The 72,089-nt window shown below is 40.7% G+C and overlaps 1 long non-coding RNA gene across 2 annotated transcripts; it reads right to left on the bottom strand.

The window, feature by feature from the left end:
- Window positions 1-34,239: 34,239 nt before the first annotated feature.
- On the bottom strand, window positions 34,240-58,608 carry LOC128113782 (uncharacterized). Of its 2 annotated transcripts, none has more exons than XR_008219663.1 (2): window positions 56,329-58,608; window positions 34,240-35,550 (listed from the first exon to the last, which is right to left on the bottom strand). It is a non-coding gene; the product is annotated as an uncharacterized LOC128113782 (long non-coding RNA). The 2 variants fall into 2 exon arrangements; XR_008219662.1 differs by having other exon boundaries at window positions 56,267-58,608.
- Window positions 58,609-72,089: the final 13,481 nt, after the last annotated feature.

Here is a 72,089-nt window from a genome sequence, read left to right on the forward strand (position 1 = left end):
ATAATTCTGCCCATTGTGGGTATTACTTAGAGGAGTTTTGCTTTGCTTTCTGACTCTACCCATTCTTTGCTAGGACTTCCATAATCTTAACCCTCCACAGAAATGTCCCAAGCCATGGCGAGGCATGGGGGGGGGGTTCTTACAGATTTGGGGTATCTGTCACTTTTGGTGACTTAATAATCTTAGGCTGTACATGCCAGCCATGTTTACAGACCTGAGCTTTGCTCAAGACACTTCGCTTGGGCTTCACCTCCATGATCACAGTCTGGAAACGTCACCAGTGAAAAAATTGAAGAAAATGTGGAGCTTGTCTCACGCCATTCTTTTCCTCTAAGGAAGATACATTCTTTCTACCTCCTAGACACATAGATTTATATCCTGATGCATTTTGTCTTGTTTTATGATTATTTGCAACAGTTAACCCAACATTTAGTTCATCACCTTATGACTTTGTACCAAACTTAACACTATTTCCTCATTTTATAAAATTATGGATTGTCTTTTGTAGATTTACCTTTCCCAGGAGCAAAAATGATAGGAATCTCTTGCTTCAATAGTTGAAGAGTGTCTCCAGTCTCAATATCATTTACTTTGAAAGCATAAGTAGATTTATTTGGGGTAGATGGTATGAACTTTTAATCTTGGTCTTTTCCAGCCAATGCAACTGAAAATCAAAAAATAAATCAGTTGGTACACCTTAAAGGCATTTGAATTAATCTACTCCATCATCATGCTGTAATAGAAATAATAATCCAGATTCTTCCCATTTCAAGTGAAAAGTTGGCAGTTGTTTAATAAAGGACACTATAGGATTACACCTAGAACATTGGGAATGTGTATACCTGGAATAAAAAGCTTTTATAAAGTTAAAAGGCAATTTTCCACATTCAAAAAAATGTATTTTATTCTAACTGTACAGAAGTTTGCTGAGATGTATAGAGTTTGGATCAAGTTAATTTTGATGTGTGATGTTTATTTGCAAACTTTTATAATAAAGTTTATAAAATAAAAAACAGTTTAGTACACACACACACACACACACACACACACACACACACACACCCCTACTATTGGCCTTTGACAAAAGAAAAGATTAAATGAACTTTACAATCTTGCAAAAGCCTTGGATCTCCAGTCCCTCCTTTTCTCTCTCCTCCTTTCCATATAGATACAGAAGTCCCTGTATAAAAATACACTTTCACACCTATAATGTCTTTCATTTAAAGGTTTTCACCTTCCTTCTGTCTGCAATACTTGAAGGTTGCTTTGACAAACACCATGTGTGGGAAACACAACTTTTCCTTGCATTAAGCATTTTTGGGGAAATATTTTTAAACTTCATGTGGTCGTTTCTGATCATCTAAGAGAACCCTGGAGACAATAAAAGAAGAGCACATCTGTTATCTTCTCTGTTAATATAAGTGTCTGATTGTCTCAGGTCCCTCAAGGCATATTCCCACATAAAACATGACAGGGAGAATGAGTAGTAACGACTGCATTGCAATGTCTGGGCTTGTGAGCATCACACAGGATGACCATTGGTCCACTTACGAGATGATGTGCTAACAATACCACAAATGAGCAGTGACAATCACACAGGACTATTAACAACATGGAGCAGCATTAGGGCACTGAAGGCTTGTTGGAGAGAAAGCATTTACTAAGTCTGCACTCGGGGCTCCCAAGGCCTCAGGGTATGGCTCATAGTGCTTTTTCTCTTTCTCTCTACGCAGGATAAGAAGTCAATTTCAGGAATGAATTTGACCCGGAGGCCTGCAATGAGGATTTCTAGATTTGTGGTTCCTTTAGATGGAGATGTTTTGAGGTGGATTTTAAGAATATAGGTGAAGAAACCATTTCCATAAACAAATCACCCTCTCATAGTACAATAGTAAGGAAATATGGGAAGGAACTGAGCATGCAGAAATCATACAAGCAGTCTTAATAATCAGTGGCAAAAATATGATTGTTCTGTGACCTTTAAAATTTTGTCAAAATCATAAATCTCTTATTGTCAATTATAAATACAGAGAAAAAGAAGCTCGTGGAAAATTAAGATTTATTTTATGCTCTATAATTTAGAACATTGAAAACTGGAACACTTATAGTTGTGTAAAACATCTTATCAAGAGTAATTTAAGCAGTGTTTGCCTGTCTTGTTGTGTAACAGGGTATAGAGCAAATGTCTTTTTTTATCTTACTGAATCATTACACTCTCTGAGTCAGCAGCCAACATTTTATTTAAATCTATATATTGTCTCTAAAATCTCCTTTCACATGGAGGGGTCTTTTCATTTTGATATTTTGAGCATGTTTTGTTTTGTTTTGTTTTGTTTTGTTTTGTTTTGTTTTGTTTTGTTTTGAGACATGGTTTCTCTGTGTAGTTTTGGTGCCTGTCCTGGATCTTGCTCTGCAGACCAGGCTGGCCTCGAACTCAAGAGATCTGCCTGGCTCTGCCTCCTGAGTGTGCCACCTCCGCCCGAACGAGTGTTTTGTTTTTAAAATCACAGTCAGTGTCTGAGGAACACCTTCATTTGTTGTCACAACCACTTAAAGAGTCAGGGTGACCACTTCCACCATGATCTGTCTTCATTTTTCTTTCAATCAGCTCCCTGGCTGCCTCAATTATCAGTTTTGTAAATATCATGTGAGTTTATCACCATGAGACAAGTTACAACAAAACTGTGTGTTTTGCTGTCTGGTGATGAACTAAAGAATGCATAAGTATGTAGTGACCCATCTATGACAGGCCGAGTAAAATGATGCAATTGGTCACTGATCACAGGGCATATGTTTTACAGAATGATGTATAGACTGAACTAGCAGTAAAGGGTACCTTAATCAATTGTGGTTAATATGCCATAGCAACTGAAATTTGAACCCTATTGTCTTGGGACTGGCATTTAACCAGATCGAGGTCCCTGAAATCGCTGCACGTCAGAACCACATAAGAATACCTTGATTTACACAGTTGGTCATGTCTTGACTTAGCTTCACCTAAATTTAGTCATCAGATATTTCCTTTCTGCTTCATGGGGTTTTATACACCTTTTAGGCAAAGGGCTTGGTAAGTTCTTTGGTTTCAAGAATGTACAAACTTCAGGCAAAACTTAGGTATGTAGGCAATAACACTGCTCCAAGTTTTACAAAGCTTGACTTCTGTCTCAAACTCTTTCAAAAGAGGCAAATTTAATAGCAGTCATTCTGGGATTCCCCTTAACATATACTTGTAAGAGGTTTGTGTCTCATTTCAAGGGGTTAGGTAATGCTGTGGCCTGTGTAAGTTAGTGGGTGTGAAGACGGTACTGGTCCCCAGACAATCCCTGCCTCTCTCCAATAGGACCCTACGATGAGCTACAGTCTAATGCCTGCACAGTGTTCATCAAAGAAGCCATGTCTCATGAGATGATAAGAAATGAAGGGTAACACTAAGTTAAATGCCGTTCTGAGTTTTTACAGATCAACAAAAGAGAAACTGGGTGAAGTGATTATGAATTTAATACATAATCATAATCCCTCATCACCCAAATAGCTTTGAAAATATTACTTAATGTCTTTGAGCTTGAGTTTTACCATCTGTAAACTGATATAATAATAGTGTAGGTCTCTTGTGGCTTTCATTACAACTAAATGAGCTTTTCTGTATAAAGAAGTATTTAGCATAGTACCTGGAAAATAATAACTGCTCAATAAATGTTATTTTTTATTGAATAAATAGTGATGGGTGAAAACTCAAATTTCTGAGGTAAAATATTTCCCAAATTATAACAGTTGTTCTACAAGGTTCCCAAAAAACATTTATGTGACAGAATTTTGTGCTAAAGAACAAAACGTTGTTTAGAATCTTTATATACACTGAAGAGGATTTGCTTCTTCATAAAAAGGATCCAAAGTTGCTTCACGCAGCCTGCATCTTGTAGTCTTAGATAGAGGTATTGAAGTGTGGGTTTTAAGAGGATATATGTTTCCTTCTTGTCATCCACGATACAGTCAGATATTTGGAAGACTGACTGCTGATTCACTGTGATAAATCCATGTAAACTCCATGCTAAATCCATGTAAATGGATCACTGAAAGCTAAGAGTCACAAGTCTGACTTTTCTTTTCTAGTCTTTGATGACATACACCCCTGGCACTCGGCATACCATCATACTTGTTTTCATATTTCCACGATGTGTCTAGAACTGCTTCCCAAAATATGTGTATGTGTGTGTGTGTGTGTGTGTATGTGTGTGTGTGTGTGTGTTGTGTGTGCATATGGGTATGTATGTATGTATAGCATGAGGAAAAAAGAAAAATGATTTTGAAGTTACTAAATAATACATTATTTGTCAAAGAGTTATCAAGGTATGCATACCCTTGCTAGGTTTTCATGACATTTGTAACAAATCTAGATAGGAAACCAAACAAGGTCAAGTAACTAAACAACCAGCCTCTCCTTGGTTATAATACTCAGTTTTTGAGCTGAACCCTTTTATCTCCCAACATTTATGTGATAAAATCTTAGATTTCAGTAGGATTAAGGCATGAAGGTAAATCCCTCATGAACAGAATCAGTGCCTTTTGTAAGAACAGCTTCTAATCTCCCTCACATGAGGATGCAAAGAACTACAACAGCTTGGTGTTTGACAGGCCCCCAGGGCACACCTGTTTAAGGCTTGATTCCCAGGGCAGTACTATGGGAAGGTAGCATCTTTAAGAGGAGGACTTCACTTGGAGGTCCTTTGGGTCCCTGGGAGTCCTTCGCCTCTCAATCCTCTTCTCACTTGCTCAAACACATGCTCCTACCATTACTGTCCTCCTCAGCAACCAAACCAATGAGCCACCCAGTCTCAAATAACACGCACACTATGGGTTAAATAGGCCTTTTCCATGTATAAGTTAATGGACTCATATGTTGTCACTACAGTAATGTAAACCTGACTAATAAAACACCAATACCCAGCTGCAAATCATGAAACAGGACTCTGGCAGACACTTTGTGATACTGAACCTCCTCCCAGCCTCCACCACTGCAGGAAATAAATTTTCTGTGCCTCCCAGTCTACAGTATTCAGTTACTGCATTCTGAACTGCTAAGATGCCACTTAGAAGGCTGCACATATGAGGAATACAATCAGACGCACTGGAGCAGGGCAAGCTAAGCAAGTAAGAACTAGACGAGATCTGAGTTCCTCTAGAAAGACCCCTGGGAAACCACGCTCTCTCCTCTGCTTCTTCCTCTCAACTTTCTATGTCTGTGGTCTTGACAACTTGACCATTCTTTGATGGGAAGTTAGACTTGTTTTGGGAAGCTCCCAGTCCCCTGAGACACAGACCCTTAGGGGAAAACATCTCTCCCTGCATTTAGCTTCTCCTTTGTAACAACTTAATCTTGAGCAGGATGACACAAGGAGAGTGGCTCAGATGGCCTTGTTTTTCTCAGCAATGACGACAGAACACTGCTGACCACACCTCAAGGAAGCTCTTGGGTTCGGTCATCTCCATTCTGCCACACTCACCCTAAAATTCTGTCATTCAAGTCAGGTTGTTCCTCTGGGACAAAGAGTCCTAGTTCATGGACCACATCACCTTGCCTTGACCTTAGGCCCAACTTAAAACTGTTTCCACCCTCAAGACTCTTCAGCCTCAGGCAGAGGCAGCATCACCAAGAGGAATGAGTTAAGCTTCTTCAGTGATCTACCAAGAACGGAAATTGAAAATAGGAAGTGAAGTCCTATGGTCATAACCCCTCCCTCTGGGTTCTGCATCTGTGGACCCAACTACAAAAGTCAGAAATTATTCAGGAAAATAATTACACTATACTGAACATGTATGGGCTTTTATTTTCCATCATTACTCCTTAAACTATTTAAACAGAATGTAAGTAAATCTGGAGATAATTTAAGAGATACAGTAGGGTGTACTAGGGTTAAATGCAAACACTATGTTATATAAAAGAGGGATTTACATGTCTACAGATTTTGGTATCTTGGAGCCAATCTCCTACAGATACTAAAGGAGTGGTGTGTGTATGTGTGTGTGTGTGTGTGTGTGTGTGTGTGTGTGTGTGTGTGTAAAATGTAACACAATCCTAAATTATTTTTTTAAAAAAGTTAAATCCTTGTTGTTAGGGTCCGAGAGAAGTCCCCAAGAAAGACCAGCAGTTACCTATGAAATTTAGCAAGAGCATTTATTTCCAGCATGATGGGGTGGCAAAAGCGACCCTGAAGGGGGATCCCAAGCTCCTTTTAAGCAGAGTTAGGGGGATTCCAGTGAGGAGGGATTAATCTGGTGCTGATTGGTGGAGGAAAGATTAGTCTGGGAGTTGATTGGTGGGAGGTTGTAGTGGTTAGGGGCCCATTGGTGGTGTTGGGTGGGAGGGAGGTGTCTAGTGTCTAGGGGCTTGTTGATGAGAGGGTAGGGAAAGCTATCTTTAGCTAGCAGAAGTCTGGGGGACACCTACCGAGTCAGCAGAAGGGGCTTCAGGGTGCCTACTGAGCCAGCCGGAGGCTGGGGGGCACCTGTTGATTGGTTGCCCCTAAATTGTGGTTTTCCTGAGAATTGCTTGCTCAGCTCCAGCCGGTTCTAGTGAACCGCAACTAAGGCCTGGTCCATGTCAGGGTTGCCAGGGGAGCCTGTTAGGGCCCTGGCTTGGCCGTCTGGTCCTCTCACTTGTATCATTTAAAACTAATGCTTAGTGATAGAGTGTGTCACTTCTGGTCCTTAAGTAGTGCAAACAGTTCTAAACCTAACGTGCTGCCTAAAACACTCGGGATTCGATCCACATTGTAACAGACCAGCAAGAACCGTGGGAAACAAAGCAAAGCTCACGCGGTGATTTGCAGACAGGGACTGTGAACATGATCAGTGGGGAATGGTCGTGGATAAGCTGCTGCCCCGGCGGTTTTAACTCCTGCAGCATGGGCAGGAAAGGACACTTCTAGGGTCTTGTCTCCACATCAGAAACATGTGTCCCTTTGGGATGCTTGCGCACACACACACACACACACACACACACACACACACACACACACACACACACCAGACGGGGAAATCTTCATTTCTTTCACTTAACCACAAGCAGCTCCATTTCAACTGGGCTTAAAAACATAGCAAAACACTCTTTTCCCAGATGCTGTGACATCTCAGAGAAGACTCCTTCAAATTGCAAGAGGATTTCTGAGCAGTTCCTTAGAGTCACTTATTAGAATCACTAAGCCCCTTTTGAAGTTGTAAACAGTATTATTATCTCCATAATTGTAAAGATTACTAATTAACTTCTCCAGAAACTTCTTTTAAGTCTTTTAATGGAACTACAACTTTTTTCAGATTACAAATAAAATTTAACCAAGCAAAAGTGTTTTTCTTTTGTTTATTTTATAGAGTCTATACAGTCATTTTCACATACTTGCCAAGGTTTGTAACTAATTCTTCAATTTAATAATTCTCAGCTTCATTAATGTCTTCAATAACAAAGACATTATGGACCAGTATTGAACTGACTTTTTGAGCAATAAAACCTAAACCCTGCTGAGTAGAAAGAAATTAAGAAGCCATGCCAACCTGTTTCTCTAAAGATGGATACAGTATGACCACTTCTAACTCACAGTCCTGTAGTAGAATATTATTTTAAGGTGTGTTAGTTTTGTTTATGTTGCATGTTTAACTCTGTGAAGCTGTGTTACTTTGTCTCTCTGAAACACCTGATGGTCTAATAAAAAACTGAACAGTCAATAACAAGGCAGGAGAAAGGATAGGCAGGGCTGGCAGGCAGAGAGAATGTATAAAGGGAGGAATGTGGGAGGAGGGAAGAAGGAGCGAGAGAAGGAGGAGGACATGAGGGGCCAGACACCCAGCTACACAGCCAGCCACGGAGTAAGAGTAAGATTTACAGAAGTAAGAGAACAGGAGATGCCCAGAGGCAAAAGGTAGACAGGGTAATTTAAAGTTTAAGAAAAGCTGGCAAGACATAGAACAAACTAAGGTCTGGCATTCATAATTAAGACTAAGTCTCTGTGTGTGATTTATTTGGGAGCTGGGTGGTAGCCCCGCCCCACAAAAAAGAAAAAGCAACCAACAACACAGACCTGAGACCCACATTCAGGATTTTCCCCTTGTCCAAACTGTCATCCCCACCCTCCACCAAGTTGACATCCAGAAAATCTGTGCATGTATCTCCTACATACTTTACACCATTTGTGGCATAAAAAAAGAATTTTTATTTCTAAACATTTCCCCAAATCCAACAAAATTTCAGGGTCAACATCTCGTTTTCAGAATATCCTTGAGTCACTAGATTTTTGAAGCTTGACTTGAATTTCTACACATTGATTGTAAAAAGGGTTTTTTAAAAGGAAAGACAAAAGAGTGGCAAGGAAAAAATAGTAATTGTGGTGACCCCAGAACCACGAAAGAAAGGAGCACTGGAGAGCTGCACTGGGTCCCTGGTGGTGCATGCAGAGCACAGCCTGGGGCCTGTGAAGTCACTTAGTCCACACCTCTGTAAGGGATTCCAGGGACTCCTCACAGTTTGGATACTTCTGGAGCATCTGAGTCGGGGACACTGCCAAGAGCAGACGCAGTCCACTCTATTCAGGACAAACTTTCAAGCCTCACAGCTCTAACAAAATAGAATCTGTATTTCAAGATCTACAGAGTGACTTCAAGCTTGAATATCTCTGCTCTACAGCATTTGATAGTTTGAAAGAGCTTCCCAAACCACTTGAAGTTCCTAGTTGTCATTTCTGGAACATGAAGACAGAATGTTTAGAAGATGCAGTGCAGTGTGAACTCTTCAGGTTTGTGACTGAGGAAAGATGTCTAATGAGACCTGTCTCCACTGACATGAAGAGAACAGCAGTGAAATCTCTCACGCTATAACACAGTCATTGAAAGAAAAGAATCAATATGCTTATCAACTTTAAAAATAGCAATAGTTATTTCACTGACTATTAATATGAACACAAGTTACACAGCCACATTAGAGAAATACGGTGGAAAATAAAACCAACTTCTACAAAAATACCTTTGTCCCCCAACAGTACCCCAAATAAAAGTTTGAATCAACATAACTTTTATCATTTTTCCCAAAACAGTCTAATAACTTTTTCAAACTGCCTTTGTCAAATAATTGGGTGTTTCAGTTGGTTTATTTGTTTTTGTGTGTATGGGTATTTTGCATGCCCGAATGTCTGTGCACTAGATGTGTGCAGTGCTCAGGGAGGCCAGAAGAGGGTATCAATCCCCCAGCACTGGAGTTACAGATGGTTGTGAGCTTCCACATGAAATCTGAGAACAAAAACCCCGGTTCTCTGGAAGAACACCCAGTGCTCTTAACCATTGGACCATCCCTTCAGTCCCTCAAGGGATTGTTGTACAAGTTGCTTAAATTCATATGCCTCATTCCATTATAGAATAAATATTTAAAAATAAGAGTTAAAAATAAAAGCTTTAGCCGGGCAGTGGTGGCGCACGCCTTTAATCCCAGCACTCGGGAGGCAGAGTCAGGCGGATCTCTGTGAGTTCGAGGCCAGCCTGGTCTCCAAAGTGAGTTCCAGGAAAGGTGCAAAGCTACACAGAGAAACCCTGTCTCGAAAAACCAAAAATAAATAAATAAATAAAAAATAAATAAAAACTTTAAAAATTAAGTTAGAGTTAAGTACGTATACAATAAATAGCTAAAACTAATAAACACAGAAGCTTGCTCTAAATGACTTAGTTAAGGTGGCAAAATAGATTGAGATGAGATACTTGTGTGAATAAAATTTGTATTCTATATCCCCCAAAAACCTAATGAAATTTGGGCCTTCTGAGAATGATAAAAACATTTTATATGGGATTCTAAGGAAAACTACTTCCATAGGTAGTTTAAGGGAAAGGGGAACGAATCCTTATCATTCAAGGATTGGGTTTAAAATGAGGAAATGGGTAAGCATATAGCTCATCTGTAAAATGTTTGCCTCTCAAATTTGAGGACGTAAGTTTAAACCCCAGAACTCAACCAAAACGCCACGCATGTGGAGCCTGCTTGCAATCCCAGTGCTGGGAAGGTGGGCACAGAAGGGTACTGGGGCTTGCTGGCCAGCAAGCCTAGCCTAGTTGTGAGCTCCAAACCAATGAGAGACCCTGTCTCTCAAGAGGTGAATGGCGGCGTTCCTGAAGATAACAGCTGAAGCTGTCCTATGGCCTCCATACATGTGCACACATATACATGTGTGCACAAACATATGCACCAAGATATACATAAACATGCATGTACACATGCACGAACACTTTATAATGAGGAAAAGTTTCCTGGCCATTAATGATACTAGGTGCATGAATTAGCATCATGTGGTACATTAGGAAGACATAATGGAACCTGCTTCCTTGAAGTTATGGAGTTGATTTATTTATATTGAACTCCTTATTTTAACAACAAGGATTGCATTTGTTACAGTTGCTGTTGTGGTTTTTTTATAGCAGTAATGGTAATTGAGCAATAACAATGTACCAAGCACCATGCATTTAAATACTGTTATTACTAATGTTATACCTGGGAAGACCTGAGTCTCTATTTGAATGGCCCCCCTAAGGTTACAAAAGGCAACTGTAGCAAGACAGGTATTCATAGTTTGGCAGCTCCTCTCTGCAGCCGTGCACTGAATCACCCTGTATTGCTATCCTGCTTCCCGATACCAGTGCATCCTGGCAAGCCAGAGTGGGACCCAGCACTGGTTTATCTTGGTTTGCCACAACAAACTAAAGAGTAAGTACAGTCGGGAAAGACAACAAAAAATATTAAGATAATATCCGATTATTGAGGTGACTGAAACACACAGCTTGCTCTTCATGCCCTCAATGGGTCATCAGTCACCAGGAGCAGCCCACCAACCTGAGATCTGAGTTAGGCAGCCTCAGGGCTTCCATGTGCCATCCACGTGGTTCCCACCTTAGTCCCCAGCAGCAAAGCTGCTCTGGAGACCTTTTGACCCTGGCTTTCCATTGCGCTAGCCAGCTGTGATCTGTCAGCATGTAGCCTGACCAAAACAACAAACACATCCTCCATCTCCTGATTCCACACAAGCCAGATCAGAAAGTACGGTCAGAGCAGCCTGGCCAGCGCTGATGCTTATCATCACCTCGAAAGAAATGCCTCGGATTTAGTGTTTCTTCGATCAAATACAATAACATATGGAAGGCTTGGTCAGCAGGCAGGACATCAAGGAACTCAGCAAACACTGGTTCTGTCCTTAATCACATGGTCCTCACACATTTTATTTTACTTTTGAATGGGAGAGTGGAAAGGCATGGTCCCTTTAGAAAGGCAGGTTACATCCCTTTGTGAAGAAAAGAGATTGGCATTAGGAATGGCAGGCCAGCGATGGGGACATTTACACGGTATCTCCACTTTATGAAAGGCAGCCCAATTCCACAAGAGAAAAGGAAGGTGAGTACAAATCGAGACTTAGCACAAGATTGCAGAAAAGATTGGAGAGCTAACACAGAAAAGAGATACTTCACTTTTATAAAACTGCCCTGTGCTAGAAGGAGCCATGAATCATTTGACGATCTGACCAAAAGCCATGAAAATGACCCAGAAGTGTTCACAGAAAGGCCAACACAGACAAGGGATTGAAATGTGTTGGGATAATACTTTACCCCAGAAGATACATTATACATACTTACTGTTGCAAAAGCGCATTCCTCAATTACAAAGAGAATGCCTCATTGGTACAGTTTAAGTTATATTTCCCTTATATGTTATTTTAATAGGTGAAACCAGGCTCTTTGCTGATCCAAATGATAATAAGTTCTAACTTAGATTCAGAATAAACTAAATACAATTACTAGCACAGAATCAAAATAATGGAACATAACAATGTTTATGTTTTTAATGATCCTGGAGATTGCAACAATGGGGTAGCATACTGCTATACAATTTGGCTTGAAGAGTAACTACTTAGGTATAATTCTGAAATACTGCAGGTTTTTATGAAGTAGAAATATTATCATTGGCCACATTTTAGTTTTAGTCTTAAGTGTTTTAATCATAAGTGAATGTCTATGATCTTAAAAAGAGGCTAGATTGAAGGACTAAAAGGTATGTGTAATTATTTTACCTTAAACACAATTAAATATTAGGAATTTCACCTGAAGCTTTTCTGCCTTCAATATTAGGCAGTTCACCTGAATCCCTCCTACTTTTTTGAGGTTCTTGTAGCATCACTTGTGCTTTACAAATTGTTGGGACATTTGGTAAATTGCTGTTTTCCATCATCATCTGGATGTAGACTTCCTCTCCCTGGAGCACAATCCATCAACGCCTCTTATGAAGGATCATCGTTTGTTTCTGTGAAATGAGAAGGCAGCACCGCACTGTAGGGCTTTATTTACATAGACCCATGTTCAAATCCTAAACTTGCTGCTGACCATCTGGTTGCCTGGGGCGCATTCTTTACCCTCGCTGAACCACAATTTCCACATATATGAATGAGTTTATTATAAATGAGTTTGTAATTTATTCTATCTCAATACTGTCATGAGAATTTGAATAATACTCTTAAATGTTAGCACCTAGGAGATACTATGTGTAATTATTGTGCCTCTTAAGTTTATGGAAATGATTCTGTTACCAACACAAGTTTTGATACACAAAATATTGGATATGCCTTTAAGGAAGAGAAAGGCCAGGTGGTGGTGGCGCATACCTTTAATCCGAGCACTCAGGAGGCAGAGCCAGGTGGATCTCTATGAGTTCAAGGCCAACCTGGTCTACAGAGCAAGATCCAGGACAGGCACCAAAACTACACAGAGAAGCCCTGTCTCAAAAAAGGAGGAGGAGGAGGAGGAGGAGGAGGAGGAGGAGGAGGAGGAGGAGGAGGAGAAGGAGAAGGAGAAGGAGAAGAAGAAGAAGAAGAAGAAGAAGAAGAAGAAGAAGAAGAAGAAGAAGAAGAAGAAGAAGAAGAAGAAGAAGAAAGAAAGAAAGAAAGAAAGAATTTTGAGTTTCCAAAATTAAAAAAACTGTATGTCGATATTTAATGATATTTGATCTTTACTATCATAATAATCATCATTTTGGATGTCATTGAAGCACTGTTTGTTACCTACGCAATACCCAAAAGCTAATTCCCCAAGGCAGAGTGAAAAGAGATTTGAAAACAGCTTCAATAATCACCAATTTGCTTCCAAATGCTGGTTTTCTTGTCGCATTACATAAATTAACTACACTGTGCCTGCCACTAGTGTATCATTCTTTGTGATTCCAATGTATCACCGAAAGTTTATTTATCACAGTTATCTAATATTACCAAGCCCCACAAGCTTCAGAAACTGCTTATTTACCATTTCAGCTCCTCCATGCACGCACTTCTCATAGTGTGAATCCTTTCTTGATCAGTCTTGTATGTTTGAGTTTAGTGTGGGTGCAGACAGCCACACTATGCTCAAACACACAGGAAGAAGCTCCTCTTGAAGATGCACAACTCTATGATTCCACCTCACCAGGCTGCAAAGCTTAAGAGACACATGGAGCATCACAAAGGTAGAATCTAACACTGTAACTAGTAAGTATAAACTGTCATTAAGACCACATTTGAAAGTTATCAATATGTCCAAGAGAAAAATGACAACTTCAATCATCTTGGTATTTTTATAGTAGAAAATTAACTACTATATGACAAAATCAAAATGAAAGTTCTTTTCTACTCCATCCAAAGAGATACAGCTTTACAGAGGATGAGAAAATATGCTGACATCTGATTAAAATAATTATAGCGAAGTTCTGACAAATACTTAAATATATAGATGAAGATTGAGGATATTATGCAAAGTAAGATAAGCCACTCACAAAAAAAATGACAAATACTGTATGATTCATTTATATGAGATACTTTGAAGTACTCAAAATCATAGAAACAGACAGTAGGGACTGCCAGGGTTGTTGAGGACAGGAAGTAGTTGTTTAATGGGTATAAATTTCCATTTCATGAAACGGAAAGGTTTCTAGAGACAGAGTGGTGATAGTCTCACAACAGTATGAATGGACTGTGTCGTGGAACTGTACACTCACAGATAGTTAAGATAGCATATTTTCTTATGTACATTTTGCAGCAACAAAACAAGTAGGGAAATAAATATTTATAAAAGTTCCATTAGAATTCAGAATTTTATGTGTATGAAAGTTCCAAGCACAGTGCCTTCCAGTTAACTGCTTAATAGGGATGTTTAAATACCAATCTAAATTTATCTTGAACTATTACCCTATGATTGACATATTAATTTATTTTACAGAACTCATTGCTGTCTAAACAGTTTCTTTGATGCTCTGCTGAGGCTCTACCCACATATCTGAGAAGTGAAGGGTCTGCAGAGCTGGAATACACAGATCCCTCAGCTTTCAGCATAAACCAGTAACAGATAAGAAATTTCTTCTGAATGTTCATGGTATTGGAAACATACTAGGAGCTTGGTGAGCGACAGAAGGAAGAGTGCGCTACACTAAGGGAACAGAAGGTATCAAGCAGAGGTAGAGGCAGAAGAAAGACATGGTATATCAGTGTGGCTCTTACATCAGTGTGCATTACGTGTGGGGCAAGTGACTAGAACCCAAACTGGAAGACAGACAAATAATGATACTGAGAGGTGCAAGTCCCATAGAGTAGCATGTCCACAACCTGGAGTACCATGCCAACACAGAGATCTTCCTATGTCTCAAAACAAACCAAGGAATCGTTCATTTTCTGGACTGGACCTCGGAGGAGGACCACAGTAGCCCGTGAAGCCACTGGAGGCCATGTTGGTGCATGTAGTCCATGCTGCTGCTCCCGTGAGTATACAGGTAACACAAATTGGACTTGTTTTTTTTTTCTGTCTTATTTTTATTTTTACTTTTTTGGGGAGTCACAAGGGTAGGGGCAGACATGGAAGGATGGGGAAGTGCGTGTGGTTGGGATGCATGATGTGAAATTCCCAGAGAATCAGTAAAAATATTATGTTGGGGAAAAGAAAGAATTTTAACACACTTAAATGCATTTAATCAAACATTGCTTTGAGAGGCATGACGGTTAGTGTTATCAACTTGCCACAATGTAGTATCACTAGGACGAGGGTCCCAATGAGGCATTGTCTAGATAAGGTTGACCTATGGTCATGCTTATGGCAGATTTTCTTAACTACGTTAATTGAAGTGGGAAGACCCACTGGAATGTGGGTAAGCCATGTAATGGTTTGGGTCCTGGACTGTGGAGAAAGGAAGGTGTACAGAAAGCATGCTTGCAGTTCTCTCTGCCTTTGGCTGTGGATGATGTGAGCAGCTGTCCCCCTGCCTCTTCTTCCTCACAATGTTGGACTCTAACCTAGAACTGTGAGCTAAAATAAAAGCTTTCTCATCTCAAAAAAAAAAAAGGACACTGTAGTGTAGGTAGAGTTTTCCTGCCTGGCCCACAGTCAGGACAAATCTCTCTCACCTGCCAGTCCCACAGCCTTTCAAACCCAACCAAGTAAACACAGAGGCTTATTTTGCTTACAAACTGTATGGCCGTGGCAGGCTTCTTGCTAACTGTTCTTACAGCTTAAATTAACCCATTTCCATTAATCTATACCTTGCCACGTGGCTCGTGGCTTACCGGTATCTTCACATGCTGTTTCTCATCGTGGCAGCTGGCAGTGTCTCTCTGACTCAGCCTTCCACTTCCCAGCTTTATTCTCCTCCTTGTCCCGCCTACACTTCCTGCCTAGCCAACGGCCAATCAGTGTTTTATTTATTGACTAATTAGCAACACATTTGCCATACAGAACATCCCATAGCACTTCCCCCTTTTTTTTTCAAAAAGGAAGGTTTTAACCTTAACAAAGTAAAATTACATATAATTTGGGAATTTGGGCGTAGCTTCTCTTACTACTTCCTGCTGGAGGGGGGCGCTGTATCTTATGGGGAAACAAAGAAAATTTTAGGATTATGGAATAGTCCATGAGGCTGTATCGTCTGAGCCAGATGCCTTCAAACCGTTCTGGATGTTGGATCATCTGGGCCATGGTGTCATCGGAGACCTTTCAGGGGGTCTTGGCTGGTCAAACCTGATGTATCTTAATCTGGAACAAATCCATAGCCTCTGGCTTTCTGTGGGAACAAAAGCAGAGTCTCCTTTCCAAAGTAACATATCCTTATATCCAAATTTTGAAGTCAAGGTACCTTTAAAATATACATTTTGGCATAACTCAACAGCTTTTACAATCAAATGTTTTTCTGCAGTTAAAAGTCCCAAAGACAACACAATGCAGATTCTCTGTGTAATATCCATTTTTACGTGGCTTATTTTTTATACTACCTTTACTGTCTCTTTAAAGACTTTATTTTTTAAAACTATGTTTCTATAACTCTATATATCATCTTTTTTGTCTCTTTCAAGCCTACATATCTTTTACACACATTGTAAACTATTACATCTGAATCTGTCTTATTGTGAATCTATTGCCTTAAACTGCAGCAGCTGTGGCTGCTGGCTCCGCCCACCTCAGCTTCCCAACATGGCAGTGGTTTACCGCCAGCTCTGGGAGCTATCGTGGGTCTATGCTTTTATCCAAGCAGCGTGTAGTCCAGAAACCTTTTGTTTTGTTTTGTTTTGTTTTGTATTAGCAAAGTCTAAATCCACCATGCAGCTTAATGTGCCACTTGCAGAGGCCTCATTCCTGCCATACAGCATGTCGAGCATGCACACCAGGAACCCACAAGTAGCTCAAACCAGCAGCTGCTGCTCATTTGAGAGAGACAATTAGGAACTGTTTTTAGCTCCATTTTAGAATCTTTTTTTCTCAGTTTTTAGGTGGAAACTCTTGCCACCACGTTGGACGCCATTAGTAGGTAGAGTTTTCCTGCCTGGCCCACAGTCAGGACAAATCTCTCTCACCTGCCAGTCCCACAGCCTTTCAAACCCAACCAAGTAAACACAGAGGCTTATTTTGCTTACAAACTGTATGGCCGTGGCAGGCTTCTTGCTAACTGTTCTTACAGCTTAAATTAACCCATTTCCATTAATCTATACCTTGCCACGTGGCTCGTGGCTTACCGGTATCTTCACATGCTGTTTCTCATCGTGGCAGCTGGCAGTGTCTCTCTGACTCAGCCTTCCACTTCCCAGCTTTATTCTCCTCCTTGTCCCGCCTACACTTCCTGCCTAGCCAACGGCCAATCAGTGTTTTATTTATTGACTAATTAGCAACACATTTGCCATACAGAACATCCCATAGCACTGTAGCTCACAGCAGGAAAGCTGTATACGCCTCATTCGGCATGAGAAAAGAGACAGAGAAAACAAACAAGCTTACCACTCAGTCCACAGGTGACTATGGCCCCAGAGGAAAGGTGGAAACAGGGAATGTAGACAATTTCCTCCCTTGTCCCGAGAGATTGGGCTGTGGATGTGGCTCGGTTGGGAGTGTTCGCCCAGCATGCGCAGAGCTGAGAGTTCGACCCTCAGCTCTGTATAAGCCAGATGCAGAAGCACATGATTGTGATCCCATCACTCACTTCAGAGGGGGAGATAGCAGAATCAGAAGTTCAAGGTCATCCTAAACTGAGTTTGAGACCAGCCACCTGGGATATTCACATCCTGTCTAAAGAAGTCTGGGGTTGAAGCCTAACCCTTCTTTGTATAAGTAATGTAGAAGGAAGACTAATAACCACTTTAAGCATCTATCTTTAGAGGCGAGGTGAGTGCACTTCTAATGTACTTGAAGTTTGATCAAGTCATGGAACTATAAAAATGAGAGCTAGTTCAGGATTGAATGCAGGCCATTCTGATTCAGAAGTCTCTATCTCTATCCACTATTGTACTATGTCACTTAAGAAGTTAATATAGATTGCATCTCTCTGTGCCTCCATTTCCCCCATGGAGAAGTGGGGATGCTGATAATATTAAGAACAGCTTCTGGCATGGAGCTTTGGCGACAGTAGTTTATGGTGGTATTTTATTTGTACTGAAATGTGATTTTAATTGTATGTTAATAAATAAAGTTGCCCGGGGGGTCAGAGCTATTAGAGCCATAGCAAGAGCGTGGCGGTGGTAGCCCACGCCTTTAATCCCAGCACTTGGTAGACAGAGCTAGGTAGATCTCTGTGTATAAAAAGATACAGCCAGCATTGGAGACACATGCCTTTAATCTCAATCCCAACCATAGAAGACCTGGAAGTCTCTACAGAGGCAGTCATGTGTTTGGGTTTACAACCAATGAGAAGGCAGAACAGAAAGGCTATAAGGACAAACACACAGGAAGTAGCTCCTTTCGGAGAGCTCTCTTGGCTGAAGAGGATCGCTGAAGCAGGAAGGGTGAGGATCTTAGCTCTGACCTCTTGGCTTTCTTCTCTGAATCGGCTCTGTGTTTCTTATTTAATAAGACGGTTGGTTACATCTACAGTGGTTCAGCTCTTTCAGGGTGTCTGTTCTCCCTACTAGACCCCAGTGTGACCCTTGCACTGCCACTCACTCCTTGCGGTGGTGGTTGAGTGAATAAGGGACTTGTTCTCCAAGCAGAAGAATGGTAAACAAGCCTTGTCTCCCGGGTCCCCGGGTCTTCTCTGCAATGACACTTCTGCTGAGTTCGCAGGGCCCACAGGGCTCCAGGACAGAGAGCGGCAACCTGTGTCAGAGGGTTGCTTATTGTCTCCAGATGGCAGAACAGGAAGATGCTATAAATATGGGGGATTCATCTGCGGTAAGTCATGGACAGAAACCTGAGCTACATAACTGTTTAATTCTGCACTCCAGCTTGTAAGCAAAGGCAGTAAAAAAAAAAAAAAAAAAAAAAAAAAAAACAGTCACTGGTTAAAAAAAAAAAATAGCCCAGGCTGGCCTCAAACTCGTGATCCTCCTACCTCTGCCTCCTTCAGCAAATCCTACCAGTGTGTGCCACCACAACTGGCCCTGATAAAGCAGGGAGGGGCTTGGTCCTGCCTCAACTGAATGTACCAGGCTTTGATGTCCCCCCATGGGAGAACTTACCCTGTTGGTGGATGGAATGGGGGGAAAGTTGGGGAGGGATGGAAGGAGAGCTGAGAGGGGGATCTGTGGTTGGTATATAAAATGAATAAAATAATAATAATAATAAAGAAGTTAATATATAGATACCAGAGAGATAGATACCTCAGTCTGTAGGTGTGATGGTTTGTGCTTGGAACTCCAGCCCTGGAGAGCTGGAGATAAGCAAAACAGCCTGCCTAATCTTATTGATGAGCCCTAGGTCCCAGTAAGAGACTGTGAGTTGAAAAACAAGATACAGCTCCTAAAAAATACTTCTAGCTTCCACATATGTGTATATACACATGTACATGCACACACACACACACACACACACACACACACACACACACATACATTAACATATTTGTTTGTGTGCTTTAATAATAATTAATCATCAAAAATACAAGGAAGAAAAGAGATGTAACTTGTGGATACCTATAGTAAAACACCTGCAGCCTGTGTTTATCATTATGTAGAACCCTCCTGCCTAGATCAGATGGCCTGTCCGAGGATGTTTGAGGACATGGATGGACAAGGAGACAGAACCCACAGACCGAAGCTAATGAGGGTTCCAGCAGACTTGAGACAAACCAGCCATCAGCATCTGCCAGGCAGACGTCAGTTTCTCTTCAGTGGAGCCATTTTCCAGTTCCCTCACTTACTCCCGCTTCCTATGTCTCTGATCGTGATCCTCCCCTCTTCTGGAACCTGAAACAGAAAACTTCCTTCATTTGTGCAGCCCCTTCTTGTCTCCCTGGCCTTAAATCTGTGCTTCTGAAGGTCGGTCATTCCTCCTGAGTGCTCCAGGCACCCACCTGGTTACTATCAATCATCAGGGTTTTGTTTTGTTTTTTTAACTACATCTTTATTTGGTATCTGGCATTTGAGGTCTATCTGGCTCCATTTAATAAACTGGAGCAGTGACTTTCTCTGGCTGGGTTTCTTCTTCTTCTTCTTCTTCTTCTTCTTCTTCTTCTTCTTCTTCTTCTTCTTCTTCTTCTCCTTCTTCTTCTTCCTTTTCTTCAGATAATTCTAGTACCCTGCCTACACAACTAAGTTACTCCCACTCTATTATGCTGACCTCTTCAAAACAGGATGTCCCTAAATTTAGCCAACCCCTTCACATAGCCTCTATCCAGACTCTAATCCAGCCCTGGATTTCACGAACTCAAAGTCCACTCAACATCCACAACCACCATCTATCTCTGCCTTTGGAAGACATCTGCCTCTTTATTTCTACTGGTAGTCTGCCTACACAACGAGGCTCTACATCATTTCCAACCTCATTTACTATACACATCAATCTCTACTGCTTTCAGAGTTCCTATGATCCTCTTAGAAATAGCATGGTCCAAGTAATGGAGAAACATGTCTTATTAATTCAAGTAATCTCTGTCTAAGGTGTAATGTACTAGTGAATTTTTCAGCACTGTGACTAAATACCTGAAATAAATGGCCTAATGGAGGAAAGATGTGTCTTGACTAATGGTTTCAGAGAAGTCAGCCTAGGGTCACTTGGTCCTAGGCGTTGGCGCTGTGGGAATGGATGGTGAAGGAGAAGTATTCACTTCACGGACAACAAGAAATCAGAAAACAAGGCAGGAAGTAGCCAATGATAATATGGGCCTGTGAACCTCCCTGAAGGGGCCCACTTCCTCCAGTGGGTCTCCAACTTCCTGAAGCTTCCACCGCCTCTCAAAATAGTCCCACCAATTGGATCCATTCACTTAAATCATAAGCCTGTGAGAACATTTCTTTTGTTTGTTTTGTTTTTCAAGGCAGGGTTTTTCTGTATAGCTCTAGCTGTCCTGGAACTCACTTTGTAGACCACTCTGGAGCTCGCAGAGATCCTCCTGCCTTTGCTTCCTGAGTGGTGGGATTAAAGATGTGTGCCACCACTACCCAGGAAGAACATTTCTTATTTAAGCCATGACATTTGGATTTAAAGAATTTTTAAAATGTATTTTTGATACTATCTATTGCAGAGTTTGCTACAACCTGCACAACTTTGGGGGATGAAGAAAGGACAGACACACATACAGGAATGAGGAGTGGGTGGGCTGTGCGCAGGTGGAGGCACACTAGCAGCCTGGAAATTCAGTGTGGTTTTTATATACAGCTGAAGGAGGGGGCGAGTTTATTATACACACACACACGAAGTCAGGTTTATTACATACAATTGAACCTGTAGGGCAAGTTTGCTAATCTCAGTAGATATCCATAGCAAGCCATCTCAGGCTGCAGTCATCTGAGAGGAGAAGAAGGTGTAGTTGATAACTTTCTCTATACACTACCTACATCAGTACTTGAACTAGGGAAAGGCCTTGCCATTGCCCTGGGTCTGATAAAGGGGAGGCCTTTCCATTCCCATGAGTCTTAGGCATTGGTGTCATGCTCATGTGATGACACTCATTCATATAGGGATATACTTGATCCCCACAAAAGATTGCCTTAAAAGTATCAGATTCTGCCGGGCGGTGGTGGCGCACGCCTTTAATCCCAGCACTCGGGAGGCAGAGGCAGGCGGATCTCTGTGAGTTCGAGGCCAGCCTGGTCTACAGAGCGAGATCCAGGAAAGGCGCAAAGCTACACAGAGAAACCCTGTCTCGAAAAACCAAAAAAAAAAAAAAAAAAAAAAAAAAAAGTATCAGATTCTGTGCCTTTCCCTGCTGTAAAAGTAAATTACTGACTTGGAATGAGATTATAAGCAACTACTGTAAAATGATTCTGACAAGTTCATAAGTAAAATAAATGTTATTGGACAAACTACAATTACTGAATCAAATCAATTAATTTTAAATTATGTATTAGAGTAGAATTTGTTAGGGAAAAAAATCACATATGCACATGTACTAGGACTTGACTTAAATATCTACAAGTTCTCAAGAAAGAATTTGAAAACTCATTCCCTAAGCCCCGACAATCCTACGTTCAGTGTAACGGCTATGGCAATGAAAATCTCTGTTGGACATTCCCAGTTTGAAGTATATGGAAGGCACTTCATATAAACTTCTGGCTTGTAAATCAATTTTGATAAGAAGCCAAACTGTTTCACTGGTGCTATGACATGAAGGTGCAGATGTGAGAATGGGTTTCCATGTGCCACCATTCTGTTCCATTTCTCATCTGCACCTTCATGTCATAGCACCAGTGAAACAGTTTGGCTTCTTATCAAAGAGAGATATTTGATTGTAAAGGAAGCTGAGTTGAACAAATATGCATATTTTAAAGGTACCTTGACTTCAAAATTTGGATATAAGGATATGTTACTTTGGAAAGGAGACTCTGCTTTTGTTTCCACAGAAAGCCAGAGGCTATGGATTTGTTCCAGATTAAGACACATCAGGTTTGACCAGCCAAGACCACCTGAAAGGTCTCCGATGACACCATGGCCCAGATGATCCAACATCCAGAACCGTTTCAAGGCAACTGGCTCAGATGATACAGCCTCACGGACTACTCCATGATCCTAAAATTTTCTTTGTTTCCCCAAAAGATACAGCGCCCCCCTCCAACAGGAAGTAGTAAGAAAAGCTACGCCCAAATTCCCAAATATACCAAGCTGACTTTGGAGATGTGTAAAGGTTAAAACCTTCCTTTTTAAGAAAAGAAAAGGGGAAGTGCTGTGGGATGGTCTGTATGTCAAATGTGTTGCTGATTGGTCAATGAATAAATCACTGATTGGCAGTGGCCAGGCAGGAAGTATAGGCGGGACTAACAGAGAGGAGAATTGAGAGAACAGGAAGCTGGGTGGGGGAGACACTGCCAGCCGCCATCAGGATAAGGAAGATGTAAAGTACCGGTAAGCCACAAGCCACGTGGCAAGGTATAGATTAATAGAAATGGATTAATTTAAGCTGTAAGAACAGTTAGCAAGAAGCCTGCCACGGCCATACAGTTTGTAACCAATATAAGTCTCTGTGTTTACTTGGTTGGGTCTGAGTGGCTGTGGGACTGGCGGGTGAGAGAGATTTGTCCTGACTGTGGGCCAGGCAGGAAAACTCTAGCAACAAACTTCCCTTCAAGAGACACATCTCCACCCTGCTGACATGGAGACTGAGCCATGGGATCTGAATTCAAGGAAAGGAAAGAGGTGAGGCTTGAATCCCTCAGTTTCCAGCTGTTCAGATTCAGAAGGTTTTGGAGTATGGAGCAAAAAAATCAGAAAGGTTTAAGTAAGACCATCAAGCCACAGGGCTGGAAAGACAGCTCAGCTCTAATAGAGGACTTTGTAGTAGAATATTATTTTAAGGTGTGTTACTTTTGTTCATGTTGCATTTGTTTAACTCTGTGAAGCTGTGTTACTGTGCCTGTCTAAAACACCTATTGGTCTAATAACGAACTGGCCAATAGCAAGTCAGGAGAAAGGACAGGCAGGGCTGGCAGGGAGAATATATAGAAAGAGAAAACGGGGAGGAGAGATCTAAGATCTAGCAGCCACCCATCTACACAGCAAGCCACAGAGTAAAAGTAAGATTTACAGAAGTTAGAGAATGGGAAAAGCCCAGAGGTAGTTGAGATAATTTAAGTTAAGGAAAGCTGGCCTAGACACTAAGCCAAGCTAAGGCTGTGCATTCATAATTAAGAATGAGCCTCCGTGTGTGATCTATTTGGGAGATGGGTGGCTGGGCCCCCCCAAAAGAGTCAAACAACAACCTACAAGAGGACTTGCGTTCAGTTCCCAGAACATAAGCACATACATACAGAAGTATGCTGTCTTAGTCAGGGTTTCTATTGCTACACTAAAACACCATAACCAAAAAGCAAGTTGGGGAGCAAAGGGTTTATTCAGCTTGCACTTCCACATCACTGTTCATCACCAAAGGAAGTCAGAGCAGGAACACAAACGGGGCAGGAACCTGCAGGCAGGAGCTGATGTGGAGGCCATGGAGGGGTGCTGCTTACTGGCTTGCTTCCTGTGGCTTGCTCAGTCTGCTTTCTTTTCTTTTTTATTTTTTATTAAGAAAAATTTTTTATCCATTTTACATACCAATCAAAGATTCCCTCTCTTCCCTCCTCTCGTCCCTCCAGCCTACCCCTCCCAACCCCCCCCCCCCATTCCCTCCTACAAGAAGGTAATGCCTCCCATGGGGAGGTACATTTAGTAGAGGTAGGTTCAAGCCCTTCCCCCTGCCTCAAGGCTGTGCAAGGTGTCCCATTATAGGTAGTGGGCTCCAAAAGGCCTGCTTATGCACCAGGATTGGATTCTGATCCTACTGCCAGGGGCCCCTTAAGAAGATCAAGCTACACAACTGTCTCGCTATGCAGAGGGTCCAGTCCAGTTCCATGGAGGCTCCACAGCTGTTGATCCAACTTTCATGAGTTCCCACTAGTTTGGTTTGATTGTCTCTGTAAGTTTCCTCATCATGATCTTCATGACTTTGCTCATAGAATCCCTCTTCCCTCTCTTCGACTGGTCTCCTGGAGCTCAGCTAGGTGTTACGGTGGATCTCTGCATCTTCTCCCATCAGTTACTGGATTAAGGCTCTATGATGACAGTTAGGGTATTCACCAATCTGATTACTGGGGTAAGCCAGCTCAGGCACCCTTTCCACTGTGGCTAGTAATCTAAGCTCAGTCATCCTTGGGGATTCCTGGGAACTTCCCAGTTTCTCCCTATCCCTGTGATGTCTCCCTCTATCATGGTATCTCTTTCATGGCTCTCCCACTCCATCCCTGTTCCAGCTCGACCATCCCATTCCCTTATGTTCTCATCTATAGTGATATTTTATTTGTACTGAAATGTGATTTGTATGTTAATAAATAAAGTTGCCCGGGGGTCAGAGCTATTAGCAAGCCGTAGCGAAAGCCGGGCGGTGGTGGTGCATGCCTTTAATCCCAGAACTTGGTAGGCAGAGCTAGGTAGATCTCTGTGTGTTCAAGGATACAGCCAGCATTGGAGACACACACCTTTAATCTCAATACCAACCATAAAAGACCTGGAGGTCTGTACAGACAGGCAGTGACTAGGAGGTCATGTGGTTGGGTTTACAACCAATGAGAAGACAGAACAGAAACTCTATAAAAAAGACAGACACAGGAAGTAGGTCTCTTTTGGAGAGGTAGGACAACAGCAAAAGTGAAGGGTAAGATTTTTAGCTCTTAGCTATTGCTCTGACCCCTTGGCTTTCATCCCTGTATTGGCTCTGTGTTTCTTATTTAATAAGACGGTTGGTTACATCTACACTCATCTCCCATCCCCCACCCTCCATTGCCCACCCCTCATCCCCAGTTTACTCATGGAGATCTTATCTAAATTCTTAGGCCCATTCATGCATCCCAGAAACACCACTTCAGGGATGGCGCCACCCACAGTGGGCTGGGCCCTCTCCCATCAATCACTAATTTAGAAAATGCCTTACAGCTGGATCTTACGTAGGCATTTTCTCACTTGAGGTTCCTTCCTCTTTTATAACTCTAGCTTGTGTCAAGTTGACACAAAAAACAGTCAGCACACACACACACACACACACACACACACACACACACACACACATACTACATGTAATTCAAAGTAAAAATAAATGTTTTTTTAAATCATCAAAGTATCGCTACCAATTCTATTCTCATCTTCTTCTAAATCTCTTCCTGCGCTTGAACTCACTAGATGGCCTTTCAAACCTGTTGTGTATAAATACACATAATTAAGTAAGTATCAAATTTATTGTTACAACTGCAAGGAAACAGAGAAGCAAATAAGCCTTGTGTGATTTTATTGGTTAGTGCATTGCTTATTGAAGCCTTAATAACTGAAACATCCTGAGTAATGCCTTTATCTTTATTACCTGATATTATGATGGAGCTGAAAACAGAAGTTTCTGGAACTGTTGAAAAGTCAAAGACCTTTGAAAACTAGTAAGAAGTTAATTTGCCCCAGGACAGTATTGAATCAAGCTGGGGAAAAAAGACCCCAGCAGATAGGTTTATCAATACTGCAGTGTTCTTTTTAACTCAGAGCCCCCTAACTCCAAGAACATTAGAGTAAGGCTCTAGAAAATCAGATGGTCTTCCCATCTGGGAAGGGGCCCTTGTTCCACTATCTAACAAAGCCAGCACCACATTCATGCTCATAGGAATGACCGATAGACAAGAGGCTTTTCACTAGGGCATGAAAAAAATTCCACTTTTCTGTTCCCTGTTCAAGTGCGTAAGATTTCATAGCAAATGCTAGAGCAGCTGAATACTTGACTGAAACAACCCAAGAGGAGGCTACCCTGTGAAGGCTGAATGCAGAATGCTCTGGAAAGCACATCTGTTTTACAGGAGACATGCAATCTGTCTCCTTCCAACCTGCATTTCTGGGTCACTTGAGACATTTAAACTGCACTTATAATTAACAGCTATTTTTAAACAGTGAAAAAAAATAGAGCACTGGTAAGGTACAAAAGCATTAAAATTGGCCCAGTTTCGCTTTTCAATAGGACACACCACAGCAATATGCTTCAAGATCAAAGAGAGCTCAGAAAAGGAGAGAGAGCGCGAGAGAGACAGGCCGATCAGTGGGGATAAATTGTTCCCATTATGATGCTGTAAGAATAGGGCTCTTTCAATTGAAACAATTTAATAACCACATTCATTACATTGGTGTCCACTTGGTTTTATCTGAGCAGTTTTTGCATAACTGGGGAACAAGTTCAATTGAGCTTATTCTCTAGAAATTAAGATGTGCGGGGTTTGACATTCAGAAATTAGGCACTAATAGTCGACAAAGCAGTTGTCTGGAGATTCCCCCTGGATGTAGTGAGATCTGTCTACCACTAATTATGTCACATGCAAATGTACTCTCTGAAAAGCCTGCCCAAAAGTTTCATTAGCTCATTTCAAGGCAGTTAAGGTTGCATTAGGTTGATGACGGGATGTCAGAAGCTCTTATTTGGAATATGTTTGTAGAGTCACTTTGCAGAGTATCCTCTGTATAGCCTAAGTATAGCAACACTGTCTGTAAACTTGTTTTTCCCTCAGCTATCAACAAAGGAAATATTCCAGAGCACTAATATTCTGTGAGATCAAGACAAGCAGAAAGAATCTTGGAGAACGCTGGAAGGGCTGATTTGACAAAGAACAAGAGGATCATTGAGTCAGCAGTTAAAACAAAATCACTAATTTTCCAGGGTTGACTTCAGCTGTGGAGATCTATGCGCCAGGAAAGTGTGGATGTTTATTTCTCCCAGCCAGCTTCCCTGAGAATGGTTACATTTACTGGTTCTCAACTGCACTATGGAGCATAATGTGTCATTTGAAGTGCAGTTTATCCTAAAATGCTACTTTAAGAAGATATTAGGATTGGAGCTGTAGGAATGCGTACAAAAGAGGAAAATTCAAGGTTTATATATGATGTATTAGATACACACAATCTATTCCTGTCTGCTTCCCTCACTAGAAGCTAAATCATGTACAAAAACATCTAAAAGTCATCTCCCTGTGTACACTAAATCCTCCTTTGTTTCCATCCCTGCCAAAAGGAAGTACAGAATCGCTGCAGCACATGTTGGGTGGCACCTTCATAATAGTGCATGTCTTCCTTTCTCTTTTTCCAGAAGACAAAGTATAAAAACGGAGAAGTTTCCCTCACCTCTGCAACAGCTTTTAAATGATGGTTTTCTCCAGGAGCCACTGCTCTTCTCCCCAGACCATTTCCCCAGATGGGATTTGCGTTATAAAACCACCACAGATTGGCTTATTGAGGAAAGAAGATAGACCCGTACAAATCACTGGAAAGATAAATAAGCTATAGAGATCAATAAATAAAAGACAGGCAGAAAAAATCAAACCCCGGCATTCCAGGCCAATTAAGATGTTATTTACTGCCTGAATTGTCGTAACTTCGACGCTTTCCTTCACGCTCACACCGTAGGCATTTGTTCTGCTGAGAGAAAGATATACAACTGATGTGTAAATAGAAAATGATATAGATAGATTTTATGTCCCATAAAACTGTTAATCTGTGCTCCACATTAAATATAAAGTACATTTTTTTATTTAGACGCTGCACTGGTATAATTAAAATAAAGTATGCTAGCTCTATTTTTCCGTAAGTCATTTCCAGCCATAGAGATCAAATAACAGGGAAGCAGCAGCATGAAATGCGGTTCTAATAGCCTGAGACCACATTTCCTGAGACTAAAACATGGGAGATAATAGTGTGAAGGTACAAATTAAATGCAAATAAAACAGATCCCTATTGTGGCTGAACCCTGGATTGGGTTTCAGTAAGGAAACTTAGCTGTTATGTTCAACTTCTTTGGAGAGTAACCATTGGCATGTTATCAGTTCTATTTTGAGTTTGTTGATAGAAACTATCAGGAAGGATTTAAGAAAACTACCTGCCCACCTTTCAGGAAGAGAACGGAAGTAGCCTGGGGCAAATCCAATCAAAATACACTGCCCGGACTGCCCCCAGGACACTCATGGCAGCTGGCAAACCCTCACTGACTTGCTTCATAACTGATATACATTTTTGTGGCAACCTACACTTGTTCCGCCAGTAGAAGCCCTTTTTAATTTCAGAGGTGTGTCAGCATGTCTTAGCAAAATTCCATTTCTGAGAGTAACTGCTCCCAAAACATCTTGAGTTTTAACACAGGGAGACTTTGGAGTCAGCTTGTGCTGCAGCTTCTGGTTGTCCTGTGCTGGAGTAAGCCTAGGGGCCATGGAGATGAAGTAGCTGATATGACATAGATGCTTTTCAAACAAGCTGGAAAACGTGACTGAAAGCGAATTTAGCAGAATCGCCCCTTCTCTCAGCTCAGTTCCACATGGATCATGTTGCTAGTGTATAAAACACTCATTGGGATGTTTGTTTCTCAGGGTTTCAAGTACACTGATGTGAAGTCATTTTTATACAATATGATCTTATTCCATACATTACTCAAGTTTGTGAGCTTGCTGATAAACAGTCTCACTCTAGCTCTAATAAAATGGCATTTGTCACCCAATGCTATAATCTGAAGCTCTCAACTTTCAGGAATGTTGCATTCTACAACTACAAATGGAGGTGAGCACATATGCAAAAATAATAAATAACTTTAGTACTCATTTCCCAAAACTAAATTTACCAGGAAGTTTCTGCAATCTGTTCCTCGTCTTGAAGCTCTACATACCTGGAAAAGAGTGAAAAGCTGCATTGAACACAATGCAATCCAACCTCTCATTCTTTATTCTTCCTCTCCATAATGAAATGCACATACCTGTAGCATTCTCCATAGTATAATGCACATACCTGTAGCATTCTCCATAATGAAATGCACATACCTGTAGCATTCTCCATAATACAATGCACATACCTGTAGCATTCTCCATAATGAAATGCACATGCCTATAGCACATACAAGATTGTATAGCAAGATGAAAAAAATAAAAAAAATTGCATATACACTAATACACACACTAAATGAATCTTTAATACAAAGACTAATTGCCCTGCAGTTTAGATATAAATGCATACATAGGGAATATCTGTAAATTTCTAAACTATTGTGTATATTACTTTAAAACCATACAGAGCACTGGGAACAGAGGTGCTGTTGACCTCCCAAACACTGGTGTGAAGACACACGCTCAAAGACTCTTTGTGGTGAGTACACCCACGGCTCTCCAAAGAAACCCAGATCCAAATCTCTTCTGAATATATCTTGCATGAGAACATGGACTTTGCAGAAGTCACTCAAGGTATGGACCTTGAACTGGAGATAGTACTATGGGTTTTCCTTGTTTTCTTAGTTTAATCACATGAGTTCTTAAAATCAGGACTATTTTCCAGCTGGACTAATGCATAGTAATAAGAAAGGCTGAGCTAGATGGACTCCTGAGAATAATCTACACTGCTGCTAATGTGAATGTGTAGGAAAGTACCACAAAGCAAAGGAAGGCAGGCAGCCTCTAGACAATAGGAAGGGCTTAGAGAGACATGTCTTCTCTAGAACCTTCAAGAGGAATGCAGCCATATTAACAAGTGCTTGCCCCATGGACACCTCTGACCTCCGAACTGATAGAAATCTGTGTTGTTTAAGCCACTACATTTGAGCTGATTTGTTATGGCAGCAATTGGGCACTAATACCCTCTCTCCGCCAAAGTCATTTTGAATATTGGAGAATGAAGAAAGTGCTGAATACTGCACCAAACAGACTCAAGTTCAAATTATTAAAAAACCTTTGTTCAATCTCCCCTAATATTGTATCAGTAGAGGACCAATGTCACAAAGTGTGGCATGATATGCTCACTAAATTTTGTGTAAAATTGGAAACAGAAAAGGATAAGACCTTTGGTAAAGAAGTGATGAAATTTTTCAGATGTGATCATAGCACAATATCTGAACATTGTCTGGAGTGCCACTAAATATTAAAAATAAAAGGTAAAAGAGTTTATATTGGAATAAGTTACATTTGCCTCAAATCTAAGGCACTTAGGGAATTTTAAAAATTCATTCTTCAACATTTGAACTTCAGAAAGTAAAGTTTCTCAGAATGACAGTATCATGCCGAAAATATTAATGTGCCAGAATGAAATAGTGTCTGTAGGAGGTGATAAAGGTATGAGTTATACCAAATTGTACTTTTTCATGGGTGTTACCATACTTCTTATGGATAGATACAGCTCATGGGCGTAAGAACACCTGCCCAAGCCCTTCAGAAAATCAAAGTCATATGCACAAACATAGCTCTAAGAAATTAAAGGACCATTTGTGGCCAAATGAAAATATGCAGTGTTATAAATACAGCTCCTAAAGATATGGAATATCTCTTATTATAGCAGAATATATTTTTTTCTTGTTGTTTTGCTAGTCCTAAAAAGAATCATTCAGCTGTTTACATTACAGGTAGCAACTTCTATCCTGCTCAGTAATGGTATGTGTCAAATAAACTCAGTGTTGTGCTATACATTACCACCCTCATAGACTCCAGCCATTAATTGATTTGGGCCCATTGGTCATCACAGTGAATGTGAGGAATCTGTTCTTCATGAAATAAAATGTTCACTAGCATATCCTATTGACATGGGCAAGATTTAAAGGATCTGCATTATTATTATTTGTTCCTGCACATGTGTATGGGTTTTCCTGAATTTCTTTATTAGGGGTAAGAAAAGAGTCATTTTATGAACGTAAAGAAAATACCCATAGATGCCATCTGTGACAAAATTGTTCAAATGACTGAAAAGACTATAGCATCAGGAAAATGTGAAATTCCGTGCCCATCATTGGGCTTTACCCATTCGGGGCCGTAGCACTAAGGAGGGAGATGCGCTTCCTTTGCACGCCTCCACCTACAGACAGCAGAGACGGCACTGCCAACAGAACCATCACTCCGCTGGCACCTTGGTAGGAGTGTGCTCAGTTCATCTCCGCAACATAGAGTCATCCTCTCAAAAAGTAATTCACTTCTTTAAAAACTGGATAGAAAATAAATATGGTGCAGTAAAATTGTTGAGGAGAGGAATCTATCTGGACATTTCACAAAACATTTCATTATGCTGACAATTCCCAGAAGTGCTCTCGAGAGCGCTTTAAGCTGAGGATTACTGCGCGGAGCTGATGGACTTTTTTTTGTAGCCCCTTTAAAAGGCAGTGAACCGTTTTTCTATTTTATTTAAATAATGCCCCTTAAAATGGATTTTTAGAGGTATAATAACTCCTTAAGAGTCAGTTATGCTAAACAGTTTCTCTTGATAGAAATGTTGTAAAACTCGTTAACTGCACAGTCTCAGATGCTGCTTGGTGAACACTAACTGACATGTGAATGACCAGAGTTTGTAAAATAAATTGCAATAGTTGTTGTATCACACAGCCAGCACTGCACAGGCTGGAGGCCACAGGGGACTCCGACCTGACAGAAAATTACTTCAAGATGAATGAAAAGTGCTTGTTTCTCTTTATTAGTTTTTAGAGAACAATGAAAATGTTGAATTGTTTACAGAGGGCTGATTAAATGTGGTCAGCAGGGCCATGTTCCTGCTGCTAAGTGTTGGCCTCCCCCTCCAGCCAGCCCCCAGCCTCCACGCTCACGCACCATGCCATGCTCAGCCCCAGTCCTGGCCTCACCATTTGCTCCCTGCCACATGCATCTTCTTATAGGCTATTATGGCTGCACATCTGTGTGTGAAATGTGCTCATTCTGACATTCCATTGCTACTCAGCACTGCAGAGGCCTTTGTTGAGTAAAACACTGTTGTCAAGCCTAACAAGCAGGTCATGCAATTTGCTGGACGCTGTGGCAAAGAATAGCCTAGGATGAATTACTGCAGCTCAAACAATGCTCATTCCCATATTGGAATACATATGTATTTCTTTTGTTGTATTGCACTATAGAAAGTCATGAAATTTTGCTTTTTCAGGCTTCAATTTTTAAAAGAACAAAGTTGAAACTAGGTATGGTCAGACTACCACAAAATATCTTTTTGTTGTATTTACTTAGGATAACTAATGTCTTATGACTAACGGAAAAATGCATGAAGTGCTTTAATTGGTCATTTGGGGCTTATATTCCATTTGTATTGAGCAGAAAAGTACAGTAAGAGGACAAGTATTAACCACTATCATATCTGTCTGCTTGTTGTACGTAAAGAGATTGTCAGACCAGGGCATTTAGGAGGATGTTGTGGTGAAGGATTCTCACTATGTACTTCCACAAAGTGAACAGCCCTTGAGGGAAAGAATTATGAGAATTCATTAACAAGCATAAGCCACACACAGAGGAAGTCTTTTTACCAGACCAGCTAAGTGAATCAGATTCAGAGATGTTATGGTAAGTAAGGAGAAGGAACTATTTCGGCTTCACAGGCTTCAGGGGCTTATCACCATCTTAGCACCTAGTGCCTCCCTCCCTCTCAAACATGCGCACAGAAACTGGCAACAGTGGGCAGTTCCCATGCTGTTTGGGACATTGTGATGGGATCCACAGTGCACGCTCTTGATGTGCACGCGGAATTCTCTTCCCTTTCTGTGCAGAACGTGTATCCTGAGCCTATTATGTGTATAAACAATGGCATGTGTAATTACCTTTCTAGGGTGGTAATTATTCCACAGAATCAACAACCAGAGTTAAAGCATGTTCCCCCAGAAGACATTTGGGGATCAATTCTGGGTCAATTACATCAGGCTTTGATTTATCACATGGTGTCAGACTGTTTAAAAAAAAGAAAGTTTAAAAAAATGCTTTATGAGGTAAAGGCTAAAGGTTTAACTCAAACTGGTTCATTTCCAACTTTGTTTTCTCCCAATTGCTCTGTACTTCCCCCATCCTCAAAACAACAGTGATTTCCTGGGTTTTTCTCTGTTAGAGAGTGTGTTGTTCAGAAATATTAACCGCAATGAGTCTGGACTTCATCCAGATTTGATTTGACTCTCTACACACTCTTCATATACATATACACAAGGCATTAGCACTTTTTTTCTGAGATACAGCTGAAGAACAGAGGGTGGAGGGGTAAGAGATCAAGCTTCAGAGTACAGCTCTGGATATGGATCCCTATGACCTAAGCATGTTACGTTCTTCTGCAGTGGATGATGTCTGCTGCCCATGGATGGTATGAGAACTGAGAGGATTCACGTAAAGCACTTGTTCCCCATGAGTTCCTAATGAATGATGTGATTACTGTTCTACTAATAGACCAGTCAAAGAATGAGAAAGGGAGCTTCCCCTCCAAAGAGTGGTGAGGGCCAGGGCCAGAAGAGAGTGAACATTCGTACAAACAGCCAGGCTGAACTGTGACCCCAAAACACTCTTGGTGAGGTCCAGGGGACTAGACTGTACAAAAAAATATTCCCTTTTTTTGGCTTTTTCTCAGGGTATTGACCATAAAGTACAAACCAATAAAGGTGCTATTATGGGAGGGGGCCCTCTCCTTGTCTTTAATACATTCTTAAAAGAGCCATAGTGGAAAAGGCCACTTTACAGTCCATGATCATACATGTTTACTGAATACAGATGTAGTTTTCACAGAGCTCTGTGCTAAGTACAAATTTGTAATGCAAAGATGAACTCTCTAAGGCGTCTCCCGCAGCAGGTAACAAGCATGTAGTTTGGCATAACACGAGGAGTTAATAACTAAGAATTACTCATGACCAGGACTTTGGCAGTGAGACAATCCATCCTATTAAGGATCAGTCTTAGCACTGAAGTTACTAGGTAAATTAGAGCTGTTCCTTACTGAGGAATAAAGTAAAAATGTTTTTAAATTAAAAGAAAAGAAAGGGTATGAGAATTTCCGTCAAGTTTCTTAGTAAGCAATGAAGTGCCACACTCCAACACCACAAGAAACTCATCATATGGGGGAGCACTGTTTATTTAACAAGGCGCAGGCAACACTATTCAGTTCTCAAACAGCACACAGTGGTATTGACAATGGTATTGGCAGCTTAATTAAGAAGTCTGTTGATGATGTTTTAAAAAGAGTTGGCACATTTTCAATTACATGGACACTACTCACGACAAAGATGCTGTTGTTGGCTCATCAGTATTGAAATGGGTCACAGACATGACACTAAGATGTCCAGTGTCTCTAGTGATATCAGTGTCTTAACACCGGAAAAGTAACGACTCATTCTCAAGTCAGACATAAACTTTTAGGAAAACTGCATAGTGATTCAAGCTATGGGAGTCAAGAGATAAATACTTTTGAAAATTGTTCAGCCAGATTTTCAAGATTCTTTGCCAGAGGTTTTGTTGCTCTCTGTCCAGTCTTGGACCTGAGAGTCGAAACCCCCCAGTTTTATCTAGATCTCCCTCTTCTCCTCACTGGGATCTCACTCAGAATGGTGGTCTTGAGGACACAGAAGGTAAATGCCTGTAGTGATAACAGGTGTAACTCACCACCCCACACCCTGAGAACTGTATAAGCAATATGTGCTTTCCAGCAGACAGCTTACACCTAGAGGAAAAGGTAGGATTGAATTCAAATTAACTCAAAGCATAGTCTCTAGAGTTTACCAAATATTTATGGAAAAAATAAAGTAGACTTTATTTCAGCACTGTAAAATAATACAATAAAAGAATAAAGGATTAAAATGTCTTGAATTTCCCAGATTGTTTTGCTGTTGTTGTGCTATGTTCTATTTTGTTTCTCATTAATGAAGCTTAAAATATTTACAGAATATGTTTTCCCATTCATTTGTTTCTTGGATTAGAGAAAATTTTAATTACAAGCAGAAGAAAGAAATATGCATCCTGAGACTAATTGTAGCTTCACTAAAGGCAAGCCCTGTGCCTTATTTGTCTTCCCATTTCCTCTCCCATCTTTTTCACAGTGAGTCATACATAGTAAGCATTCAATTAACTTGAAAGGTAATGTATGTCTCAGTCCACATCCATTTGGAGGGGTTGTATTGATTAAGGAGCAGCTGAGACAGGTTCAACTACTGTTGAGGCAAGTGAGGCACACTGTTCGGGAGACTTCCTTTACAAAGCCTTGTTAATGAACGGCTGACCACTGGCATTCTCAACGTCTTGATTTGCTTCCATTTTTGCCAAAGGTAACACGATGAGCCTCCAGTGGTTCTATTTCCAACAAGAATGGTGTGAAAGGCGGTTTGAAGCCTGTGTTCTGTGACTGTCTGACCCAGTCCAGGAGGCAGTACTCCTGTGAACAAAATAGGAACCAATTATTTATCCATTTCTTGCTGAGAAGAACATTCAGAAGTACCAAAGTTGGCCTTTTGCTGATCATTAAAATGAATGTAGCTCAACATTTCAAAACATAATGAGAATCATCCATGGTGGTAATACTGTTTAAATCTTTCCTTTCTTACTTTAAACAATAATTTTGAATTCCATCCCAAACACAGGTGCAGATCCAAGCTTAATAAAATCAGAAATCCCACACCCTAAACATCCCCTAACTAATAAGCATTCCATATTGTATATTCCACCTTGAGGTCTTATGCCCTAATCTTTCGTGAAGTGTAAAGAAGGCCCTACTGGCAGCCCGCCATATTGCCATGTAGATGACTGAGACTCACAGCTGCTACCAGTAGAGAAGCCAGTGGTAAAGCCACCACCAGGCAGGAGCACATGCTCAACCAAGTTCTAACCCGTCAGGCAGCAAGAGGCCTAGTCTTGTTCAGGTCTAGTCTGAACACTTGAAGCATGTCAGTTGTCAGCTGCAGCAAGAAAGGTCTCATGAAAGCAGCGCAGCAGAAGTCAGTAGGATCCCACGAGGGTTTTCAATCATGCCTGTACACACACACACACACACACACACACACACACACACACACACACACACCAAAAGCAGCGTCCTGGACTAGGAAAGACAGATACTTTTTCTCTCTTTTCTTTTATTGAAAGTAGATTTTTTTTTCCTACAGTATATTCTGATTATAGTCTTCCCTCCCCCAACTCCTCCCAGATCCTGTACACACCTCCCCTCCCACCCAAATCGACATCTTTTTTCTCTCTCTTCTTAGAAAACAAACAGATATTCAAAAAGTAAAATGAAAAAGGATAAAAAAAAAACTGGAATGGGGCAGAGCAAACAAACAAACAGGAAAAAGAACCAAAGAAAAAGTACAAGAAACATATAGACTCAGAGATACATATGTTCCCACACACATAAATCCCAGGAAAACAGGAAACTCACATATAGACTCAGATGCACATGTTCCCACACACATAAATCCCAGAAAAACAGGAAACTCACATATAGACTCAGAGATGCACATGTTCCCACACACATAAATCCCAGAAAAACAGGAAATTCACATATAGACTCAGAGATGCACATGTTCCCACACACATAAATCCCAGAAAAACAGGAAACTCACATATAGACTCAGATGCACATGTTCCCACACACATAAATCCCAGGAAAACAGGAAACTCACATATAGACTCAGATGCACATGTTCCCACACACATAAATCCCAGGAAAACAGGAAACTCACATATAGACTCAGATGCACATGTTCCCACACACATAAATCCCAGGAAAACAGGAAACTCACATATAGACTCAGATGCACATGTTCCCACACACATAAATCCCAGGAAAACAGGAAACTCACATATAGACTCAGATGCACATGTTCCCACACACATAAATCCCAGGAAAACAGGAAACTCACATATAGACTCAGATGCACATGTTCCCATACACATAAATCCCAGGAAAACTGGAAACTCACATATAGACTCAGAGATGCACATGTTCCCACACACATAAATCCCAGAAAAACAGGAAACTCACATATAGACTCAGATGCACATGTTCCCACACACATAAATCCCAGGAAAACAGGAAACTCACATATAGACTCAGATGCACATGTTCCCACACACATAAATCCCAGGAAAACAGGAAACTCACATATAGACTCAGATGCACATGTTCCCACACACATAAATCCCAGAAAAACAGGAAACTCACATATAGACTCAGAGATGCACATGTTCCCACACACATAAATCCCAGGAAAACAGGAAACTCACATATAGACTCAGAGATGCACATGTTCCCACACACATAAATCCCAGGAAAACAGGAAACTCACATATAGACTCAGATGCACATGTTCCCACACACATAAATCCCAGGAAAACAGGAAACTCACATATAGACTCAGATGCACATGTTCCCACACACATAAATCCCAGGAAAACAGGAAACTCACATATAGACTCAGATGCACATGTTCCCACACACATAAATCCCAGGAAAACAGGAAACTCACATATAGACTCAGATGCACATGTTCCCATACACATAAATCCCAGGAAAACTGGAAACTCACATATAGACTCAGAGATGCACATGTTCCCACACACATAAATCCCAGAAAAACAGGAAACTCACATATAGACTCAGATGCACATGTTCCCACACACATAAATCCCAGGAAAACAGGAAACTCACATATAGACTCAGATGCACATGTTCCCACACACATAAATCCCAGGAAAACAGGAAACTCACATATAGACTCAGATGCACATGTTCCCACACACATAAATCCCAGAAAAACAGGAAACTCACATATAGACTCAGAGATGCACATGTTCCCACACACATAAATCCCAGGAAAACAGGAAACTCACATATAGACTCAGAGATGCACATGTTCCCACACACATAAATCCCAGAAAAACAGGAAACTCACATATAGACTCAGATGCACATGTTCCCACACACATAAATCCCAGGAAAACAGGAAACTCACATATAGACTCAGATGCACATGTTCCCACACACATAAATCCCAGGAAAACAGGAAACTCACATATAGACTCAGATGCACATGTTCCCACACACATAAATCCCAGGAAAACAGGAAACTCACATATAGACTCAGAGATGCACATGTTCCCACACACATAAATCCCAGGAAAACAGGAAACTCACATATAGACTCAGAGATGCACATGTTCCCACACACATAAATCCCAGAAAAACAGGAAACTCACATATAGACTCAGATGCACATGTTCCCACACACATAAATCCCAGAAAACCTGGAAATTCACATATAGACTCAGAGATACATATGTTCCCACACACATAAATCCCAGAAAAACTGGAAGGTCTAACATTTAAAAAAAGATACTCTTTACAGCAACATTTCTAGGTATCCCCATGTTCTCTGAAATGTCCCTCTTAGATAAGAGTCCAAGAAGCCACAAGTAAGCTTAGCTTTAACAAGATTTTATTGACTAATTTACCTTATTTGGATCTTTTAAATAGACCAGAGAACTTACGTTTAAGAAAACATCTAAACTCTATCAAAACTAAGAATTCTAAACAAGAAAGTTCTGGATCAGAATTCTTCATGATTCATATATCAAGCATGTGCTCCCTAGCTCTTCAGCTCAAGAGTAAAAGTGCCATGTGACTTGAGAATTCAAAAATCTACCTGGAATCATTTTGGGTTCTATCATTTTGTCTTATCATTTTGTTTTACCAAACTTATCACCAAAACCTACTCACTTCTTAACTGAAGCGACTTCTGTAGCAAGCCCCCTTTCTCCTACAGCTTCACAACACTTTCCTTCTTGGTCAGGCCCTGTCCTCGTAAGCCTGGCTTGTGACAACCTCCTGGCTTAGCCGAGGTGACCTTTGTTGTCATCCTCACTCCTGTGAGTGGCCCTGCCCCCACCGTGACTATCAGCTGAGTCCCTGGAGTATTCACTTAAGAGGCCCAGTACAGCCGGGCGGTGGTGGTGCACGCCTTTAATCCCAGCACTCGGGAGGCAGAGCCAGGCGGATCTCTGTGAGTTCGAGGCCAGCCTGGTCTACAGAGCGAGATCCAGGAAAGGCGCAAAGCTACACAGAGAAACCCTGTCTCGAAAAACCAAAAAAAAAAAAAAAAAAAAAAAAAAGAGGCCCAGTACTTCCGCAAACCTCCAAACCTTCACCAGCGAGAAGCAATCCCAGATCACGACATGCAGTGGAACTTACTATCTGGCCACAGAGTTATGGAATTGTTGTGAGTGTGCACTGCTTCACCATTCCTGTTTTCCTTCCACTGTTAGACATGTTGACCCAATGGTCAAAACTGGCTTTCGTCCTCACTAGCTTTCCTCTTTCTAACAATGTGACTGGGGTCCTGACAGTCTTCTCTAGGTTCTGTTCTATGACCTGAACTATGGATGGGATTCAGCTGTGATAAGGTAGCTCGCTACAATGATGTCGCCACTTCTGACTCTGTGTCTCCTGCTACCTACAGCCTATGGGGCCCACCTCCTGATAAGTTGAACCTCCTCAGAAACCAATCTCAGAGTGAATTCTAGAATTGTCACATTCTCTTGGGCACTGAGGTTTGGGCTTCCGCCAGGCCTAGTGAGGCTAGGCTCCCATGCCATGACCCACCTAACTTTGGCTTCATCCCACACATGAAAACCTATGCTCAGTCTGGATGAATTATACTGTTGTTATAATATGAATATATAGATACATTATTCCTCACTTGCTGTTTTATTCTGACTTCACTCCATAGAACGGTAACAAAGCTATCGTTGACTTTATTTTCATAATGAGTACTCTGCACTGCCAGCTCGGTTGGTAAAGCACTTTCCTCACCAGCATAAGGACCTCTCCGTGGGTCCCTAGAACCCACACAGACCTCCAGCCACAGTCGTGCACACCCGCAATCCCAGAGACGGAGGCGTTCACGATAGAGCTGCCCTGGCCGACTTGGTGAAGCTCCAAGGCAAGGACAGACCTTGTCTCAAACAAACGTGGTGGGAGAGCGTGGAGCTGCCCTCCAGCTTCGGCATGCACGTCAAGTGTGTGCACACCCACATATGTATACGCACACACAGGAACACACGTGGATTCCTGTGGTCTAACTCCTACCTGGGTCCTGAGATTAGTCACTTTCTTATTCTGTTTTACTACATTGACACAGGTCCACTGACCTTTATGGTTCACAGTCTCTTTTCTGAATTCTTTTACCCTTTGGCACTTCACTTATAACATAATCTAAAAAGCCCATTCGAAATGAGTCTAAACTAATCTATCCCTTATTTGGATCCCTCTGGAGTCTGCACCGTGCAGTTTAGACCCCATTTCTCACTGCCTAGTATACGCTAACTCCCTTGATAGATATTAGTTCCTAAGAACTGAGATAAAAGACACTTTGTGTACTTGGTGCTGACCTCTAAAGCAGAAATCAAAGTTGCACCCCATCTTCTCACTCCCAGTAGTCTCAACTAGCCTGCCTCTAGGAATAAAAAGACATGGTGTCCCTGGACCAAGCGCTGACCCAGTGAAGTCTCTGTAAGCAGCTTGAACTTGGGAATATTGAGACAAAAGATTAAAGCATTGACTGCTGTGGGCTGGAGTCTCTGTGACCTTGTTTCTGTCAATCTCTTCAGATGGTTTATTTCTATTTCCTCATGGCTAGTGTGATAAAACCAGGACTACCTCCCACTTAGAACAGATACCTGCCAATACACAGGCATATTCACTTCCCTTCTCTCAGATAAGATCTGGGGTAGACTAAAAATCCAGGGTGTGAAGAATGAGTTCCAGCAAACAGGGATCCACAAGGCATAAATGTGTACTAAACACAGACTGCTCAGCAGCTGCAAATGAAGAGGTGAGCTTCGCAGACACTTGTGGGTTGGTGCAGCATTCACGGTCCAAGTAGACTGAAGAGACATGTATACGCACAGGAGGATTTCCCTGTGTTTATCCTAAGAAACACCCTGCCAAGGATCAGAGGGTCCATCTCAATTCAACTAATATCCAAGCATCATTCCAATAAATATGTATTAGTTGGTTTTTCTGTAGTAAATAGTAAACATCTAAACTTTATAAGAATATACCAAGAATTCTGAAAAACTAAAGTTCTGGACCAAAGTTGTTCATGACTCACGTACTGAATACACATCTCACTCAGAACCTTAGAGAAATTTTATTTCTATGAAGCCATTTCTGTAAGTGCACATTTTTGACAACATAAATCTTTAAGTCTGAGATCTTTTGGGGAGTGAGGGTGTAAGTAAGGCAAATCTTGGGGGCTTTTGCAAGCCTTTCTGCCAAAGGGGAAAGCCAGTGGACTTCGTAAGTGAAAATTTGCATCAGCACTTGCAGATGGCCAGAATTTACTGTAGAATCATGTAATATTCATGACATTTCACATATTTTGAATATTTCAATGTATCATACACATACTACATACATATATACATAACCTTGATAATATATGACTTAAAAAGAAATGGAGAGTGGATCCAGGCATATCATAAAGTCATAGGATCCTTTGTTATATGGACATATCTGTGAACAAACTGTTACTTTGAAACAATGCTTTTTCAACATGTATGACAGAGATTGCTAATTGTTCCCTTTTCCCCTAAATTTTAAGGGGTGCATGACTAAAAGGATGATTTTAGATCTTTCTGGCATTGGGTAATGTGAATAGACAGCAGGAACAGAGTTTCTTGGGAATGCTCTTTGAGGAAACACATATCTTCAGACATATTAGTGAGCCAATATCCAGGGATAGCAAAGGAATAAGATAACTTTTCTGTGTTTTCCTTAAATAACACTTGAAACATGGGCAGTCCTGGCAGTCCTGGGAGGATGCAGTATCCCCTTGTGTTGGGGTGCCCCTTCTTTTTTTTTTTTTTTTGTTTTTGTTTTTGTTTTTTGAGACAGGGTTTCTCTGTGTAGCTTTGCACCTTTCCTGGAACTCACTCTGTAGCCCAGGCTGGCCTTGAACTCACAGAGATCCGCCTGGCTATGCCTCCCGAGTGCTGGAATTAAAGGCGTGCTGGGGCTCCTTAATCACATGCAGCTCAGGATGCTCTTAAAAATACGGCACTGTAGTTTCAGGTCTAACTTTAGAGGCACCCAACTTTGAACAAACCGCTTAAACTCTATGACCTTGTTTTCTGTTTGTTTTGTTTGGTTTGTTTGTTTTACAATACCTATTTCATAGGATGATTGCTAGCAACGTGAAATTGCATCTTGTTCTGCTTCCTGTTGTCAGTAAATCCCCAGCTTCTGACACGAGGCCCTACATGCAGTAAGTATTCAATAAATAACCATCATAACTGAACTCACACGTGTGTCCAGTCTAGACAAATAATGCCATAGTTTAACAGCTATTCCAATAGGGATATCATATGATACAAGTAGTAACATGATGTATGCTGCAGGGATCTCATGTTTTCCTCATGCCTCCAATAACATGACCTGCCAATGGATTTGTTTTTCTGACTCATGAGTTTATATATTAAATAACTCAAGTTAAACCACTGATTGTCAACTTAATGAACTAAAAACATTTAAAATATGTATTGATTATTTATTTTTATCTGTTTATTTGTTTTATGTGTATGTGTATACCTGAGTTTATGGATGTGCATCATATGCATCCAGGTGCCTGCAGATGCAAGAAGGAAGCACCAGATTCAGCAACCCAGTGTGAGTGGTGGAGCCTGAACCTGGGTCCTCTGTAAGAGCAACGGATACTCTTAACCATCAAATCATCTTTCTATTCCATAATGACTTTTTAATGATCCATTTAATTTTTATCAGTCCTAGAAAACCAAAGGCACATAGCCACAATCCTGCCCTTATTTTTCACCACAAGTTATCATTACCAGTTTCTGTTGTTCATGCATAATGCATAACACCCATTTTTTTATAAAATGTTTATGGCTGTGAATTTGTATTGCCATGGTACAGAATCTCAAGAAACAATTCTTCTGGCATTGCAAAGAAAGTTGGCATCCCATGAATCTACAAAAATAGCATGGGTGAGAATTTTCAGTAAAAATACATTTTTCTCCTATTGAAGAGCTCTTAATAAGCATGCATGTCTGGCTACTTCCACTTTACTGTCAGGAATACCCATTTGCCAGGCACCAGAGTAATTCAGTCAAGTCTGTTGAGGTGATGGATTCTACACAGTATGTAAGCCTGTCATTGGAGGAAGAATAGATTATAGTCTTCATGCAGGACATCGCAATGTTATAGTCTCAACGTGGACTGGTTTGCTTTCCTAATGAGTGTTATAAAGCTAGTGACCAATCCATACTTTTGACTACTCACATACAACGTTCCATTTCTTTCTAACTAATATAAAGTCACTTGGTAAAGGACACAAGTACTACACAAACTTAATTGTACAGTAATTTATATATAACTCTAATCCTTTATGCTTACATTTTAAATATTCTTTCTCCTACTTATTTAAATAGCCGTTGCTAATTCACTATAGTTTGTCACTCAAAAATTGAAACTTTTCACCTGGGCTGGAGCTTACCTGAGTACATTCAGTAATGAAGACAAACTGAAAGAAAAAGTTTGAATGAATAGAGAATCAAAAGAATGGAGAACTTTGGACTGGAGAAATGAGTCAGAGGTTAAGAGATCATACTGCTCTTGCACAGGACCCAAATCAGGCTCCCAGCACCCATATCAGAATGCTCACAACCAGCTGTAACTCCAAATCCACAAGGTCTAACACCCTCTTCTGTGGGTGCCTATACACACATGAACATACCCACATATAGACACACATGTTATTGTCTCGAAAAACCTAAAAAAAAAAATAAAAAATAGTAAATAAAAATAAAAAATAAATAAAAATAAATCCTCCAAAAAGGAATGGAGAACTGTCAACACATCACAAGACTAGCAACAGCAGAAATGAATTCACTATTGCTGACCTGATCACACTGCATTCATAATTTCATTTAGTCATCATGAGAGTCTTGGAGCAGATATTGCTATGGGTTGAATTTTGTTCTGTCCAAAAGTCATGTTGAAATTGAATTGCAATTGTAATAGCATTAAGAGGTGAGACTTTTAAAGGGTGAGTAGTGTTTGGAGGGAATTCACCCTCAGCGGTGGGACTGGTGCTATCACAGTGAAGATGTTTGACTCTCTTTCCTCGCTCCTCCGAAGCCGTCTCCTGTTCTCTCTCTCCTCTCTTCTGCTATCATGTGACCAAGCAGCAAAAAGAACTTTATCACTGGAACCCAGTCCCACACCAGGCTGAGAATCAAGTCAGCAGTCTTCACTCTTCTTCCTGTCCTCCATTACGATTTTTACAGTTTTATTCCCAACCTGTAGCAGACCACTGCAGGGGCCTGTCCTCTCACTCCAGCTGATTCCTGGGGACTCTGCTGAACCTTAGAGTGGACCCAGATTTCCTCGTTCCTGAGAATTCTCTCAGTCCACATCTTCTAGTCTATCCCCACTCCTTCCTGTCAGACCCTAAAGCCTAGAAACACTACTTACCCAGGATCCCCAGAGGCCATACCTGGCAGGGACTCTAAAGCACTCCCTACCATGCAAAACAGAGCCACACACTTTCCTGAGATTCAGAGAGGGCACCAAGAGCCAAGGAATGGAACACCCACCCAAAAAGACAATACCAGATATCAACAGCAAGAATCACAATCATCCAAATTCCAGATGCCTAGACCCCTGCACAGTAACAGCCAACACTTTACGCCTCCCTCAGAACCTGGTAACTCTACTACTACAGTCCATAAGAAATGCAATATAGTTGAAGTACAAGACAAGAACTTCAAAATAGCTATTATGAATACATTCAAGGACATTAAAGATATTAATAAAGCTCTTAAAGAAATCTGAAAATACAAACAGTGCAATGAAATAACGCAAACAATTCAAGACATGAAGGTATAAATAGAATCATGAAAAAAACTCAAGCTGAGACAAAACCAGTAATGAAATTTTTAAAAAATCAAAACAAGAACTCAGAGGTAATTCTTCATGAACAGAATATAAGACACAAAAGAGAGAATTTCAGACACTGAAGACAAGCTAGAAAAAATGGACACCTCAATCAAGCAAATGTTAAATATAAAAAAATCTGAGCACAAAACATCCAGGAAATATGGGACACTGTGAAAAGACCAAATCTATGAATAATAGGAATAGAAGAAAAAGAAGCCCAGATCAAAGGCACAAAAATATATTTTCAACAAAAAATGTAGAATAAAAATTCCCTAACCTAAAGGATATGCCTACCCAGGTACAAGCAGCATAGAGAACATCAAATAGACAGGACTAGAAAAGAAATTCCCCCATGACACCTAATAATCAAAACACTAAATGTAACCAGGTATGGTAGCTTTAAACCTAGCACTCAGGAGGCAGAGGCAGGCAGATCTCTAAGTGTAAGTCTTGCCTGGTCTACAAAGCCAGTTCCAGGACATCCAGGGCTACACGGAAACCATATCTCAAAAAAAAAAAAAAAAAAAAAAAAAAAAAAAAGAAAAAGAAAAAACAACAATAAATATACAAACAAAAAAAATAATATTTAAAACTGAGAGGGAAAAAAGCTAAGTAATATATTATAATACTACCTGACTTCTTACCAGGCATGTTAAAAGCCAGAAGACCCTGTACATATCCTCCACAAACTCTAAGAGACACAGATTCCATCTCAGATTACTGTATCCAGAAAAACTATCAATCACAATAGATGGAAAAAGTAAAACATTCCACAATAAAATCCAATTCAAGCAGGATTTGTCTACAATCCAGCTCTACAGAAGGTGCTAGAAGGAAGAGTTCAATGTGAAGAGGTTAAATATATCCAAGAAAGCAAAAGGAATGAATAATCCCAGACCAGCAAACCAAAGGGCTGGGGTGGGGGAAACCCACACCATAACATCAAAATAAGAGGAATCAATAAACACTGCTCACTAATAACTCTCAACATTAATGACCTCAATTCTCCAACAAAAAGACTCAGACTAACTGATTGGATTAGAAAACAAGATCGATTTTTCTGATGCATTCAAGAAACACACCTTACCATCAAGAATAGACGTAACCTCAAGGTAAAAGGATAGAAAAAAGATGTTTCAAGCAAATGGATCCAAGAAGCAAGCACATATACCCATTTTAATATCTGAAGAAATAGACTACAAACCAAAACTAATCAGAAGAGAGAGGAGGATGCTACATATTTATCAAAGGGAAAATCCTTGAAGAGGATATTGCAATTTTAAATATGTATATACCAAACACAAGAGCATCCAAGTTTGTAAATGAAACATTACTACAGCTAAAATCACATACTGACTTTCACACAAAGATAATGGGTGACTTTAATACCCAACTCTCACCAATAAACAGGTCATCCAGACAAAAACTAAACAGAGAAATGCTGGAGTTAAATAATGCAAAACACCAAATACACCTAGTAGATGTTTACAGAACATTTCACCTAAACACAGAGGAATGTACCTTCTTCTCAGGAGCTCATGGAACTTTCTCTTGGACACAAAGCAAGTCTCAACAGACACAAGAAAGTTGAAATGACACTCTGCATCCTCTCTGACTTCCATGGACTAAATCAGGATCTCAACAACAGAAAGTTTACAAATTCATGGACACTAAAAAACTCACTACTGAATAAAAAGGGGAGGGCAAAAGAAAAATGAAGAAGAAAATTCAAAGCTTTTAGAATTGAATGAAAATGAAGGTGACCTGCTGACGTCCCATGCAACCTAAGTCAGAAGCTCATTTTCTAGTAAAAGGGGAACCTGTAGGTCCCTGGCTCCCGTTTTGGGTAACTATTGCCTTGCTTGCTGACCTCGACCTTGATATCCTCCCTATGCTAATTCCCTGCCTGGTTCCACCCTCCTGAATGCTTAAGGGAAGTTCCTTGTCTGTGTATCCTGAATAATGGGTGTTAACAGTTTAGATGCAAGATTGTAAAACATCGATAGCAAACTTCTGCCCTCTGGGGTTCTCCCATTGTGCTGTAAGCCTGTATTCAAGACCTCCTCCCTCCTTCAATAAACAGCATTTGGCAAAAAATAAAATAAAAAGCCCTTTTAAAAAGAAGAAAGAGGAAAAAAAAAGAAAATGAAAACACAACACACCCAAACCTGTAAGACACAAAGAAATCAGTTCTAGTAGGTAAGTTCAAGTTTTATGTAGCACTAAGTGCCTATTAAAAAAAGTAGAGAGATCTCATATTATCAACCTAACAGCACACCTGAAAGCTCTAGAAAAAAAAGAAGAAATAATACCCAAAAAGAGTAGAAGGCAAGAAATTATCAAGCTCAAGGCTGAGATCAATAAAATCTATACAAAAATATTATAAAGAATCAATGAAACAAGGGCTGATTCTTAGAGAAAACTAATAAAATTTATAAACTGCTAGCCAAATCAACTAAGAGGGAGCAAAGATCCAAAGTGATATTAGAGATGAAAAGGGGACATCACAACAGACACTTAGGAAATCCAGAGAATTTGTCATAAGGACAGACTTTAAAAATATATACTGCACAAAACTGGAAAATCTAAAAGAAATAAATACATTTCATGATATGTATGACCTGCAAAGACAAATCAAGATCAGATAAGCAAGACTCCTAATAGACCTATAACCCCTAGTGAAGTAAAAGCAGTAATTAAATGTTTCCCAGCCAAAAATATTCCAGGGCCTCACAAATTCAACACAGAATTCTATGAGAACTTCAAAGAAGAATTAATGCCAATATTCCTCAACTTGTTCCACAAAATAGAAACAAAAGAAACATTGCCTAATTCTTTTTAGGAGGCCACACTTAACCTAATACCCAAACCACACAAAGATCCAACAAAGAAAGAAAATTACAGACTAGTTTCCCTTTTGAACATAACTGGAAATATTCTCAATGAAATACTTGTAAACCAAATTCAAGAGCACATCAAACAGATCATCCATCATGATCAAGGAGGCGTCATCCCAGAGATTAAGGAATAACTCAACATATGTAAATCAATAAATTAATCCACCATATATAAACAGACTGAAAGACAACAACCACATAATTATCTCATTAGATGCAGAAAAGGCCTTTGACAAAAATCCAACACCCCTTCATGATAAAAGTCCTTTAGAACTAGAGATACAAGGTACATACCTCAATATAATAAAAGCAATTTACAGCAAGTCCACAGCCAAAATCAACCTGAACAGAGAGAAACTTAAAGCATTTCCATGAGAGTCAGGAATAAGAAAAGGCTGTCCACTATCTCCATACCTATACAATATAGTACTTGGAGTCTTAGCTAGAGCAAAAAAACCACTGAAAGAAATCAAGGTGATACAAACAAAAAGGGAAGAAGTCAATTTATCTTTGTTTGCAGGGGATATGATTATATTCATAATGACCCTAAGAACCCCAACAGGAAACTTCTGCAATTGATAAACCCTTTCAGCCCATTAGCAAGATACAAAATTAATATGCAAAAATCAGTTGACTTCTTATATACAAATGGCAAATGGACTGAAAAAGAAATCAGAGAGATAATACCTTCCACAATAACTTCAAAAACAAAATATCTTGGGACAACTATAAGCAGGTAAGCAAAAGACTAAGACACTGCAGACAAAAATTGAAGAAGGTATCAGATGATAGAAATACCTCCCATGTTCATGGATTAGTTGTGAGATGACTCATCCCTAACCGGCTTGAGGGCCAGACAGCCCAAACAAGTAAAAAAGATACTTTCTGAGAGCCAGCCTGGGTCTGCCTGATGGTCTTAGCAACAGCAGCTGAAACATGATCTGGAGATGACCTGGACCAATGAGAGGAAGCCATGTCACACCAGCTGATGCATATTCATCAGACCTCCCCCCAGGGTGGGGTGGAGGGTATATAAGGCTTGCCTCTTCCTGAATAAACTGAGCTTGTTGTTTTGATATTCTCCCTGAGTCTGTGTGGTTTGACTCTGTGCCTACTTGGTCCCCAACCCCAAAGGGAACAACAGCAAAGGACTCTGCTACAATTAGTAAGATTAATATAGTAAAAATGGCTATCCTACCAAAAGCAAACTATAGATTCAACAAAATCCCCATCAAAATTCCAACTCAATTCTTCACTGAAGTTGAAAGGGCAATATTCAGCTTCTTTTCTTTTCAGCCAAGTATTTTTATTGATTATTTGGAAATTTCACATCATGCACCCTAATCACACTCACTTCCAGTCCTCCCAGGTCTGCCCCCCACCCTTATGATCTCCACCTTTAAAAAAGAAGGAAAAAAGTACAGTTTGTGTTCCCATATACTCACTGGAACATGATCAAACTCCCAATGGCCAGCCCCTTAAAGAAAACTGAGAATTATGGAAAAACACACACACACACACACACACACACACACACACACACACACAATCATAAATAATAAAAGAATTGTTAGAGGTACTACACTCCCCAATCTCAAATTGTACTACAGAGGTATAATAATTAAAAACAGCATGGTACTGGCACAAATACAGACACATTGATCAGTGGAATTGATGAGTCAGGCATAAGTACATACACTTGTGGACACCTGACTTTTTATAAAGAAGCCAGAAAGGCACACTGCAAAGAAGACATCATCTTCAACAAATTATGCTGATCAACATGTATGACTGCATGCAAAAAGAATACAAATAAACAATATTTATCATGCTGCATAAAATTCAACTCCAAATTGATCAAGGACCTCAACATAAGGCCAGACATCCTGAATCCGACAGAAGAGTAAGTTGGGGAATAAATTTAAATACATTGGTACAGAAGACTTTCTGAACAGGACACCAATAACACAGGCACTAAGAACAATAGTTAATAAATGGGATCTCATAAAACTGTGAAGTTTCTGTAAAGCAAAGAGCACCATCATTTGGACAAAGTGGCAGCCTACAGAATTGAAAAAGATCTTTACCAAATACTTATCTGATCAAGGGCTAATATTTAATTTATATAAAGAACTCAAAAAAACTGGACATTAGAAAAATAAGTAACCTAAATTTAAAATGGAATACAGAACTAACCAACCAGTGTTCTCAAAAGATGAACACAAAAAACTGAGAAACAAAGAAATATTCAGCATCTTTAATCATCAGGGAAATGCAAATTAAAACTACTTTTAAATTTCATCTTTCACTAGTCAGAATGACCAAGATGAATAACACAAGTGATTGTTCACAGTGACAAGGCTGTAGAATAGGGGGACACTCATCCGTTGCTGGTGGGAATACAAACATACACAGCCACTATGAAATCAGTGTGATGGTACCTCAGCAAGCTGGAAATAGATCCACTTCAAGATGCTTGGACATATGACCAAGGGACTCTACATTCCACGACAGAGACACTTGCCCAACCATATTGGTTTTCAATAGGCATGCTACATTCCATATAACCAAAGAGGTTAGGAATAGAGTAAGGGACTGGGTGGGAGGAAGATTTCCAAAGGAAGAGAAAATAGTCATGGAGAGACGAGGGAGAGCGGCATGAGAGGATGAAAAGAAGAAGGTGAAGAAAAGGGGGCGTTTGGGACAACAACGCTAAAGGGCCATTGAGCAGTCATGTGGAAACCTAGTACCAGAGAAGCTTCTTAAAAATATATACAGAAAGAAATCTAAATGGAACTACCAAATAACAGGGGAGGCAGCACCCCAGCTAGTCTTTTCTTACCACCAAATGAAGATCCCAGTGCCTGGAATGGCTTATGTCTAATAGAGTTGTTGGCCAAAGAAGCCCATGGAAACTCCCAACTAACTCAGGATATTGTCATGGATTTGGGTTGCTCTCCACAAACTGATGGTAAGGCCTTGTTACTGAAGACAACATCTACATAACTCACTGAAAATGGAGTAGAGCCAGTGCCTAACTAGAGCCTCCCTGACCCCAAATGACTAGTGTTGATGGTAGTGGAAGGGCTCTGCACGCTGCCAGGGGAGAAAAGCAAACCCTGACATAGCCACAAACCCTCTCATCTACAGTGGTGTCCTGCCTGCATGGTACACTGGTCCAACCGTGACCCAAAAGTTGTAGGAGTCACCAACCACTATCTGTTTCGGACTAAGGCCTACTTCTCTCCATGAGATGGAATCCATGTCTGACACTTTGCAGGTGGACAAGAACCTGAAACTAGGCAGGCATGGACCTAGGGAAAACAGTATACTGTGGTTCTGCCTAAATGGGCATAACATTGAAATGACTCCTAACAACATTCTGCTATGCCCATAGATGAGTATCTAATCCAGCCATCATCAGAGAAGCTTCCTCCTGAAGCAGATGGGAACCAATAAAGAACCCCACAAACGTACAGTGTTCAGAGAGTGAGAAAGTATGGAACACTCAGCTCTAAATGAGATGTCTTAATAAAACCCTTCACCTCACAAAGATTGTAAGAGCAGAGGGGTAGAAGTCCCCAAGGAAACATGCTTAACAGTCGTATTAGGACTGAAGCACATATGACCTCACAGAGCCTGCAGCAGCATGCACAGGGCCTGCGCAGGTCCACACCGGATGGGGTTGAAAGAACTAAGAGGGGAACCAGGCATAAGCACCCATTCCTAACACAGAAGCTGCTTCCAATTGGCAACTGCTCCCCAACGAAAAATCAGTTTTCTCCAAAGGAGTCTTTCAGGGTATACAAACCACATGTGAGGGAGGCCCCGCGCCCAGAAGCAGATGATCAACACAAAATAAACTCAATGGTACTTTTGGAGATGTTTTGTCTTTGTTTGGGCTTTTTTTTTTTTTTTTTACTTTAATGGTCTTTTGTTTATGTATTATTGTTTCCGATTATATGCTTGTATGGGTTTTGGGCCAGTGTGTGTGTGTGTGTGTGTGTGTGTGTGTGTGTGTGTGTGTGTGTGTGTGTGTGTGTGCTTCAGATGTTTTTACTTTTTTTCTTTTTGTTTTATTCTGAGTTAATTGTTTTTTATTTGCCTGTTTGTTTTCTAAAGAGAGAAAAAAAGAAGACGTGGAAGTGAATCCTTACTGAGGTAGGGAGGAACTGGGAGGAGATGAGAGAACAGAAACTACAATCAGAATATATTGTATAAAAAAAATTATTGTAAACAAAGAACATCAAAAATTAATTAATTAAAAAAGAACCTTTATCACATGCTAGCACCTGGATGTCAAACTTTACAGCTTCCAAAACTCTGCTTACATTCCTGTTCCTTGTAAATTATCCGATCTCAAGCACCATCAACAGCAAAATGGGGTTGACCTCTGGTTTTTATAAATCAAAAGTGAAAATATGAACTTCTGTTTAGTCAAGGACTGGAAGTATTTGAATCAGCTTACCACTTATTTTAAGAAGACGATAATTACCTAAACCTTCTGAAGTAACATCTTCATTCTGGGCACTTTCTATGCATTAAAGCAAACCTCAGAGCCACCCTATAAAGTGGAGAACTATCTCCATTTTACAGATGGGGCAAACAGTTGGAGAAGATAGGGCCACACAGCTGGTAAGGAGCCTGGACTTTACACTCTGTCATCCCACCCCACAACTTCATTACCTCTCCTACAAGGCCTTCTCTAAAGGACCTAAGAATCTGCTTTTTACAGTAATGGCACCATCCCCCTGCGGTTTCATTTGTACTATTTATTAGCTCAGTAAAGCTTTAGTTCAGGCAGAATGCAAAAGTAAACTCTAACCCAAGTCCTGCCCTCATTTTCATAAATTCAAAATTTAGTGAGGTCCATGTTAATGGCTTTTACTGTATATGGAAAAGAGTTTAATAGTCACTTAGCCCTGCTCTATCTCCATTAGCCAATCTAAAAAGCCACACAAAGGTGAAGGAAGGAAGAGCAGTGACCTCAAAACTCTAATAGATAAGGAGTGCCTGTAATTTGTACTTCAGCAAAAAGTCAGAATATAAAGTTGTTAATCCATAACAACAAACTCAAGCCTACAAGTTTAAGTGTTCTATTCATCAATTAGAGAAAATTAACCTAATCAGATATTCATATTAAGGATTATACCCATAGTGAATTAGCAATCATAATTAAAAGTCCATTTCAAATCTCTTTGGTGTGCAGTGAAATGATTTAACACAGCCAGACTACTTGTATAAATGAACATATCACATGATCGGTCCTGACTGCTTAATGTGGTTGTCTCTGCTACTCCTGATGCACTTGTTTCTAAAGCAGACATGTTTCCATGTGTATACCCTGAGTGGAAAAGTACACATGATGTGACAACCCACGGAACACAGGTCTGCAACCCTGGTCCCAGTGATCCTACAACTAGATCCATGATATAAAAGCCTTTCCTACACTGGCAAATATTCCAAATTCATCACACACACCTTTGGAGTAGGGCACTTTTAGAATTCTAAGTCCCACAATTTTGTGACATTACACCACCATTTCCTCTTTTCTTGAAGATACCTTTCAAAGAGCCTCTCTGCAAAGACACAGGCTTGGGACACAAGCAAAGCAATTCAGGAGAAGAGCAGCTCTTCTTGTCTTTCAAGCCTGAGACAGAGCATAGAGTCAGGTCATTTGAAGTCAGCCAGGACTCTCGATAGGTCCTCGGCTTCTTGGTATTAGACATCCAGGGTTTGCTTGGTCAGTTTGCTAAGGACCATTATGAGCATCAAGTGTGTTGCCCTGGACATGTGCAGTGAATTAATCCCCCATAGGTACTCTTTATAAAGTATAATTTTTCCTAGTATGTGCTGTACAGTATTCCAACTACCTAGGATTTCTATAGTTTGATAATCTCTTGTCTTCTTGTGCCTGATTGCTTTAGCAAACAGCACACCAGGGTGTCACCACGGGCTTCAGTCTTTTAGTTTCACTTCTAACTCACCTGGCCGGGGCTCCATCGCTACCATAGTCCGTTATAGAGCTCTTTCGTCTCAGGCATTGTGGGTAAAGAAGGTGGAGTCTCTGGGTTTTTCAGAGTCAGGGCAAGAAGAAAAGATCCTTCCACTGAGGCAGGACAAACCATCTCTGAGCTCTCAGAACCCTTTCCAACCTATGAGCTCCTGTTTGCTAATTAAGCAATTAATTAATTAAGCAATTGAGTCTTGTGTAAGATAACTGAAATTCCATTTAGAAGAGTCTAATATCAGAAATTACCAAAAAATAAAGTGCTATCATGTTCACTGCAGTAAAACTTAAAAGATGATACATAAAATGAAATAAATGGGAGACCATAATGTAACCTTTATTGCCGATTTAGGCCAGTGCAGGAGGTAATTTAGTAGGAAAGCTAAAACTCCTCTGCTATACAAACTAGATAATTAAGCCATCTTGGTAAGATAGGCAGTGCGAGCCCCTATTCTTAGAGATAATGTGAGGCTTTCCTTGGTAGAAAGAAGCCCTACTCCATGGAGAAACAACAGTGTGTGGCTTTTACTTGAGCTGGTCCAGGCAACCATCACTAATTTTCCAAACGGGTAAGCTACTCACTTGCGGGACGGAATCAAGGCAGCTGAATCCAGGCTGCAGAGTTAAAGAGTTCTTTTTTATTGTTTACAAAGGGGCCAACAACACTACAAAATGAAAAATGAAGGGGCCGAACGGACTACAGCAAGAGTCTAAACGCCGGGGGAACCACTGGCACTGAGAGTGTGGACACTTTTTCACACTGAGTGAGCAAAACTGGTGAAGGAAAGCTGCGCTCACATCACTTCGTGAAAAGGTGGATGAGAGCTCCGACTTCATCTACAACACGGAATCTTGCAAAACGTAGCAGAAACCAGGCCTACTTGCAAATGCTTTGTCGAACTTTAAGACTTCAGAAATGCTGAGACTTGGTATCTACAAGACATTGTTTAGATAAGTATGCGTGTATGTGTACATGGACAATTTAACCTCCTGTGTCAGCGAGGGTTCCCATGCTCCTTTGTCTCCAGGAACTCGGGAGAACGATGTTTTTTCCTAAATAAGAGTGCTTTAAGCTTGACTGGCCTTCTGTACTATTTTGTTCCGGCTACTGTCATACCACATTCCCCAAGTCACAATGCAGCATAAAGTAAAATCCAACCGACCAAATAAATTGGAGGAGAGATTTACGCTCTAAAATTCTGGCTGCGGACTTATATCTGACAGTGACTAAACTTTCTCACTGGAAACGCTTCTGGGGAAAGTTCCCACTGATCTCTTCAGTGCCAGGGTTTCGGTGGCCGCGGAAGTCCTAGAAAGGCAGACAAGGCTCCTTCTGCCGCGCAGATCTGCCTGGAGTTAAAAGAACTTGAAACGCTCCACGCCTTTCAACCGCCCCCGAAGTTATATCCTTTATCAGATTTTAAAGTTACTCCAAGCCTGCTTGTGGTTCCAAGTTCCTCCGCCCGGTTAGCTCCACAGCGCGGCCCTCTCCTACCCGCGCTTGACGTCATCCGGGCTTTGCAAAGCCCGTGCTTCTGCCCTGGCTCAGGCTTCCCAGCTGCTATTAACGTTATACTGCATTTGGTTAAGTGTGGAGGCTGGCACCAGAGAGGATCCATAATGGTGATTATCATGCAAATCAGCCTCCCGCAAGTCAGGCTCCTCCGTGGAGGCCTTGCAGCTTGGCTTCCCTAGTGCCGCCCCATTGTCCCCAGGATAAAGCTAACCGCTCGGCTGCTGACACAGGACGGCACCGAGGTGGGTTCTCCTGACAGAGATTAGTGGGCAGCGATGAATCTTTCACTTGGGGTAGAAATATGATTTTATTTAAGAAAATAACCATCCATAATTGGGCTTCTGTCGCTTTAAATTTTAATGGGGAGAGTACTGTGGAGGCTGCGGAACTTTAAATTACGGCTTTCAGAAGCGTCTCACTGAATCTTTCAATTATTCTCTGTAAGTACTTTCTCAAAGCATGTGCCACCATGACATTGATATCACAATTCAAATCTAAATTCAAAACTGACTGCAAGGCTATGAGCTATGTGCTGGCGTGCGGGCTGACTCGTTTTATCTCTGAACATCTGACGAGGCGAATCAAGAGGCGCTCTCCCAGAGCCCAGCCAGCTGTTTGCCAAATATTCAAATACCCTGGCATGCAGAAGAGCCTTTCACATTTCCCCACATCAAAATTAACGACGACCCCCTATTTCCCCATTAGTTTCTGGCTCACCTACATCCTTTCTCGCAGGCCCGCCTGCCTCACTCTGCTAAGTGCAGTTCGATGCTGCTCACCTCCAGGTTCCTGACTCCAGCAGCGGACCCAGTGTGTGCTGCAGAATGCCAGCCAGTTCAGACAAAACCATGGGGAGCAGTTTCTAGCCTGCATTTCCTTGAAGTGGATCTGAAAGGGTGGCTGGGCAGATACTTGCTGCAGTCTGAGTATAGAGACAAGAGAGTACATGGCTCTCCTTAAAATGCATCATTAAGCTGGAGCAGAAAACGGACCTGGAAAGACCACAGCAGGCCAAAGGGAAGGCTTTCCTTTCTTGTGCTTTGGTGTCTTAACTTCCTTGTTGCATACCCATTTTCTTTCATCGTTCTAATATCTGCATATTAAAGCAAGCCACCAAAATGAATCCATTTAATTATTTATAGGCCTAACTGTAGACTTTCAATTATTTCAAAATGTGTCCCTGACCTCAGCCTATGCAATTCCATGTTTACAACTGTAAACAACTAAATCCAGCTGCCCTCATGAGTACAACGAAGACACTCGTCTCCTCCCTCACATGTTAAAGGTCCTGAAGCAATTTTCCTCAGCAAACCTCCCTAGGGACAGCTGGAAGGATGCTGTGGATTCTAAAGCATGCTGCTCTTGGGGAGCTTAAAGCAGAAGCGGACCAAGGTGCCATTGACGCAGGACAATAACCTCCACCCCAATGGCTGCTCACATTTCCTGAAACTGGACATCCAATCCAGGTGGAGCTGGGCCAGGCACTTTGTTATTCCTTCTTGGAAAGCCACTTCTTGACGGGTTCATTTCCTGTGACGTGTTTATACTCGGACAGAAGCCGCGCAGCAGGAACACTTTCAGGGCACATCGAGGGGGAAGCTGCTCTCACAGGAGCCGTGAACGCCAGATGTCAAATGAACCAACTTGTGCTACCCAGAATTCTCCATGCAGGATACAAGGGGCATCAAGTCATATCTGAGTAGAATTCCTGAGATGGGGCCTTTGCTTAGCTTATGTAGAGCCGGGTAGAAAATCCCTTATTTTAAAAAATAATATTAACAACAAAAGAAGTGGCACATAAAAGCATCAAAATTATCTGAGAACCAGAAAGGCTGATGGCATTCCAACATGGCCAGGGAAGGTCTTCCCAGGCGCGAGCGATAGGAAGCTCTGTTTGTCATGTGCCCATATTTCCAAAGAACAGGCCCAGATGTGGCTTCCCACTCAGATCAGGCTAGCACACAGAGGTGGCTTCCCTCTCAGATCAGGCTAGCACACAGAGGTGGCTTCCCTCTCAGATCAGGCTAGCACACAGAAGTGGCTTCCCTCTCAGATCAGGCTAGCACACAGAAGTGGGTTCCCTCTCAGATCAGGCTAGCACACAGAGGTGGCTTCCCTCTCAGATCAGGCTAGCACACAGAGGTGGCTTCCCTCTCAGATCAGGCTTAGCACACAGAGGTGGTTTCTAAGATACTAAGCATGGAGAGAAGAAAATTTGCTAAGACTCACATCGGTTTTCAAGACTGCAATTACAATCCTGCTGTATTTGAATATTTAAGGCTTGAAGTGTTGGCAACACAGAAGAGTCACACAGAATTGGTTTGCTCAAACCTTTACTGTAGTCTTGCCTGCTACGCAGTAGATCTCAGTGAGCCAGCTTAGACTGAGCAACAGTCTCCACACCGCAGGATTTCTCAGAGAAAGCACCGCTCTCACCAAGGCCTTTTTGAGGCCTTGCTCAAGTTCCTTCCCCTATGTCTCTCCTGCCAGGAAGCTCTTCCTCTCAGACTTTGTCTCTTTTTGACTAATTCCTTTCCTCAGTTCTGCTCTCATTTCACTCTAAATCACCTGGGGGACTGCCTCGCCCTCCATCCCAGTGTGGGAAACACTAACACATGCCCTCTCACTCATCATTCTTACTGGAAGAAACTGTATCTCTTAAGAGACGGGGAAGAGAGCTGCAGATCCCTCTACTGCCCTCCTCTAGCAATGGTACCACTCATGCCTACGACTTACCTACCTGTGTATGGATGACTTCAAAAATAATATTTGAACCCAGACTCACATATCCAATTGCCTGTTATACTTGTTTTCAGATGACCTACTACCCCAGACTCAAAAAACAAAACATCAAAGCCATCCTGTTTATTTTTACCTCTCTTCCTGTCCTTAACAAGATCCGTGTCCACTGAGTGGCCCTGCTAGTTCGGCTGGCCGTCTCGGCTGTGTTCATAAGCCTCCCTCTCCTGCACACTCCCCGTTCCCACCCCACATCTATCAAGCCTGTCATTACATCCTTTTCCTTCTTCCTCAGGGATACATCTTAAATCTCTTGATCTACCACATACCGTCTCCCAGCTGAGCCTCCAGAGCAGCTTCCACTTCAAGCCTATATCCACACGCTAGTGACTCATCCTAGAAAGCACCGCTCGCAATGTACACGGCTATTTTCATAGCAAACAGACCAGCCTTAAAAATATTTATATATGTAATAGCGTCAGGAACACAGAGTTTAGGAAAACATTGAAGGTGGTGCCAAGTTAACATTAAATTTTCTTTAAAAATTAATCTCAGTATAAAAATTATACAATTTGAAGAAAAATCTTTTAGACGGTTTGAATATATTTTTTAAGAAAATAAGAGCAGCATATGACTGAACGAAGGTTGTGAAGCTTGGAATTAGAAAATAGATCTAAACTCTTTAACATGACAATGGAATGCTTCCCATCGCCCTGACTTCTGCCACCCCTTCGCACACTCCTGCCATTGACACGCACCATCTATGCATCCACTTCCTACATGACACCAGGACACCAGATCCACAAGCTAAAATGGTATTTCATTTAGTTCAAAATTCTGTAGATGAGCTAGGCTATTCCTTCTGGATTGACAAGAATCTGGGCTAATAGCTGATTCTCCCTGGACTCGCCCACTGTTCAAACCACATGCTAACTAGATGACCTAGACGATCTCATCACATGTTGAGTTCCTAAGACTATGAGCAGGGCTTCAGTTCTTCTCTGGGTGGCAATTCATTCCCCTGGCTCATTCAAAAGATAGCCTCAGAGTTCCCACCCCGATCACAACCACTCTTCAAGTCTTGATTATTTCATATCTGCTAATTTCTGTTGACAAAAAACATGTCACAAGATCAACTCAGTCCAGCAATGGGACAAGTGACTCTGCCTCGTAATGGAAGGATCTGCCATGTGAGGTTTATATACAAGGGCTAAAAACCCAAGACTGTTCATCTACCTGTTCTTATCCCAAGTTTATCCCTTAAACATTTCAGGCACACTTGCACTTATGTTCATGCTCCTTTAAGTGTAATGTATTTAGAGTGTCCAGTTTTTCCTTCATCATGACACATCATGACACATCATTAGCACTATTTTGCACCTCTCCATGACTCATTCTCTTTGTTTGTATATTATTAATTATTTTTCAAATTCTTTTATTGTTTGAAAGCTTCATCCATTTATATAACATATTTTACTCATTCCATGCCCTATTCCCTCTCCTACCACAAGAACCTGTCTTCTCAACAAGTGCCCCTCCTAATGTCATGTCTTCTTGTATTCCAAGGTTCTGAGCCAATACACCAGTCTCTGACTTCTTCATTAAAAAAAAAAAAAAAACCCAATCTTTTCCTCATATGCTCCCTTGATCCCTTGTGAACGCCTCTATTTTATCATTTGGGGAATTGTATCATAATTACTTATTGTAAACCTAAAAAGACTGTCTTTGTGCCATAGCATCTAGCACAGTGCCTAGCAAAGTAAATATTCTGTAAGTTAAATTAAACTGAAAAGTTCAAAACAAAGATAAAAACCTGCCTGACACAAACCTATATCACAAGATTAAAGGTGCAGCTACACAAAAGCAGTCATGAGTGAAGAGAGTTGATTATACCGCTCGACTCATTTGAAGGGCACCAGTCAGAGATAAACTTTAAGTCCAAAGCATTTTCCTGAAGGACTGACATAGGTTGAACTTCCAGCACAGATTATTCCAAGATCTGAAATGTTCTTATGAGTCACTGGGACTCAAATGCAGCTACCTACATGACCCTGACCATTTACTTAGCGAATTTCTTAACCTCCTTTTTGTCATCTGTACAGAGCAATCCCTGTGATAAGAACGTATATAAAGTACCTAGCACAATGTGTGCCATACACCTAGCACACATCAAACCCAATGCACTTGGGAGGAGTGACCTCCAGCCTTTTTTTTTAACTGACAAGAACAGAGAAGGAGTAAGAAGAGTGGAAAAGCAAAGCAATGAGAGCAGGTAAACAACTTCACAATTGTGCTGGAAGTCAGGTTTGTGCCTGCTGGATTAAATATGTATATCAACTTCCAAAGATCCCCTCTAAGGAATGGGGCCCCTCCCACTCTGAGGTATTCAGTAGCTATTTCTAGTAGCATAGGACTTGGGAAACTGCATAACTTTGCTAGGTATCAATGAGTACAGAATCACTATATATACTTGTACTTATACAAGACTGCTGGGGAGTTAGTTTTAAAATGAGGTTAAAACATTGATCTTTTTAATATACCAAATCTTACTTTTATCTTTCTTGAATGTAAATGGAAATAATTTTGATAAGGTTATTTCTTCATACATAAGAAAAGAAATTTCATTGAAAAAATTGAGGAGGCACTAGGCACAATAGCTCAAACGCACAATTCCTGAGCTTGGTAAGTTAAGACAGAAGGAATGAACAGTTCATGACCAGCCTGTGTAAACAATGAGTTCAAGTCCAGCGCTGTCAGCCAGTGGTAGAATGTTTGCCTAATATATGTGAGGCCCTGGGTCTCCAGTGCTAAAGGAAGGAAGGAGGGAAAGGAGGGAGGGAGGAAGGGAGGGAGGGAGGGAGCAAGCGAGAACAGAAAGCTGAAAAAGACACTACAAACACACAATTCTAAACTTGATTGTATCCCTTAAGGAAGAAAATGTTGAATTGAAATAAAGTGGTTCTAGATACACTGAAGTCTTGTTCCAAGGTAAAACCAAGTTTTAATGAATAGTGTGTACATGATGTGTGAATGTGTCCCAAGCCCAGGAATCCACCTAACTCTGCCTCAAGCACCGGGATTACAAATCTGCAACTCCAAATTAGGCTTTTTTTAAAATGTGGCTTGAACTCAAGTCCCAGTGATCGAAAACCTAAGACGTGGAATGCTCAGCTAGAGCACCTGATCAAACGCTCCCAAAACAGTCACTGCACCAAAGCCAATGCTCCCCCAAACAGAGCACTAGTGCCCAATGCTCCCCAAAACAGACAAGCAGAGCACCTGAGTCAAACGTTTTCTAAGCAGATGAGAACTGTGCTGTTCATAGTAATTCATCACAAAATTCAGAAGACGTATATGGCAACTTTGAGAGTAACCATTACCATGGCCTGTCCATGATAGATTTTTATTTATCTATGAGTTTAATGATATTTTCTTAAAGAAAGCCATCCAAAAAGAAAGTTGATACTTCATTTTATTTTGAGGATTTTAAGATAATAACAAAAATGTAAAGACAAAAGTGAGGAATATCTCAGACATGCCTTTCTTGTCCTTTATTTCCCATGTTTTTCTCTCTGTGTCTCTGTCTCTGTCTGTCTATCTTACCCTTATACATATATGCATTATCATGTCAGTTTCTTTTACACACATACACTAAAAAATCCTCACATTTTTTAGCCAGAAAAAAAAATACACCTGATTCTCAAGGCCCCCCTCCTTTGTCCATTAATCACTAAACAGTGGTCCCTTATTTCTATATTTATTATGTAGATGGCATGACTAGATAGAACTATTGGTCTCTGCCACTGAGTATGTTGTTGGCATAGGTTCAATTGAGAATGCATCTCTTGTGTGAGGAGGTGCCCTATTCATAGTGCACTGTGTACAAATATTAGGATATGCATAATAGAATCGTTTCTGTTCCCTGTTTTAAAACTCTGGTCAGTCTGTGGTAGTACATGCACAGAACTCAGGAGGCAAAGGCAGGTGAATCTCTGTGAGTTCAAGACCAGCCTGATCAACAGAGAGTTCCAGTCAGCTGGGGCTACACAAATAAACCCTATCTCAAAAAAATAAAAATAAATAAAAATAAAAAATAAACCTCTACGCTGTTGTCACTCTTGAAATTTCTCAAATTCTGTCAGCATCCCTGTGGTACTTATGTACAGTTTGAACTAACTCCATCTATTTCTTGGTATGTGTCTTCATAATCTTCAGTATCTCCTGTGACCTTTCATTCTAACCACCATTAAATACCCAAAACTCAAATTCTCTTCTTTACAGATTTCCCTAATCCACCTCTCACCACCTGTTGCTGGATCCTAATGGCTCCCTCAGGGGAGGGGTGAGAAGGCATGTGATCAATTGTACAGACTCTGGCAGTCTGTTGAAGGCAAACAACAAACTCATTTATTTAATAATGGGGAAGGCCTTATATGCCCTCCTCCCAGCACCCAGTCTGTGTTGCAACCCAATGGCATTGTATGGTCATCCCTCATTGGCTGGTCACAATCAGGAACTCTGACAGTGACCAGGGTCTCTGACAGTGTGTATTGCTAGGCCCTTAGGCAGACTCCAGGTTGGCTCATAAGGAAGCACATTATGTGCATGCCTTGGCAACTTGTCTGAGCCAATTTCCTCAACCCTATGGGCCTGTCCTACTACAACCACCTTTATACCTAGATTATAAGGAGTAGAGGTTAATTTATTAATTATTAATATTAAACATTAAATTATTAATTATTAATTTAAAGGCTGACAAAAATGCCTAGGTGTGTTTGCTGGTGGTAAATTCCTTAATCCATTCAAGTACAAAGACCTAAGGACCAAAGATTTTGATGTCTCTCCAATTCCATGTAAAGTGAAATGAAATCAATATTAAATCATAAAGAACTAAATTTACAAGTATGTTCAAATTAAAATAACATGTGTTGACAAAAAATTTTAGTTCATCAAGACCCACTCATTTTCCTCCTGATATCAAGCACATGAGGAAATAAGGAAGAGAGAGAGAGAGAGAAAGAGAGAGAGAGAGAGAGAACTCCAGCTTGCTGGTACTTGGCCTGCTATATGTTACTTCAATTCTTGGTCCTCTTCAAAAAATATGTCAAAATAACTAATGTGGGTACAAGTACTTACATAATGGAGTATAGAAAGGAAAATATAATGACATTCCCTGAAAGTGTGCAAATTCAGTTTCAGCATATGGTAAACTATAACATAATCCAAATAACACAGTGTGATGTCATTTCACTGATGGTTACAACTATACTGTGATTACGCATATAAAAGAGGTGCAGAAAATGTGAGAATCACAACGTATTTACATTTTATTTCATTAGACCCCATATTTGATGTTTAGAAAGCATCAAGCCCTAAATGATGACAGGATAAGCCTTGCACAAAGAATGATCACAGTAGTCGTAAATCTAGACTGTGGATGCTAAGTACAGAACCAATCAAAACACCACAATTGCAATTAAAACTGAAGTAATTTTGCTTGTTGATTTTCAGTGTTCAAAGTAGCAGATATTATTAGTTGGTATTTCCACTAGATGAAATAGTTTATGTGTAGACATAATGGTTTTAACCGATACATTCCACTTTCATGTTTTAAAATCTGGCTGTGTTCCGTGAAGGTTGGATGTGTGATATGCATTGATAAGCCTATATGTCATAAGAGAAAATGTTTGCATATCTAGAATAACAGCACTGATCATTCAAAATATTGTTGTGAGACACCACACAGGGACTTTACTTCTGATTTAAATAATCACACTTAGAAAGTGAAAAATGAAGCTGAAGAGTTGGCTAAGGGTTAAGAGTACTTGTTCTTGCAGAGGAACTGGATTCAGTTCCCAGTGCTCACAACCATCTATAAGTCCAGTTCCAGGGATTCTGTTGTCCGCTTCTGACTTCTATAGACACACAGCGTGCACGTGGTACACTGATACACATGCAGGCAAAACACTCATACACATAAAATAATAAAATGTAAAATGTTAAACTTGGTCCTGACAGTCAAGTGTAACAAGAATGCAAATATAAGAATTAAACTGAATAATTTAATAGCTTGTTCTGTGATCATGTGTAATTGGTTCCTATGAGATGTATCCAACTTTAAAAAGTGAAAACTATTTCCCCAGTGGCTTTCTTTGGTCTGTAGGTAGAGTGTGTATTACATCTATTAACTAGGAAGCCAAGAATTGCTTGAACAAATAACATTATGGCTCTGCAGAATGACTGATGGTCTTTGCAAAGGCCCAGATGGTTTCATCTTTCTTGAAATTTTATCACTGATTTGTTCTTAGTCATGTGCAGTCACTAAGGCCAACAGAGGTAACAAGTGTTTGATGTATGATACCTGGGCCACCTTTGTCGGGAATGCATCCATTTTAAGCTATACTCATTTCTCACAAATATGTTCATGGGTTTTTGTTTTTACCTTCCAGTGATTGATCAAACTGCTATGGAAATTGTAAAACTTAGCTCTCAAAGCTCTCCCGTGTTTGCCTCCTTGCACAACACGGTGCTGCCCTGCAGGTGAAATGGCTGCAGGATCCTAACAGAAGTTCATGCCTTTTGCTCACTACCATCTTTGCACAGCTTCAACGCACCCCTTAGCTTCTGGCAGACGTTATTAATTGTAACTCATCCCACCCTTTATAATCTGTAGCAAGTGATAAAAGTCCCCTTGTAGGTGAAAGGAAATTCAAGAGAATAGGACTGTGGAAAAGCACATTTAATTTATTCAATTGAAAAGTGACCATTCTAAATAGTTCCAAACTGGGGATGGGGGTGCAGCTCAGTGGTGGAGCCCTTGGCTAGCATATGCCAGGCTCTGAGTTCAGTCCTCGGCATTTAGAAAGGATGGGGAAGCACTGGGCACTTTTACATCCCTTCGTATACGGCAAATCAATTAAAGTAGCTTAATCAGTGGCTAGAAACACATCATTATCAGTAACATATTCATGAGAGATGCTATGTGTAAGAACTGCAAAATGTTTGGCAGAAACCCAGGAATGAAAAGAAAGAATACAGTAAAAAATTGACAGAATTGTTTGGTGTTTCAGCCCTATTCATTTTGAGAATTTTCTCTCATCTCTGTTTGTTCCATTTGGAAGGATAATAGAAAAACCAACAGAATGTGAGATTTGTTTGACTTGACTCTATATATAGAGCCACACACTGCACAATGATCCAGGACGGAAGCATATCTGTACAGAGATGAATATACGTACATATGAATGCAGCGTCTCTTTCTCATTTTTTTCATTTCATATTATCTTATGCAAAGTTTAGTAGGTTTTTTTTGTTTGTTTTGACAATCTAAGCACCATCTAAACACTGTTTCACAAAATCAAAGTAATTCTTCAAAATTAATAATTTCTGCAGTCAACAGCCTTCTCAAAATGGGCAGCTCTCGCTGCACTGAGGAGCCACAACAGTCGACCACAGGAGTGAGGGAAGGAGACCAGTTCATGAACTGGTTCTGCAGGAAAACAGAGTGGGGGTGTCAGCCCCTGCTCTGGAGCTTCAACACTAATGAGAGTCATTGCATATTCATAATCTCAAATACAGTCAGCTTCTTGTAAAAAAAACTTTTGTCACCCAGGCTCCATGGCAAGAGTAAAGCGTCGCACTCCTCCTTCGTGTCCCGGCACTTCCGCCAAGTGTGAGAGCTAGATTGATTGTTTTGCGATGGAATCTGATGGGCAACTTAAAAATGCTACCCCAAGAGTTTGAAAACTGCTCGGTTTTATTGCAAAGATCCAAATAATCAAAGAAACAAAAAGAAGGTCATGGTGGTGAATGTGTATATCAACACATACATACACAGAATTTATAAAAATATATTTTAAAGTACTCCAAACAAGGGATGTGACTTATTCAGTGTTCAGAGTAAATATCTGTTAGGAATGTAAATGAATTCTCATTGTGATGAAAAAAGGGGCAGTAGCCCCCGTGTACATATCTCGTGTTGCAAAAATACCATCACACAACTGCAGATTTCCAAAGCCATTCGTTATGCCCATTGTTTTTGATACCAAAGCTGGTTGAACAGAGCCTGGCAGCTCTGCAAACTTTGGAGTTACCTGGAATTCCAGTCCTTGGGGGCCTCGTGGTGCTGGTGTCACTGGCTCCCTCGGTTTTTTGTCACCTCTGCCACCACCGTCGTCACCAGTATCATCATAATTAGTTCCAGAACTTCCCAAGGGGACAGCATTACACCATTTGACCCCACAATACCTTCCTGGGGAAGTTACCAACATCCCCTGAAGTCAAAGATGGGAAATGTATGTCTCACACCCACTTTGAAAAAGGCTTGTGCCTTTTTTCACTCACAATGATGTCTTCAGCTGAAATGCCAGCCCGGTTCCATATTTTCTTGACAGGCATAGAGGCTATAAACGACGCTTGAAAAATAAATAAAACAGGACAGTGAAAGGGAACTTTCTAAATTTGATCTCATTTGAGTTGTTTAAAGTTATTTCCAGATGCATAGTGTGTATAAATATCTGCACAGTTAAAGACAAATCAAGAATATTGAGATGATGATGGGGAAAAAATGGTGAGGTGTTGTGGGGGAAGGGTCTCACCAAACGGTTTTACATCTTAGTCACAGACACACAAGCTTTGAAAATAGAAGGATTTGTGTTTATGATTGATTGAGGTAACTGATTATCCACAGATATTTTAAGTGTTGAGACATTAAATTGTCAGCTCTATCAGTTTGATTGCAGTAAAACATGAAAACATTGACTTTTGTCTAGTTAGAGAAATTTATTTTTCCCAGAATGACAATCCTTTAAGTAGAAGCCAGGCAGCTTGCCAGATTCCCGTGTCATACACTGAAGTTTGCAAATGCAACCCATATTTTCGAGTGTTTTTAAGGTGCAATGGTGGTGCATAGATTCTTTTTGGAAATAGTTTCATAATAAACAGATTCCTGCAGTATACTTCATTCTTTAAGTCTGAGAAAAGTGCTCGTTTTGAGATGTGAATAAAGCAGCTTTGTACTAGTGTGATGTATGTTAGCAGAGCATGCTCTTCACCTATTTAAAGTCTCCCTCAAAAATAAAATAACATTCTTTGGGCTGCCATGCTGTGAACAAGTTTGATTAATATGTTTTATAAGCCTGAAATAAATGCTCATCGTAACTGCCAGTGAGCTGACAGCTTTTGAAAGTCTTTGTTCCCAGAGTGAGTAATTTGTCTTATCTTCTTAAGATACCACACTCCATTCTAAAAGGGAAATGTTAAAATCAAGTAAATGCTACGAAAATGTGATTGCCATTCAATCAGTCTTGTATTCTAGATCCTGTGAGTACTATGTTCATGTGCACTATCTGAAAAAGAAAAAGTGCTGCATCTCGTAGTTGCTAATATTGCTAGTAGAACATCTACTGTGCTTTTCAGTGGGTCACAGAACCACTCAGACACCAACGTATCTGCACTTCCTGCTTACTTTCCAAGCATTTGTTAAGGAAGTGAAAATACAGGATATTCCAAAGGCCAGCAGACAATGAAACCACTATGCCTGAGTTTTGCTGACAGCAGTGGATCCAACCTTGCACTCTGGAAGAACACAGAGAGGGTACCAAAGTACCTCGGCAAAACACTGCCAAGCAGAACATTCCTTCTGACTCTATCCGCTGGCTATCTTGTTTGCCACAGCATGAGATTTGGTTGCCCTTCTTACATCTTAGAGAGTAATAACTATGTTAAGTGGCCATTAAATCATCTGTTCCCCATCATTTTATTCTCCCTACCAATGATACTTTGTTGCCATTCCATAGCAGAACTCCACAGTGCAGCCTGTCTAGGTGCCTACATACAGCTTTGTATGTAACAAAGCTCCTCTCCCCAGGGTGACAGTATCTACTTTTAATCTGTGCCCACAAAAGTTACCACTACAGATCATTTTCTGTGTGTCTGCTTTTATAATTTGTATTCTCCAAAGCTCCAAGAAGTGCTCATTTTTGTAACAATAGTGCTTTTTACTCATATATCACCTTGGTATATAAGAAGACATTCTTCATTTTATTGTTTTCCAAGCACCAAGAAACCATGGGATTTGCACATGCTTGTCAAGGTAGATTGATAAGTGTAACCGCTGTTCGGGCCCACTTTAAAACATGTTCTATTCCACTTGTAACAATGCTTATTTTCCTTCTTCCTTTATGCAGTGATACTGCCTGCCCTTGCAGCTTCTGAAGGTAGCTCTACAATGTTCTTTCATATCCACATCCTAATTTTCCCACTCATACACATATCCATCTACGTGTCACACTATCATCTATGTAATGTCTTGCACAGTTTTGAGGTTATCTCACAAATAAGGTTCAAAGATGACTTATTTTCTCCCTTTGTGTAGGTTGCTTTTCCTTTAAGGACACCATGCTTCATCTGGAGCCGACCTAAGACAAGCCAAGGACTATGTACATGATTACAACAATCCCATAATGTCATTACCTTCAAACCCGTTTGTTTTTAGACTTTCAAATTTTTATTTGTTCTTTAAGTTTTCATACAATGTATTTTGAACATGTTCCCCTCCTATCTTCCAGTTCTTCCCAGATCCACCCCCTTCCCCTACCCACTCAAAAAAGTGTCCTTTTTTTAATGCATCAAGATTAATTTGCACTGTCCATATATTATTGGGTGCATGGTCAACCACCAGAGTGTGGTCAACTTACCAGGGGATATACTCTTAGAGAAAACACACTCTCTTCCCTCCCCTATCTATCTATCTATCTATCTATCTATCTATCTATCTATCATCTATCTATCTATCATCTATCACCTATCTATCATCTAGCTATCTATCTATCTATCTATCTATCTATCTATCTATCTATCTATCTCTCTATCTATCTATCTCTCTATCTATCTATCTCTCCTCCCCCCTACAAGCTATCAAGTAACAACAGTACAAAAGCTAAGGGTTACCCAGCTCTCATCTTCATTCTAGGGTTTGGTCCGGCTTGAGCTTTCACACATCTTGTGCTACTCTGAGTTCAGATGTGCAGCTGCCCTTCTGTGTTTAAATGACACTGCTCCCTTTGAGTCATATACTTACTGCCTCTGGCTCTTACACTCTTTTTCTCCTCAATGATTCCTGAACTTTGGAGGAGGGTGGGACAATGTATATGTTCCTTTTAGAGTTGAGCATTCTACAGTCTCTTATTCTCTGCACCTTGCTCAACTTTGAGTTTCTGTGTTAATCACTGTTTACTGAAAACAGAGGCTTCTCAGATAAGGGTTAGAAGATACATTGATCTATGGGTACAACAGTAAGTCATTAGAAATTGGTTAATATGACCTATCTAGCCACATGTTTTTAGCATGATAGTGGTGTCAGGAATGGATTTCATCTTAGGGAGCTAAACTTAAGTCCAGTCAGAAAGTGGCCAGTTACTTCCTTTAATGTTAATGACACTATTGTATCAGGGCACTTGTCTTGTCAGGCCAGTCATTACTGTAGCTACCAAGGTTAATTTTCTCCTCTGGCAGTTTGCATTAGCCCCTTCCAGCACTATGAGAGCTATCCAGCAGGAATGAAGCTTACAGATCACTACAAGCTTGATTTTTCCATGTTCTAGGACCCAAGTGTGTGGTATCAGTAGTTGGGATCTTACCAGGGAGAAATGGCAACAACCTATACTGTCTGCGGGTCTATGGGACCTTGCTGGAACAACTCCAGAAGAGGTAACCCATTCCTGACATTGGGTTTTTTACTTGTTAGCCTACAGTGTCTACTAAAGGTACTGCTGTCCATGGGACCTTGCCATTTTTAGAATTCTCTTCCTCTCCTCCTTCCTCTCCCTTCCTCTCTCTCTGTATGTGTGTGTGAGCTTCTACAGTAGTATGTTTCCATGTGATTTTTTTTAGAAAAACTTCACATTTTTTGAAGTACTAAGTGAACTAAAGATTGTTATTAACCTTAGTAAAAGAGAAGTATGAGTGCTCACATTTTGACATTTTAATTCTGTTCGACATTAATCTTCTATTTCCAACATCATAGGTGCAGATTCCTAAATATGTAGACTGGATACATCTGTTAAAGTGACCTGGCACATGATGCTTTAAACACTGTTTTCTGTCTTCTATCTATTCTAAATCATTTTTCTTGTCATCTGTCCTCTCTTCATTCATTTTCTTGTTGCTTTATTTGGGGGGAGAGAGGGGAGAGCAAGGAAAGAGGTATCTGGATAGAGGGTGCCATTATGGGATTAGGGAGAAACCTGGTGCTAGGGAAATTCTCAGGAACCCACAAGGATGACCCCAGCTAAGACTCTGAGCAACAGTGGAGAAGGTGCCTGAACTGGCCTTCCCCTGTAATCCGATCAATGACTACCCTAGTTGTCATCATAGAACCTTCATCTAGTAGCTGACAGAAGCAGATGCAGAGATCCACAGTTTTATTTTTTATTTATGAAGAATTAGAGAGAAAAGCCAGGGCCTCATCCATGACAGTCGAGCATTGTGCCGCAGAGGGAAACTACCAATGCTGTACAATAACTTTTAGTGATAGCAGCCATCCTTACCAAGATTATCAACTTTAAAAATTCTCATACTTCACTCCTTCCTCTTCCACATTTCACTAGTACATATGTACTTGTACATAAAGTAAACATAAGCTGCATTGTTAGCACTTCAGCATGGTTCTTACTAACAACTTATAGGCAGCTTCTCTCATAATTTCCTGAGTCCTGGAGCCTAATATAGATGCCCTCCATGCTTTCCCCCCAATATCCTTCTTTTTAATGTCTAAAAGTAAATGTTCACCAATATCTGCACTTTCATAATATTTAGAAGGACAATTAATCTTTTTTTACCATTAGTGAAATATGAGAGGTCTCCTTTGTTACATAAAATGGCTATTACACATAAAACTACTTGTTTGCTCTCATTTCTCTGCAGGAAGAAATAAAAACGTTAGTATAATAGTATTCAGACTGTATGTAGGGCGCTATGGGGCCCTTCTTAGGAGAAAATGGGTGAAGAGATGCACCAACAGAAAAGAAAGACATAGGAAGGGCCAGAAAGAGGCTGCTTTGAAGCCCAAATCAACCAGCACACCACAGCTTCTCTTCCAGTCTTTATTGGAAATAATTTCAGACTTACGGAAAGCTGTCAAGCACAGTGCAGTGAAAAGATGACCCACATTGCTTCAGCACCCTTTCCTGCCTTCTGCCCTCCTCACTCCTTTCTTTTCACTTAACCAAGTTTTGGGGAGTTAAGTTTGTAGATACCATGCTTCATTATCTATAAATACATCAGTGCACATTTCCCTAGGAAAAAAATCACTCATTTATATCACTGAAGTTAAAAAAAGGAAAAACCTAACATAGGTGCCCCTACATGAGAGGCCTGGCTGCCACTGTCTGTCCCATTCAGCTAAGAGCTGGCTCTCCTGGCCTTTCCATCACAGGGAGACCCTCCCTGATTTCAGTCAGAGACTATTGCTTCCCTAACTTCCTAAACATGATAAAGTTTCATCCTAAAGTAAAAATTTCAGTGACAATGGGTATTAGTTCTAAGAGTTTAAGTCAAACACAAGTCATTAACTTAGATTATCTTGTGGAGGAAGGGACAAACTTCCTGAAGGACACGGAGTCCTTCTGGTCCTAGAAGCAAAGCTGATGTTACCCACCATCATGCTTTCCACTTTTCCACTCCACTCTTACATATAGCACACCTCTCAGTAACAGTGCTGTAAAAATCAACCCAATATTCAAAACTGTTTGCTCAAAAAAAAAAAAAAAAAAACCACCCAACAAATAAAAAGCGTAATAAT

This window comes from Peromyscus californicus, unplaced genomic scaffold (genome assembly GCF_007827085.1).
Source record: "Peromyscus californicus insignis strain IS unplaced genomic scaffold, ASM782708v3 Scaffold_18__1_contigs__length_77618521, whole genome shotgun sequence".
Lineage (NCBI taxonomy): Eukaryota > Metazoa > Chordata > Mammalia > Rodentia > Cricetidae > Peromyscus > Peromyscus californicus.